This window comes from Tachypleus tridentatus, chromosome 3 (genome assembly GCF_004210375.1).
Source record: "Tachypleus tridentatus isolate NWPU-2018 chromosome 3, ASM421037v1, whole genome shotgun sequence".
Lineage (NCBI taxonomy): Eukaryota > Metazoa > Arthropoda > Merostomata > Xiphosura > Limulidae > Tachypleus > Tachypleus tridentatus.
The window spans coordinates 92,526,119-92,582,822 of NC_134827.1; the positions used below are offsets into that span (position 1 = coordinate 92,526,119).

General features: G+C 33.8%; 1 protein-coding gene across 2 annotated transcripts; it reads right to left on the bottom strand.

The window, feature by feature from the left end:
- Nucleotides 1-2,563: 2,563 nt before the first annotated feature.
- On the bottom strand, nucleotides 2,564-42,057 carry LOC143247476 (caveolin-1-like). Of its 2 annotated transcripts, none has more exons than XM_076495687.1 (4): nucleotides 41,901-42,057; nucleotides 22,674-23,036; nucleotides 5,394-5,636; nucleotides 2,564-3,651 (listed from the first exon to the last, which is right to left on the bottom strand). In XM_076495687.1, the coding sequence occupies exons 2-4, from the start codon at nucleotides 23,022-23,024 to the stop codon at nucleotides 3,541-3,543; spliced, it is 705 nt and encodes a 234-aa protein (XP_076351802.1). In that variant the 5' UTR covers nucleotides 23,025-23,036; nucleotides 41,901-42,057; the 3' UTR covers nucleotides 2,564-3,540. The 2 variants fall into 2 exon arrangements, with proteins under 2 accessions (XP_076351802.1, XP_076351804.1); XM_076495689.1 differs by lacking the exon at nucleotides 41,901-42,057 and adding an exon at nucleotides 33,986-34,123.
- Between the last annotated feature and the right edge of the window lie 14,647 nt (nucleotides 42,058-56,704).

Consider the following 56,704-nt stretch of genomic DNA (forward strand, 5'->3'; position numbering starts at 1 on the left):
ACTGTTTATTCAAATATTTTGGAATGTTTAATACAGACAGGCGTAATCATCCCATTTACAACATTGCTTTCACGAGCTACGAAATTTAGACTGTATAGATAAATAGGCTCTAACCTGTGCAATCAAAATGGAAACTAAATGTTAGTGAATCAATTTATTTCAATTTTCATTGAGAAATTGTGAAGTAAAGACGATGTTTAACACTCTGTGAAAAGTTGCGTTTTTAAAGTTTAGGAAACAAAAAACAAACAAACGTATATTTATTTATATTTTAGTAGAATTATTTATATAAATGTATGTTAATTTCTTATTTTGTCAATTTCATAAATATAACAATTAGTAATGTCAAATTTAATAAATGGAAATTGGAACGAAATTTTCGGAATACAACATGTTAGACTTTAATGAATTTTAATGTGTAATTAATTTTTTTTACATTACTGATAGTTTTTATCGTAATCAGTTCATAAACAAAAATCAAGTTCAATCATCCAGTCCTTATTATACAGTAATTGTGGTGAAAAACAACAATATAAGCTACATAACTTACTAACTGGCAAGGTATAAACAAAATAACTTTCTAAGATTTTTCTCTTAGTGAAACTACGTTGACTATGCGATAAAATTCTAAACTTTGTTAAATGACTTTGCAAAGTATTTTTATCAGACTTTCCAAAACTTTTCCCACGAATCGGTCCATAATTACTGACGCAATTTCAATCACCTTCCTTGAAGATAAAAGTGACATTAGTTAATATCCAATCTGTTGGTACATGCCCGCTATTCAAGGACTTACAAAAAAAAAGTATCCAATCTTTAACTTCCTTCAACACGAAAGTATTATTTAGCCCAGGAGCTTTATCGTTTTTTTAAATTTCCCAATTTTATTTTAACAAGCTTAGAATTTATGCAGTTGTCTTGTTCAACTTTGTTTTCATCTACTAGTTGTTTAAGATGAGGAATACTGCTTAAGTCTTCATTAGTAAAAACTAAAGAAGCAGGATATAATAACCACGACCATCAGATACAATTTTTCTTCTATTATATTTCAAGGTTCCTATCCCCATTTCAACATTTTGTTTACCCCTAATGTACTTTTTTAAAAAATCCTTACTGTTTATTTTTAAGTTTTCAGCCAAATCTTTCCATGTATCCTTTTGTATGTTCTAATTTCCTGTGTGACCAACTTTTTTGATCTCCCATAACTTTCTAAACCTTTCATAATACCTATCAATTTAAAATTATTAAACTTCTCATGCTTTTCTTTAATTTTATCTCTTACACTCCTTATGAGTCAAACTTTTTTATAGTTTCACTTAATATTTTGTTTTTGTAAGAAATATATTTGCTTTTAACGTTGAAAAAGGTTTTCCTTTTAAAAAGACATCCACACTTGCTCAGTGTCTTCAAATAACTCAGCTGCTCAATTCACAGCAAATAGTTATTTTTGCATCCCTTCAAAATTTGGAATCAACTCAATTTCCATAAGCAGCAAAATATTGAACCTAATACAGTTATAATAACTTGTACCTGGGAGTTCCCCAGATTCCACTCTCTCAGACTGAAAAGAATGCAGGAATACCATACCATTGTCCTTGTTTAGTGGATGCATTACAGAAAGCTAGCAGGGTGTAATAGTAAGCTTGGACGTGACAGATTTACAGTGGAGTATTTTACAATGGAAACTACACTGTTGGGCAATTATCGTCATGCACAATTGTCAGATATTGCATATCCAGACATTGTAACATCGACTGTAACGAAGTGTTGAAGCTCCAAAATTGTTTTAATATAACATACTGAACTCCCTGAATAATCTTTTATACCTTTCTGTTAGAACCCAACAAGTTTAAAATAACATTCTGTAAAGAAACCCACCAAATACTTGCTATAACTTTCGCAAATCAAATGAAATATGAGAAACTTGGATGAGGTAGCAAATTCAATTGAAAACAGTCACCAGAAAGTTGGGTGCAATGTCTAATCCAATCAGTGGCAATAATCTGGACATTGAGTGAAACATCAAAAGACGTATTATGAATAAACAGACTGATTATTCCAGAAACTTTAAGCAGTTCCTAATAAAAAAGCCGTAATATGATTTCTAAAGATACCAACTAAGAAATTTTTGAATTATAACACAATACATTGCATTACATTTTCATTACTAAATGATTTTGTAATACCAAAACAAGTGAGAAATGACATTAGATGATTTTCAGATAGCTTTGTTGCTGTATATCATCATTATATCACAATATTTTGGGTACGTTATTCACTGGTGTGAAAATATCTGCGTTCGTCCATTATTACAAATAATCTCCGATGTATAATTATAATTTCTTTCTGCGTGTGTGCATGTTTATAATTGTTCCTCTTAGAGGGAAAATAATGCTAATAATCGATTAAAGTGAATACAAACTTTGACGTAAGTATTGATTTCAGATCCTCAGAGACTTTACGCTCTTGCCTTTGTATCGTTCCTATGAGAATTTCACCCGTAATATTCTTACACGCAAGACGTTTCACTCTGCACCGTAATTAAATAACAAAAACGATAAAATATTATTAAAATATCATTTTTATTTGTTCATATAAAAATGACTTTACGAAGCGAAAAAGTTTTGACATATATCAAATGAGTAATAAACAAAGAGCTTGAACACTAGGGTAATTATTCTGACATCTTAAAGAACCAGCGTTGTACTAAACACTATAACACAATTATGTGGAACGTAGTAAATAACCATAATTTTTTTATTGTAGTTACTTAAACGTTTACAGTCGCTAAAAGTACACGATATACCCACGTATTTGATGAGCTTCAAACAACACAATTATTAACAAACAAAGGCACAAGTTTATTTAATAAAGCTTCACAAAAAATGACTCGTGACTGTTACGAGTAATACCGGGAAGTGGCACGCGAAAATACCGGATCTTCCGATAGATGTAAAAATACAAAACGTGATAACAGTCATCAGAAAGAATGACTGCATGTTTCTACCACTATTCAATAACTATCAGTGTTTTGTGGCTGAGGAATGTTATATGTTTTGTAACAGAAATAAAAATTGGTTTCTTTCAATTTTAAAAATGCACTGTAAAAATATATTTATATTAAACATATTGATTTGTTCCACTGCATGAGATAAGATTACAATGGCAAAAATTGTTGAAGGTACATTGTATCAATTATGAATACTTTTACAAGGTGGCTTGTCGTGATTAAAGTGTATTGTAAACAATATACTGAAGCTGATTCCAATACAACGAATTTGTTCAAAATGCTTGAATACGTGAAATTTCTTTACTTCTTTTGTACTTAGAAAATGAATGACATTTTACTCACTAGTGGTAATCTTACTGTGTAGCAATTGTCTTCATAGTTGTGATATTATGTGCCCCTTAACCAGTTTAACATATTTTTTGACTGAAATAAAAACACCCATGTTTAAACTAAAGTACAAAATTATTAATATTTTTGTATAAATTTCATCAAAGTTTCCAGCTTTCTAGAAGCTTTTCTGTTCGTATACATCATTGCATTTCTTGGCGGGTTGAAGTTACAGTTGTACTGATGTTCCCAAGACAAAGGCCGCAAGACTGAAATAAAGGGTCCAATACTGTGCGAATAATTCCGCTCCATACCTGTGAAACAGTGCAGGAAAACTTAACTTTGTATATTCATCATACTTTAAGAATTTTTAGACAAATAATTCAGAATATTTAGTAAATTTATTCACACTTTATCTGCAAGTTATTATTATTTTATCACATACTCTGTACACCGATGGATTGAACCCCCAGATTTTAGACTTATTAGTACCTAAACTTACCTCTGACCCATCGGAGGACCTACGTGTAAACTAACGTCTGAGCTTTAATAGGTTGCTAGTTTACATTATGTCTCTAATCATCACATATGCTACACATTTTCCATTGGATTAAAAAAAAACTTTGACTAGGCCGCTAGAACATCAATTGTTTCTTTTGAAATCATTATATTACAGCTTTGGCCTTGTATTTCGGTTTATTGTCCTGCTGATAAATGAATTTTCGAAACAGTTTTAAATTATTGGCTCACTCAAGCAGGATTCGCTTGTAATTTGCACCATCCATCTTCTCCTCAATCCAGGCAAGATTCCCAGTTCCTGCTGATGAGAAGTATTCCCATAACATGATGCTACCACCACCATGCTTGACAGATGGAATGGAGTTCACTGGGTGACCTGTGTTCAGCTTGCATCAGACGTAACGCTTTGAAATTAGCCAAAAAAGCCCAGTTTTTGTCTAGTCTGACCACAAAAACACCCTGCCACATGTCCGCAGCATCACTGACATGCTTTGTGGCAAACTCGACACGAGATTAAGATGATTAATTTTCAGTAATGGCTTCTTTTTTTGCCACTCGCCCTTACGAGCCACCTATGTGTAAGAACCAGGATATTGTGGAAGTATAAACATTGAATCCCATCTCAGACATTGAACTTTACAAATCTTTTAAAGTTACTGTTGGCTTCACATCCCCAACAAGTTTTCCGCTTGCTTGTCTGCTTAGTTTGGAAAGGCAGCCTGATCTCGGTAGAGTGACTGGATGTTATAAAGCACATTTTACTCCTTAATGATGGGCTTCACTGAACTCAAGAAATGTTCATGTAACCTTCTCCTGATCTGTGCTTCTCTGTCATTTTATTCCTGGCTTGTTTGGAAATTTCCTTCAGCTTCATGGTTGGTTTTTCGTATCACTGTGTGAGTTGTGGCTTAAACAAATGTATTTACTCTGAAGTAATTACACACAGCAAAACCATTTTGTGACCTTTAAAAATTATATTTTGCACCTGAAATGATTTAGGGTTGCCGTAGCAAAGGGGTTGAATAGTTATGCAACTGAGAAAATTCTAATTTCCTTTGAAAATCTAACTTACATAATATCAGCGTTTTTTTGTTGTTGTTTTTTAGCTTCCTCAATTTAGAGTAGATTCTGCTGATTCTAAGTATAAAGTCCAATTTGAAAGTTTCATGATTACAAGCTCAAACGGCAACAAAATGTTGAAACATTGCAGGCGGAGGGGGAGAATACTTTTGAAGAGTACCTAAGGCACATTTGTCATTTCGAAACATAATTTCATTCCATTAATCCTTTTATTGTACAAATATGTATAAAAGAGAACTGTTAAGTGAACAGTAATCATCAACACAGTTGTAAAAACCAGTAGATGTTTTAACAAGCTACATTTTATAATATTTTATTAATTACATGTTGATACTTATAATATCTCAAATTTCATATTCGTTTTAATATTTTTATATCTATTTCAATTTCTCTTTTTAAATTAATAAAAACTTACAGCTTATAGTTCATGAATAATCCATACTGTTCAAACACTTACCCTTTTTACGATCACTAAGCATACTTCTAAAGTTCGAAGGACTGGTGTGATCAGCCAAATATTAATCAAACTGAAAAGAGCAAATAGTATACCCCAGATCAGTCCACAGGGGAGCGCCACCAATGCTGACAGGATACGGTAAAGCCAGTGCCTTGTGTAAGAGAACGTGAGGTTCGCAACACGCCACACACCGTCAAACCCGTGAGAGGCGTCAGGTTCAGCTAAGACGTCTTCAAAAACCAGCTGGTTAAAAAGAACGTATATAATTCAACCGTAGCAAATCACAAATATAATGTTTATATAGATACATTCATGAGATATAATTCATTGAATCGTGGACAGAGTGGTAATATAAAGGTCTGAAATAAAGTTACAATTGTAATGTACGACAGATGATGTTTTGAAAAGTAAAACACCAGTTTCTTACTAAAGAAATTTGCATTACAATATTTCACAACGTTGATGGAAAAACTATAAATTTATATGGAATGTCTCCATGGGACGACCGTAAAATTATGTTAACAAAATATGTGAAATGTATTATTACCTTCAACTGTTGTTACACCCCTCAATCAGTTTTACATAAACATCTCATTAATTAGATAAATAAAACTAATAATAATTACACTTAAAATAATCATTATCACATCGTAAAAGGTCTCTGCTCGGGAAAGTTGATGACAAGTAAGATGGTATTTGTCAAAATTTAAGTTTTGTGAATGTATGAAAAACTGTCTTGTAAGCAAACTAACTAGTGTAACTTGAGTATTACAGTGTTGTGAAGAATGCCTTTGGAAGTTAACCAGATGAGAAATTAATTTAATTAAATAGGTATTAAATGTGATATAATTCCAAAAAATATTTAAAAGTTTGGGCTTGTTCAGTTGAACAACACCATGCATTCAAGGGGCTAATTGTCCAGGTCAGAGACCTTATGGTTCAGGTATAGCCGTCCCTAATTTTGAACTGCAAACTAGAGGGGAAACAATGAATTAACAGCACCCGTCGCTTGAAGTGGCTACCATTAACAACACGAACAGGGGACTGACTACCACTCTAATAACGCAGCCACAGCTGAAAGAGAGGAGCGTTTTTGTCGCCACACTACATCTCGAATTCCTAGACTAATACACTAGCCACTAAGCAGCCTTCGTGTAATTTCTAGAGAAACTAAAGCAAATGTGTGAGACCTAAACAAGGTCAATAAAACACTTAACTCATCTGTTTTAAGTAATTAGTATAAAAATAAATAAATTCATTTACTTAAACACCTGTTAACATTATGAAACTTATAGAATAAAACGAACCTTAAATATCAGGAGTTTCTGATAGAAATATTATTTTACACTTTTACCTTCGTTACGCACGAGCTCAGTTACAAATGTATATTATAGCATTGATAGAAGATAACCTAATTCAACAACTGGACCTTTTGCGTATATATTCAATAATAAAAAGTTGAAGACACATTGCTAGGTTTCTAACATGTTTCTTGTAAATCAGGAATAATAATATTGTACTATTTCGTCTGTTCGTTATATTTTAATAAATAATCGATTGAATGTGTGGCACTAGTCCTTGTCGTGGCGTTTTTAACTTGAAGTGACTAGATAGTGTTATAATAAAAAGCACACCCAGGATCGCATGTTTTATTATTCAAGAGAATTATATTTCTGTTGTGTCCAAAACCCTTCTATTGTGAAATGATACTGTCATCTCTAGAGATAGTTTATCAAATAAACATCGACTGCCCAAATCGTCGCTCCAGATGACATTCTCGGAAAACACTTAAAATCAAGAGTTTGTTTATTTTGTTTTATTTCTTAGCAACAGTAATGACAAACAGATGTATAAATTAAAGCTTTACGTTTGCTTTTTCGAACAATATTTGATTTATTTATTCTGCAACCAAAAATAGCTTCATTTCCACATGACGAGGAACTGAGAATGTAGCCTATAATAGTTCCAGCAAAATTCTTTACGTATCAAGATACAGTGCTTCACTGGAAGTTGAAATAACACGTGCAATTTCCCGTGAAAGGGCCTGTTCATAAGTAGATATTTTTATCGCCAACAGAAATCAACATCAAAATATAAACAAATATATTTGTAGCACTTATTGGTGTCAGACAAGTAAATACTATTTTCTAAATTACCCAGCACAAATAGTTTTCTGCTATAACCTTAGATTTTTAGTCTAAACGCTCACCTAATCAGATATAGTTTTGTTTTCTAAGGGATAAGAATCATAAATGATCAGTAACAGTTGATCCTCTTGTTTTGTCTGTTACATATTAAGACAAGTCAGTTTTTATTAGTCAGTAAAAGAGGTAACACATGGAGTACGCCACAACAAGATACACAGATTGATAGTTTTATCTGCATAAAGTTGTTGTCGGGTCTCATTTTTATAATTATTTGTATAATAGCTCCATAATTAATTAATTTATATCCACGAAATTTCAAATAATTACGGCGCTTTAGAACTCTGATATATATTTTCAAAAAATTAAATGAAGGTTGACGCGTTTAAGTGAATTACCATGTTTTCTTTACGAACTAAAGTTTCAAAGTTTAAGAAACGTTTTTGGAACATTTATGTACTACAGATATTTAACAGAATAAAACAAATGTTTTTTTTAGTCTTCGCAAACAGTGCGAAATAAGCTTCATTGTTCACCAATCATCCTCTCTTCGGCTACTTCTGTACAACTATGACGCAAAATCGTAAGACAGTGTAACAAAAGACGACCTTACTGTCGTAGAAACATTCATTTGTGCTGAAATCTTAGAAACGTTCCCACGTTCTTGTATTAGGGGTGGAGTAATAAATGCAGAGAGGAAACGACGTTCAAGTCCTTGATATATTTCACAGCTACCTCTCAGTAACTGAAACCTCGTGTAGCTGGTATCAGGTACTGTTTTCCCGAAAGTTTTTCATTAGAACAACTAAGTAATTTAATTACGTTGTTTCAAATTATTTCTGATTTTCAGAAAAAAGTATAGATAGGCCCTAAAAATGCCATCACAAGTTTCAAAATACCTCAGGCGGGGAAAGTTTCAATGGGCAGGAGGCAATGTACAGGTCATCAGTCACTAGGAATGCGTCTTAGTGAAAGGCAACTAACAACGCTGTATAATCACGTGACCGTTGCTTCCCCCCCCCTTATATTAACAAGGGACGCGACAGCAACAATAACTATTCAGTTGCTTCGCAGCTTATTTCTGCCGAAGTAAATAAATACCAAACTTCCCATCTTAACAACAATGTATGAAGCTGGCATCAAACTATTTTTAGAACATTTCTAAGCATCATATGGTTGCAGATATTAACGATTTACAAAAAACAGATTAGACAGGGCGTGGACAGTTTTCAGCGTTGCCACAAAAACGCGCTCTGCACGTTTGGGACGTGGGTTTCCTTTAAAGAGTAAAAGTCAAATTCTGTTTTATCAGGCGTGAGAAGCAAGAGAACTATAGAGTACTATTGACTATCTGTTTTTACTTCACTTTACCAATGTGTAAAATAGGGACGGCTGTGCGGTGATAGTCTTGGTGAAGCTGTGCGCAAAAGTAAAAAACAAATAACAACAAAAATTCATTTGTCAGTCAGTTGCAAAAGCAACAAGGCGTGACTTTAATGTTAGAACATTTCGCTTTTACAAAAGAATCTGGAGTGTCAAAAATACTGAGAATGTTATGTTTATTATTATTATATTTTTAAGTAAAAAAAAAAGCAAAACTGACATTAAATTCTATGGCTAGTGTTCACTACAGACAGAAAACTGTGGAATGTTAAATATTTAAGCCTAACTTTTCGCTTCAATGAAAGTTTTAATGCATAAACAACAAATGGAACTATACAGGGGTTGATCCCAGGAAGGTGACAGCCACTCCCTTTTATAGTAAGGGGTAAACACTGTCTGTTCGTGTGGTCTAAACGTTTTCCAGTTTTTGTGAAATCAGCCACTGCTATGTAAAACAGCTTTTAAATTTGATAATCTCTTTTAAAACACGTGTAAGTGATTACCTGTACAGTTGGAAATGCATATAAAGAAATTTAGCCACAGATACGTGTGACATTTGACACATATTTTCGGGAAAAGCTGAACAGCATGTATCCACAAACTGTAATATATTTCTACCTCGTTTTTTTTATGATGTTTGAGATTTAAGATTCAGATGGTCTTAAATCACATGTAGTTGTCACTCTAGGTATGCTTGATTCCAAAATTATCATTAAAAGTTAGTTTACTACTGTCAGTGTCACACCTCAGGTTCAAAATATGTCCCCAAATTCAATACTTTTAAGAAAAACAAGTAGTGAACTCATAACTGTAAGCTATAAATTTCAAAGCATATCATAGTTTGCAGCTAAATAGGCGGCTTAGTAAGTGCTATGTAAACATCCACCAGATGGCGTGGCTCAAATGTCATCATGTTTATTGAGTTATTAATTAATAGACCGTTTCAGTGTCACTGGTCTTTGGTGCCTCATAGTTATCTTGGGCTTGTCGTAGCCTAAAGTTAGCTTGGCCAGAATGTTTTATCCGATGGTTCATGGCTCGCGTCCCGTTTTCGCAGCAATTCACTTCACAGGTGTGCTATCAGAGTGACGGTTAAATGCCTTTATTCGGTCAAAAGTATGGAGTGTATGATAAGTACTGTTGCTTAACTGCCTTCCTTCTTAGCGCGAGTGTGCCATTAAGATTCACTGTTAAATACCAGTAGTGAAACAGAAGTTGGTAGTATGTATGATCCACTAGCTGTCTTCTCTCTAGTCTATCACATCAAAATTTAGAATAGATAGATAACATAAGGAGTTCTCGCGTAGCTATGCACGAAATTCAACAAACAAAGCCCACTAAACAATCATTTGTTTAACTAGAGGTATATTCCAATAAACTACCAAGTTATTTTTTATCTCTAGCCATAAGTGTTAGTTAGTTTACTGCTAAAGAACCTACTTTTAAAAAAGTTTAGTTTATAAACTTAACCAAAAAGAAACGAAAGAGGTCACGCTTGTACACGTCCCCACGCACATGTTTAGTGTTATTCATGTCTATATTAATGACATCATGAAACTGAGAAAGTGTGGAGGACAACAAGGACTACAGTCTGTCATTTTAAAAGACTATTAGCACCAATTTAACCATGAAACGGAAGTTACTGGTGCTTATCATTGGAGTTTCCCATGTGTTTTATCATTATACTGAATACAGCCTACAATAATGTTCCATTTGTCCACAAACATTCCTCGGCTTTTCTTGCACCGTCTCCGAAACCACGTTACTGAGATGCCTGAATTAACATTAAGTTGCAGACATTCTACATTCTTCTGAGAATTATTATTCCATCTTTTAAGTGAATGTAATTGCCTGTCATATTCGGTCATCTTAAATATCTATTCTTCCTTCTCCACATTCTTGTAACTATTTTAGAAACATTTATTAAATATAACAAACTGGATAATAAATGTTGAAACAATAACAAAAATTCAAACAGTATGTGGCGTACTTGCATAACGTATTCCGATAAACTCTACCAAAATACATAATGGTCATTAACAACCTAGCCTTTAATTACTAAGTGCTGAAAAGGGTCGGGGCTTGTGCTCATAGAAGAGGAAATTCCCGCGTGTCAGACAGAATCGCACCCTGTGTGCCAGCGTCTCTCAGACACCTCTAACATGTATTATGAAATTCACGATCTTGCCAGCGTTAGAATGTTCATTTTTTCCCATTCTTAAAGATGTAGTTACAATACTTTTCATCCATTAATGCCAAGATACTGACAAAATACGTTTGCATTTTTGTTTCTTTATTTTTCACTTTCGAACCTGCCAACTCAATGATAAAACTAGTCAGTTACTTACATTAGTATCCTCCTAGTTATATGAAAGATTTTAACTGGTACTGTATTGTATATACAATATACTGAATGTTAGTTCTGACCTATCTGTGCGGCAGAACAACTCCTACTGAAGTGTACTTACACTGCTTTGTCTCCAAAGCTAAATACTGTTTTAACAAACAGTATATTCATCCTTCAGCATATTGCCAAAATTGTTGAAAAATATCATAACTAACAGTGTCAACGATCCGAGCTACACTGCAAGTTTTTTCTTTTAAGATGTTGTTTTGTTTTGCATTAAGCACAAAGCTACACACACAGGGCTATCTGTGCTCTGCCCACCACGGGTATCGAAATCCAGTTTATAGTGGAAAGTCCGCAGACATACCACCGTGCAAGTCCTTGCGCTAACGTAGATTTATAAACATTCATAAGGTTTGTTTGTTTATTTTTTGTTTTTGGATTTCGCGCAAAGCCACATGAAGGCTATCTGCGCTAACCGTCCCTAATTTAGCAGTGTAAGACTAGAAGGAAGGCAGCTAGTCATCCCCCCAACTCTTGGGCTAATCTTTTACTAACGAATAATAGGATTGATTGTAACATTATAACGCACCCACGGCTTAAAGGGCGAGCATGATATGACTAGGATTCGAGCCCACAATCCTCGGATTACGAATGGATCGCACTAACTACTTGGCCATGCTGAGCCATGTTGTGAACATAATAACAAGTACCTATCAGTACATATTTTTCTAACCCTGTATTCTTCCTACTTATATATGTAGAACAAAAATTAAAATACATATTTTCACAACAAATACGAATTATTTTTCAGGCATGGTTTTTCTTTTTAATACGGCGAAAATAATAAAATGATTATATCTTTGTTGACACTGTAGAACCTGGTGGAGATGAAGACATTTAAATCACCGTTAAAAGAGATAAATTTTACTAATATTACACTAAATCGAAAAAAAATGTGTTCATCATTCACGATCCTCGTTACCTAAGTTCCGCACGTGGCAGCCATGGTATCAGATTTTGGTAAGTTGTGTTTACTTCATTATTATCACGTTTATTATCTTGTTAAGAACAAAAATAATAAAAAACAAGGTGAAATATAAATGTTACATTATTGGTGGATTTTGATATGTGCTTTGTAGCGTCATCATAATTCACTCTGATATCCAATCACCACAACCCTACACCTAGTTTTTGAACAATTTGAAATTTTGTAAACTTCATCGCAATGTAATTCTATTTATAGTAGTATTAAACCTAATCAAAAACACTTTAGGTGTGGCCAAACTGGCAGCCACACTAATAGCATTGAGAAGAATGTTACAGCAAATATTCGTTCATTAGTTAGTTAGGCCACGTTTTTAGTTCAACTTAGGCGTGATAGTGGGTAACACAAAATAAAAAAACAGTTATTAAAAATTATTATTAATGTTATATTTTGTGCAGAAATTTTGGTCAAAATTGTTTTTTGTTGAATAACTTTCACACATGTGGCTTATATTTAGACCAAGTTATACACCTAATTGTAGGTTGAAAGAGCCTATCAGAATACCAAACTTTAAAAAAAATCCATAAAAGTTAAGTATGTTTTCTATCAAGTAAAGTTTCCCTAATTTTGGTTAAAATTTTAAAAAAGGAAAAAAAATTAAATCACAGTTGTAGATCTTATGTCTTATGTATTTCTAAATGGATTGACTTTAAATTTATTGTATGCAGTGACGGTCCAGCAGAGCACATCCACTGTAAATATGTGATAGTTTGGATTACCACAGCCCGAGTCATAGGAAGTGAAAAATTACTAAACTATTACTCATGTTAATAATACACAATGTGTATTGCAGGTTGTTTTTGCCACACGACACATTACAATATGTATTGATTATGTGATTTGAAAATTGGAAAACGACTTAAAGACACGTTTTACAAATAAACACAACAAGTAACCGTTAGGGTAATAAATAATTTACCTTGCAGCTATAACAATTTGAGTTATGCGTAAAATCATCTCCAACCTTGCTTAATGCAATAGTTGTACACTTAACATGAAAACGGCAACTTAGTTTGCTAAACCTAAATTGTTAAAATAGTAGTTAACTAGGCTTGTCTCAGTCTCTTTCACGAGCCAAAACTCACTTAATTTATGAATAATACTATTATGTATAGTAAACTGAATTTCTTTTTAAGAAATGTCCATCACATCTTTGTTCAAACCAGCACGACAAGCATCTAAGAAATACAGTAGTTTAACTGTATAACAAATCCCATAGCGGTCAAATTTCTGATACAAAGCTATAAGGGATAAGCAACGAATATTTATATTATAAAACCATATATTGTTTTACGAGGCAGTAAAAATAATCTTTGAGTTTCGCCAGTAAACTTCTAACATTTCATTAAAACTTTTGAGTTACTGCTTGTTTTGATTCATTGTTGTTTTATTAGGTGTTGAAATTTTTTTAATTTTTTTTTGCACTTACAAGCCTCAATACAGTTACCAAAACATGAAATAATACCTACAGGAATCAGTTCAATTGTCGTGTTAAATAATGAAAATATAACCGTTTTTGTACGTGCGTGTGAAACACTGGGCCTCTTCTCCCCACGGAAAAATGACTCACTGATAAACTTTTTGTTTGTGATAGGGGATGTTAGCCTGGGAGTGACCTTGAAACTGGAATGTCCACTGATAGTTGTTGTAATCACGTGCCTTCGTTTCTGTTTCAAGATTGAATTCTCTGTGTGAAAAACTTATTGTGATCATTGGTGATACAAGTTTCGATTACGCGGAAGGACAAAATACACTTGAAACCAGCAGGATAATGTCTCACGTTATAGAAATTGAAAACATGTTTTTTTGAACACAATTTAAAATTTATGCAAAAAAACAAGAGAAATATCTATCGGGTTTCGCCTTTTCAGCCGTGGGGGCGTTATTATGTTCGGTCAATCCCACTATTCGTTGGTAAAAGAGTAGCCCAAGAGTTGGCGGTGGGTGGTGATGACTAGCTAGCTACCTTTCTTCTTGTCTTACGCTGAAAAATTAGGAACGGCTGGCGCAGATAGCCCTCGTGTAGCTTTGTGCGAAGTTCAAAAAACAAATAAAGTCTATCGGGTTCTTAAAAATAACACGAAAATGTATGGATTAGAAAACGCCGCAATAGTTTCGTGCTAAGACATGAAATATAAATGCAAAAACTTATGCGTAATTAAATGAAGAATAATAAAGTATATATTACTAAAATTATAAAAATACTTTCAACTATATATCACTAGGTGTTTATGCCCATGTTTACTAACCCCCAGCGACACGGCGGCATTGTCTTTTGTGTAGCTTTGTGCTCAATTACAAACAAACCATATTTACTATACTTTATATATTTTGCAAATTTGAAAAAAATACTTTAATATTTTTAATCGGCGAAATTACTACTGATTGAAGTTAATAATAACTGGTGATAACTTCCAAAATATATATTATTTAATATTTTATATTAATATTTTGTGGTGTATTCTTTCAAATTATTTGGCGAAAGTAAGGCCAAATCCAGTTCACGATAATGAATTATTTATTTCTTCTACAATATTTATACTGGCTACTTTCCACTCGTGCATATTTATTTTTTTAAATTTCGCACAAAGCTACATCTGCGCTAGCCGACCCTAATTTAGCAGTGTAAAATTAGAGGGAAGGCAGCTAGTCATCACCACCCACCGCTAACTCTTGGGCTACTGTTTTACAAACAAATAATGGGATTGACCGTCACATTATAACGTCCCCACGGCTAAAAGGGGTGAGAATATTTGGTGCGACCGGGATTTGAACCCACGACACTTTGATTAAGAGATGAACTCCTTAACCCACCCGACCATGCCGGCCCTCACTTATCCCTCAAACAGCATAATTTAACTGAACGAAAAAAACATACTGAAAAGACAAAACCTGCTAGTGTCAAAAAGTAAATACTGTATATAGGGGTGGGAACACAAGGATTAATTGTTTATCCTTTTTTCACTCATGGAACCTCAGTGGAACCTATTGTATTTAATACTTTTCGACGTTACAAACGTATTAACGTACAATCAAAATAAAGTTTTCTAAAAACTGCTGAAAAATATTGTGTATGAAAATGCCCTTTTTTCTTCAACATTCTAAGTCCCAGGTTGCTAAACAGGCTTCTATCTACAAATTAGGATTCTATGCTCACAGTGGGCAGAGTACAAATAGCCCATTGTGTAACTTTGCGCTGGTAATAAAACTGTTCAACGCGTTGGATTTATTTTAATACCCGAAATAAAAGATTTAATCACTAGCCGTGATCCTCTAGAAATGATTGTCTGATATTTGCGTATATTGCCTTGAAGACACTCAAATGTGGTATATAGAATAACTGAGTCCCTCCATCAAAATAAAGCTCGGTATTCTCAGGGGCAGTTTGTTGTTATATTATGACTCACCCTCTTTTCTCAATACATTTGCTTTTCAGTAAAAAAAAATAGTTATAACATCTTATTCAGCACTGTAATTTGTATTACGATTTTAAATTGTCATATATAAAAGTAAAACAAAACGTTGTTAATGATTAGTAGTCTACATCACCTCCTAAGACTTTCCACCAAGGAGATCCAGAATCATTTTGTAATTAGTGTCTAGTAATAAAAATAATTAATTAATAATTCGAGCCTTATTTATGTTACTAACTACGACAGCAATTAATATTCGATTGCCCATAAACCTTACCGTAAATACAGCATTTTAATGTCTGCAAGTGTGTCACCAGTAACTTTGTGGATTTATAACGCTAAGTTTCAGAGTTCAGTTTTAAGCAGTAAAGAAACCGTTAAGAAAACCTAATTTCTCCAAGTTATACTATAATAAAAGTTACAAAAAAAAATAAAGGGCCATTACTAGTTACAATTATTCAGAAAAAGATAACAGCACTTTAATAAATTAAAGAAGAAAACAACATCAGTACACATTCGTCCAAGCAATAATTAAATCGGCCCGGCATAGCCAGGTGAGTTAAGGCGTTCGACTCGTAATCTGAGGGTCGCGGATTCGAATCCCCGTCACACCAAACATGTTCGCCCTTTCAGCCGTGGGGCTTTATAATGTGACGGTCAATCCCACTATTCGTTGGTACAAGAGTAGCCCAAGAGTTGGCGGTGGGTGGTAATGACTAACTACCTTCCCTCTAGTCTTACACTGCTAAATTAGGGATAGCTAGCGCAGATAGCCCTCGTGTAGCTTTGCGCAAAATTCAAAAAACAAATAAACAATAATTAAATCCAAACCCTGTATAATTTCACTTCAGCACTTGTTAACAAAAGCTTCAACATTAAATGTCTTAGGATGAGGATGTATCTAACACTAAATCAAAGTTTACAAATAACATATTCATCAATAGCAGAAAAAAATGAACTATAATAACTAATCATTATTTTCATCTTTTAATTTTCACATTGTGGCCATCTCGTGGACATCTTTGTTCCTTCTTTTCTTCAGATGTACTTCTTTGCTATGATCGGTAATAATAGAATTTAACTTGTTTTTGTCTCCTTTTGTAGAGAACTTTTCAGTTGGATGGCGAAGCCTCCCTGTTTTCAGCTGGAGCTAAAGCTTTAATGTAGTAGCGATGACTTTCAATACACGGTGTTCCTGTTCATTTAAGCAAAGTGAACAAAAACTCAGCCTCACACTGTGAAATAAGTGAAAATATACACATAATTTAGATTCTCGTGGGTGAGAAGTTCTGAGGATCATTTGTAGTTGCCCATAAACTGTAACAAAATTAGAACACTAAATAAAATTATTTATTTGTTTGTCTGCTGTTAAGCACAAAGCTACACAATGGACTATTTATGCTGTGCCCACCACAAGTATCGCAATCCGGTTTGCGGTATGAGTAAAACATAATCTCTTAACAGCATTAGACGATCATATTCAATGTTACACAACCCAATAGTTATGAATTTACCAACTTGTTCAAGGTTGGTAACAAGATTGCTAGTTTCTAGGCAATGCTGGTACTGGTATTAAAGCAACCCCCACTGTCCAACCGATTACCAGTTTTGCCCTAATTTCCACTGACATAAGAAGAAGAACAGTGAAGATGAGCTGTATCTTACGACTTATTTACTAGAAGCGCACCATGTTTTTTTACAGACAGATTCCATGCTATTTTTCGAACAAACGAAAATCCAAAAGTAATCATAATATTTCAATCGTAAAACATTCCTTATCTTTAGACCATCAATCTTTTGACAGTTATGTTTCTGCTTCTAGCAGCAGAAATCATTTCTAATCTATTAAGAATTTTAATACCAAACTCTGACTCCTACAGCACGAACTGAGGAGCTCAGTTTCCACTGACAATTGTGTTTATGTATTGTAATCAAAATAGAATGACTACATTTTTTTATTAAAAAGTGATGCATGTAAGGTATGAGAAATTTTTATCTTTTAATATAAATTTGCATTGTAAAATAAAAAAAAAATATTCATATAACAAGAACAATCTATGATTTAGTGATTTAGAGAAAAACACTTGATATTATTTCCTTGGAAGACAATAGCTGCAATGGAAATTGTTTATGTACCACCCCTTTTGACTTTCAAACATGGTCAACCAAATGAAACTGTAATCGGTAGCTGTAAAGTGAATCTTAACAGTGGAAATATCGTGGACCTCAGGTGATATGGGCCACAAGTCTCCGAGTACAAGTGATCCTGTCATCAGTTCGTTTAATCTTTTAAGGCCCAATCTAAATTACATTTGGCACTGTCTTTGGACTATAGCTTTTTAAATCTGTTTGATATTATTGCTGCTTAGAACAGGCAGTTGCGGTTAACGTCGTCATAAAACAAAGAATCTAAGAGTCAACATCTAAATGTAATTGGTTTCCCATTAGAATGAAATAATTCCTATAGTATTAACTCTGACCATTGTAGGCACTGCTGAGTAAACACATGATCACCCTTTGAAAATCTCCTCAGACAGCTTAAGACTCAACATCGTGTCATCTTTCCAAGAAGTCAAGAGTATGTTACAGACGCAGGAAGGCTAGAAAACTTCAGGGAATATTTTAACCCTGTGGACTTGTGGTAAAGGTATAAATCTATATAGGGCTACGTGGAGTTGCAGACTACAACCCATGTCAAGAATAGAACTTTTCCCAAACACAGTAAGCACAGCCAACCTAAACCATGCTCCAGAAGTAATTTCAGCTTTACCGTAAAGTTTTATTTCTTGAAGCATGCGTTTTCATTTTTCAAACTTTGGGAATTTAAAAGCTGCAGGAGTAAAAAACAAAGGTTTGATCATTTGTGCTTGTAACTATGTGACAACAAATCCTAGGTCATAGCACTAAGATGTAACTTAATAATTTGCACTGATACTGATATCCAGCTGGTAAATATGCTGGTAAATATTTATTAAGACTAATAACAAGCAACCAGTTTACGAACAAAAACTAACAGAACATGTATATGAAACACAGAAATAGGTTTAGGAGCAAAGATGACGCTTCTGGTGACAAATTCTAATAATTTTACAAATACAGGTTACAATTTAGTGCCAAGACCTAGAATTTGTTGTTACAGAGTTATCGAATTTCTGTTTTCTCCTGTAGTTCTTTAAATTCCCAAAATTTGAAAACTTTATAAAACTAATAGAATTTGTCACCAAAGGGTCAATTTTTCTTTTTTTTATAACAGTAATTACGAATAACTTAATGGGATGTCTGTGGATTCAATTGTTGCATCGTGTTTGGATGATTTATTTTTAAGTTAATACAGAAAAAAGTGTTTGAAAAGATGACCGAAAAAAGTTAAAACCGCTGAAGATACTTTTGTAGTTTTTCAAAAATAAACCTGATATTAAAAAATTTCAAAATTATTAGATTTATAGTTGAAGAACAAAACCTAATATCAGAAATTATTTAAGAGCTTTGGGCAAGTCAAATAATTAGTAAACAGATTGAAAATAAATAAATACTTTATTGCATTTTATTATTTACTAGGCCCGACATGGCTAGGTGGGTTAAGGCGTTCGACTCGTAATCTGAGGGTCGTGGATTCGAATCCCCGCCGCACCAAACATGCTCGTCCTCTCAGCCGTGGGGGGGGGGGTTATAATGTAACGGTGAATCTCACTATTCATTGGCAAAAGAGTAGCCCAAGAGTTGGCTGTGGGTGGTGATGACTAGCTGCCTTTCCTCTAGTCTTACACTGCTAAATTATGGACGGCTAGCGCAGATAGCCCTCGAGTAGCTTTGTACGAAATTCAAAAACAAACAAACAAACAAACTGTCATTTGATGGTAATCTTTCTATAGGACTAAGGGGGTAAAAATAAATATATATTTCAATGTCAGAGTTCACATATCTTCCAAAACTCTGCCTGGTCTGACCCTGACATGTTTGACTAAATATGTTAGAAACATTCATTATCATATTCCAGACGCTCACATGAACTTTTCAGTACTGACTACTTCCAAGTCTGATTTCAAAAGGTGGCCACCCATTAAAGTCGGATGCAAAGACACTGATGTTTCAACATTTTCATTAATCGAGGATTAAGAGATTCCTGAACCATGCATATAGCAGAATATGTTAGTGAACACAACTCGTAACTATTTACAAAATACCTACACACAGTTACCAAAACTGTATTAGATTATAGCGGATATTCGTTTTGTGGAAAATTGTGAAAACGTTGCAACATAACAGCTGCATATTACTCTCTTACATTAGTTATACATTACGATTCGACGACCATGCTTATATTCATTATGTTCATTTGACTTATGGTATTACAAAGTTTTACTCAAAAAAGAAGAAATATTCTCGACGCCAGTCTTTTCGACTTCTTAGATAAATTATTGTCAACTATTCGTTCATCAAACTGCTTGTTAGTCAATGACATTATTCGCTACAGTATATTTAATAATATATATATAATACATGTAATTAATACTGAAAATAATTCCACTAATTATTTCAGGAACTAGTAATGTATTTTACATAAAAATTAGTGAGTTCACACAACTTTTTGGTCAGCTATTTACTCAATAGAGTTAGTCGTCTCTAATTTAGCAGTGTAAAACTAGAGGAAAGGCAGCTAGTCATCACCACCAACCGCCAACTCTTGGGCTACTCTTTTATTAACGAATAATGGGATTGACCGTAACATTATAACGCACCCACGGCTGAAAGGGCGAGCATGTTTGGTGCGATAAGGATTCAAACCCGCGACCCTCAGATTACGATTCGAACGCCAAACCCACCTGGCCATGGCAGGCCTGTGTGAAACGTAACAAAATGTAGTATGCACATCTTTAAAGACACCTAAATATGAATTTCTTTGTGCCAACTTCTATTAGTAGGTGTGAATATATTTGTTTTTATAAAATTTACTCAAGCGTTTTGTCCTCCGTTAGGAAAGCGGTAAGTCTATAGACTTACAAAGCTAAAATCAGGGGATTGATTCCCCTCGGTGGACACAGCAGATAGCCAGTATGGCTTTGCTGTAAGAAAAAAAAAAACCTTTTTTTCCAAGTTCAGTAGTCAGCCCTACATCGCTTTCTTCTTTAGCGATATTTTTTCCCAAGACGTAACCGCTAGTAAATGTTTCGTCATCCTCCTCACACTTAGATTTTCTTTTTTATTTTTTGCTTTGCTGAAGAAAACAGTGACAACTTTCCTCACGAATACAAGTAAGTAAAACTAAATATGTGATCAACAGAGGGAGCTACTACTCAAGAAATTTTATACTTGAATAAAACGTTTATTTACCAACATTCAGTGTTCTGAGCACATACTTGTAATACTTCAAGCAATTTCATTCTACTTATGCAGTGTGGAGAAACTTCAAAATGTAATATGAATTAAACAATTTCTTTTGTTCTTCAAAAAGAAGAAGAAGTCTTGGAGTGGCTTTCAATACATCACCATCACCATGTCCGTGTCCATCGATGAAATACAGTACGATCAAAATGTCCTCATTGTAGGAATCTTTGTTTGTCAGACTTCATGGGCCCACTTGTTTTTGTGTTAGGTCACCGCGAAGAACCACGTGCACTAGGAAATGGGTTACACTCACGGGATCCGTTTCGTCATTTGAAACGGCAACCAACAAAAGAAGTCATTATTGTTAATTAACTGTAGAATTGTGGCTCTTGACAGGATCTCTTGTAAGAGATGTTAGCTAAATACCTAGCATAATACTTCAGTTATTAACAGTATTCCCAGGGGAAAACTCGAGAGCGTGCACAACATTCCACAAACTGCTCGAGCAGACTGGGAAGTATCAAAACGTACGTCGCTTGAACGACAGTACGTGGGCTAACTACATGAGAAATTTTGAAAGTAAGCACAGGAATAACTAGAATAAAATGGTGTTTTCAATCGTTCACTAAACATATGTCGTACTTAACTGCTGTAACGAGCATAAATTATTATCGGTTTCCGGTTCATTTGGCCTACCAGAGTAGTTCAAAAATAAATCTAGAAACGGTGATAAATCTGTCTAACATTTTGCAAGTGATATTTTATCAAGGCGTTGCTTAAAAATGATTAGTTCCTCATGCTCAGCAGTGTGTATAATAAACAACGACGGGGAATAATATATATATATATATACGTTTTAAAGTTTGAGTTCCAGTGAAGTGCATTCGTATTAAAAGCTACAGACCCTGATTAAGGAGAGCAGACTCATCATTCATGAAGTGATCCTTCTGTTGTGAAGGGTAGTTTAAAGTGCTGCAAGCAACGTCGACTTCGAGATACATTTTATAAACTCTTAAAAAGCTTATGTTAAGTATTGATTTTGATCATAAAAGCTCATTGGGATTACTGCCATATAACTTACGGGCAGTATCCGATAGCTCTTATTTTGTTACTGCAGTACACACAGGCAACAAACACTTCAGTATATTGTAATAAGACGTTGTTTTCTCGTGATTACCACAAGGAATGGAACACTGTTTCTTACCAGGCCCAACTGTAAGGTCAAAATAATGTTATGTTGGGTGCAAAGCACTGATCTGCATTGAAAATCCAATGACATCTAATTTATTAGTACACAAACTGTATCAAATAAATAAGAAAAACATTAAAAGAGTGGTTCGTGTTTATTCATAGTGATTTGGTTTGTTAACAAAATTCAAAATGTTTCACCAGTAACAGAATTAATTTAAATTCTCGAAAGTTAGTTAAAGCTTATTAAATAAAATATAATTTTATTTGTTTCTATTCAATAAACATAAGATATTTTGCACTTGAATATCGGTGTTGAATTAAACTTCATATGATTTACTAGGGAAAAAAATTATAATTGTATGATGAGAACGAATCTGTTTTAAAGACGAAAATAATTAAGTTCCATAGTAAACAATGATTATTACTTACATTAATGTGGTCGTTGATGTGTCTCTCATCCCGGTCCAGAAGGTTAACACCAACAGATAGATCCTGACCACAGGACAGAGCCCTCTTGTGGCTTGTGGCTGGTTTCTCTTTTTTCTTCTTCTTTTTCTCCTGCTCTTCCCCTTCTACTTTTCCTTTCAAAACTTCACTTTCCTTTTCCTTGTCTGTATTCAATTTCTCTTCCTCACCACAGACCTCCAGTTCGATCTTCTCCTTTTCTAAAGTTTCTCTCTTACTGATTTCTTGATCCATGGTTTCATCCAGCAGTGGCAAGGTGGACTCGTTCAAGTTTGTCTTAGACCCAGAACGGGAACTCTTGTCTTTGGATTCCATTTCTTCTAAGTTCTACAAAAGTTTAAAAGGAGAAAATAGCCTGAAACGTTTATAAATAAAATAAAATATAGTTTATTTCTTATTTGTCGAGAATGTAACGTATTTACTGTTATGCATTTATTTTAATACTTACGTTTGTTTCAGTATAGTTTTTCTTTGCCTGTAACGTATATTGTTGGATGTGTATTGCGCAAGTCCCACCTGTTCTCCAAATTGATAGACGATTCTCGAAAGCAAGAATCAATAATGTAGTTTAAGTGTTTTCGAACATTATTGAAAGTTCGAAAACCTCGCCTTAAATTATATAAACCAACGCACGGAAAAACAGTTATTATTATTATTGGTCAGCTACAGTCAGTACACTATAAGCCTTGGAAGCTATAATTATGATTAACGCTTATTAATAGGTAAATTACAGAGTTTGATCAGGAATACTTATAGATTTCGAACATTACAGACCGTAAAATTTCAGTGAATTATTTCAAATGTTATTATTTCTATCAAGACATTAAATATTTGCGCCTGGAAAAGTCAGTTCGTAACCGGTGTGAGGCCAGCCAAAAAAGACAGCGTTAGCTTAGGCGAGGTGTAACAATATCAACTCAGAAGTAATTTGCTCGTTGTGTACCTGGACCATCGATAAAATATTCAGTTCTAGATCAAATAGAAGATTCAGTATAGTTTATAAGTTTCTAAAACTCTTGTATATAAACCAATATTTGTAATAACTATTTGCAGTAATCGTTATTAGAAATTATATTGTTGTTTATATATTAAATTACATTTGTGTATGCCAATCGTATTAACACACTTAATTAACTTCTAAATCCAGATTTCTGGTTATTTGAAATAGTAATACGTAGCATACGTAATATAATAAATCGCACATTCTTCTGTAATAAATTATAATACAAGAATTACGCTTTGTTTGTTTGTTTTGCTGAAAGGCGAGCATGTTTGATGTAACCGGGACTTGAACTCGCTACTCTAGTCGAGTGCCTTAACCACCTGGCAATGCCGGGCCCGAATTAGACTAGCGCAGATTATTACTGATATTTGTGAGCAAATTCAGTCGGAATTATGAGTTTGTTAATCAGTTAGTTTGGTCTTAGAATATCAAGTTTGTATATTTGACAAAGTAATAAGAGGTAGGCCATACAATATGTAGAGTTCGATAAATTAACAAGTAAAACTGCTGAATTATCATTTACTATGAGCTTAGGTCTATTAGTGTATATTAGTTTAGTTAGATATTTATTTATTTATAGTAACATAACTGCACTATTTGTCCCTAGTACTGTAATTTGGAAATATTTTCCCTCTGGTTCCATTTTATAGAACTACAACTTCACGTTACTTTCCGGTCTCAAAGGACATACACCTTGCTGGGAGGCACCTTTTGATCTTTCCTCAGAACCTTTGACACTGAGGTGAATCCTTTGAACTTAAAAGGGCGGATTAATTAACAATTATGTACCTACAAGATATAGAGATTCTCTTAAAATTTTTGTTTTGCTCAGTTCATCACTTTCACTTGGAAGTTGCTGACATCGCCCCTAATTATTTTAACCATTATTTATAAAGCGGTGTAAAGTTTAGGTACACCATACATGGCTGGTCATAATCTGGCAACAATGAAACACCATCCCAGTAAAACGTCCCGTGTATCACACTTGAACAAACGTAATGGTGTAATGGACAAAATGATCCATAAATACCCTACTTCCAAACTAAAGCACTTTTCCGAAAAAAGTGTAACCAGCCATAATCTTATAACGATGAAATGCCATTTAGACAAAACAAGGTGAATATATATGGCACATTTGGTCAAAGGTGTTCTTATAACAATGAAACGTTACTTTGGTCAAATGGGGGATAAGGGGTGTAGAGTACACTTAGCCAGACATAATCTCATAACATGAAACATCGCCCCAACAAAATGATTTGTATTTACCACACTTAGCTAAACATAATAACGTTGAGACATCATCTCAATGACACCAGGTGTGAAGCTATGCTACTCAAATAAAGCAACAATTTCCAACATCACAGTTCCTGTTCTTAAGCGGACTCTTTCGGATCATTCAGTAAAAAAAAAAAAAGATCAAAAACCTTAATGATATAGTTTTATTTCTTTGATTAAAACTTTTAACGTTTACACGATCTGTAGTATTACATAACAGAAGAAAGGAGTAAATTAAGAAATAAATAATACCTAAATAGAAATTCTAGTTACTTGAGAATTTAATATTTATTGTTCTACACTTTATAATCAAATCAACAACTTACAGTACTGAACTGGTTGACAGCAAGAGCCAAACTAACCCATGCACTGATTATTCGTTATATCTAATAAACTTACGCAATAATCCATACGCTCTAGTTTTATTTGAGTTTTATGTTGCTCAAACTACTTTAAAACTTTGAGGAAGTCCAGACGTTAAGTCGCACACTAATCACGTGATGTTAAACCTTCCTCTGTCAGAAAACAGTACAAACACCTAAACTGAAGCATAACCTAGTAATTTCACCTTGCATTTGAAAGGTTGAAAGTTCGGGGCTTGTTACAGCATGTTGTTGTATTCTTGAGCAAGATACCAATTGTTTCAGTTTACTCAGCTGTATAATGGTGGTGCCAGTTGTAAGCTGGAAGTTAATCTGTGATGGACTGGCATCCATCCAGGAAGGAAGTGGACCATTCGTATCCACTTGTACCATTGAAACTGGTGTTCCGTACAATAAGCTTCTATGTGTTTGCTGACATTTTATAACATATTACTTTTAATTTTAATCAATAGTCCTAAAACAATTCTGCTCAATTAAGCTCGCTTTTCTTCATTTTACTTTATAGTTTAATATAAAACTTTATTGTTTGTTTCCTACGAATATAGCAGGCGCAACCTATATAAAACTTGTATATTTATAAACACATTAATTCTTACCTATCAGCGAATTGTTCTTGCTTACAATATCAACAAATGCAGCTTTTATGTAAAATATAGTTACATATGTAGAAGATATATCGTATGATCTTTCTTCAACAAAACTTATAAGCAAGAAATTGCCATGATGTGATGATTAAAGTAATAATTAATAAAATTAGTTAAACATATAGGATCAAATCTAGCCTATTGGTTAACGTTTCGGGCTACGGAGCTGAGGGTTCGTATCCCATAACCGTTCAAAAAATCGCGCTTCATGCTTTAAGGCCACGTGTGCATTGTGAAAGTGACATAAATAACTATAACAAAAATATTTATTTATTAACGAAGCACATTATATCATAGTAATATTGTTTGGAATTTTGCCCTTTAATACAAGTTTTAGTCTTCTTTTATCTTCTACTTGTTCCACCCCACCCCGTGTATACTTTCAGTTTTGATAATATTTTAATTGACTTTTGGTATTTTTTTGTCTTACTTCGTGAGGTAACCATCAACCATATTACAAAGATACACCCTTCACAGGTTCACTGGAATTCATTCATAAGGCTTCACCAACTATGTAACATAAAGACCGTTCTTGGTTTTGGTTTTTTGGTGTGTTTTTAATTTCGCGCAAAGCTACACGAGGGCTATCTTGCATTTCGTTATCACTGTCTCGTGTTGTCACGCAAGAAACGTGTTATCAGTGTTGTTATTCTTTCTTGGAGCAAGCTTTCTTTAAAACACCATTAAGTTTGAAACCGGCAGGGCCAGCAAATTAAAAGAGAGAGGGTGACGCATTCATCTAAGGTCACGTGATCACGTTTCCTACCGGATGTATTACATTACTCTTGTATAATATTAAAGAAATAATTTAATATTACTTCTACAAGGCCCCCATACTATCATTTAACAAAAGGGGAATAGATCCTTGAAATATATTCAGACAGCATAGAATAATGTATTATTTTCTTGTAATAGGATAAGATTAGACTAAACAATTGGAGAGGCTACAAAAACTCTGGTACTTCCCTTACTTCATTGTTACATCTATCAAGAATTAAGCCGTTATTTAATTTAGTTATTCAACCCTGCACCTTTATGAAACAGGCAGCGAGTCCAAGTGTTCATTTCTCAGCGCTTCATATTCGTACTTCCAGATGTGAATGTCTTTACACTTTTAACATTTGTACGAAAGTTGAGAATGTTATACTGAAACAATTTTGGAGTCTTACTACGTCATTAAAGACCTTTCGTCACGTCCGGCTATATTCTATCTAACACACCTGATTCCTCAAGTTGGTCCACACTCCATTGTTTACCAATGCCATTAAATACAAGGTCTATCCTCGTCTAGGAAATCTAGAATCTCTAATACATCTTTATCTTCCGAGTGTATGTATGTCTTACCCTTCCTAACAGTGACCAGTTTTTTGATGGTATGACACTACCTACGTAGCACCAATCATACTCTTCCACTGTAACTCTCTATCAATTTTTGTTGTCACGTGACATAGTTTTAAATATTTCAAAATTGTTTTAGTAGAACACACTCAATCCGCTCTATAATGTTAAATTTTAAATCATTATACGACTAATGTAATGTATAAATAATGCCCTTTACGGAGCATATACATTGCTATTCTTGTAGGCTAAGCAACGAGGTTTAAACATATTTTACAGTGAAAGTCTATATCTGTTCGCCATTCCCCCACATTTCTGAATAACAAAGTAGGGGTATTTTACGATATATATATTATACGAAAGATAATTGATATAATTCCATTAGCAAAACATTATCATATCAGAAAGAGCATTAAGATGCTGGATATACATCTTCTGATCGCTACAGTTCGTTTGTTTTTGGAATTCGCGCAAAGCTACACGGGGGTTATCTGCGCTAGCCGTCCCTAATTTAGCAGTATAAGACTAGAAGGAAGTCAGCAAGTCATCGCCACCATCACCCACCGGCAACTCTTGGGTTACTCTTTTACCAACGCATAGTGGGATTGATCGTCACATTATAACGCCCCCACGGTTGAAAGGGCGAGCATGTTTGGTGTGACGAGGATTTGAACCCGCGACCCTCAGATTACGAGTCGAGTGCCTTAACCACCTTGCCATGCCGGGATCGTCGCTACAGTCTACAGCAACTTCCCACATTGCATTCGTCCCAGGCTCTTCCAAATCCGCCCCATCTTTAAATCATCACGAAATAATAAATTATTTCTATCGTTATACTTTATTTTTTTACAGTAGTAATTAATGAAATAAATTAATCTACAAAACAAAACAGTTATCGTTTAGTAATTAATTAAAGATTTGATAAAAAAATTAAAGAAGAATAAAAACTTTGATTTCAGAATTGTAACTGAATATCATATTTCCATTTTAAGTGTACAACTTTAATGAGAACCTTGAGCCTCGTGCTGAGAAAGTAAATAAGAAAATCGAGAAACAAAACAAATAAATTTCGTTCGAAGATCGCTATGCTAAAAAATGTTGATAGGTCTTTTTTTTTTTTTTTTTTCGTCAAAATATCCGTAACATCACTGAAGGCACGTTCAACCAAGTATGTGGTCGGAAATGGCAGAATACTTGCTGGGTCTCCATAGCTAATTTGTTACATTTGACACTGATTTGGGGATCCACCAACATCTGTTGTTGTGTTTTATAGGTATAGATAGGCTTCACACTGTCATCGTTTTGTCATCGAATTCGCGCAAAGCTACACGGGGGTTATCTGCGCTAGCCGTCCCTAATTTAGCAGTATAAGACTAGAAGAAAGTCAGCAAGTCATCGCCACCATCACCCACCGGCAACTCTTGGGCTACTCATTTACCAACGAATAGTGGGATTGACCGAACATAATACGTGCCCACGGCTGAAAGGGCGAGCATGTTTTGGTGCAACGGGGATTTGAACCCGCCACCATCAGATTACGAGTCGAACGCCTTAACCCACCTGGCCATACCGGGCCGGAGGGTCATTAGTACAGCTTGGGTCAGTGAAACAAAGTAGTTATTACATAATATGTATGAGATTTTTAAATCCTTTGTAATTCCCAATACAGTATCCTAAATTAATTTAGGTTTCTGCATAATGTAGCGACGTTGCCCCCTAATTCATTATTCGATATTATACAGTGGACCAGCTGTGTAAGGTTATATGTATAGAGTTACAAAACTCAATTATTTTTCACCAAAGGTAAAAGTGAAACAAAAACAAAAACTGTATAATATCGAATAATGAACTAAGCGGAATTACTTTACATTACTCACACACCTAAATTAATTATAGTTGAATTAAAAAGAACAAAAAACCCATAAACCAGAGAACAATTTCACATCATTCGTATGTCCTCTTCAGTGTCACGTTTCTTCTGACAGGAAAGCCGGTCAACAACATTTACGTATCCCCGTAACTTCGTATTTTCGTAAGGACATAGAAGGTCAAGAAACTGTTTTGTTTCAAAGTGACCTCGGGAGGTGTTTAAGTTAGGCAGGCTTTCGACGATTCTTCTTTATGTAATTATCTATATAAAGTTCTTGTTGAGTTTCAATCAATTTGATAGCTAGAATGTTTCTAATCAAGAAAACACATTATTTGTATTCCCATATTTAATGTTTTTCTCATGTTCAGAAACTCTCGTTTCAAAATTTCCTCTGATTTTATCTACATGACACGTGGTGTAATATTAACATCATGTTTTGTTTTTATTAACTTCAGGTATGGCTCTTTTGAAATTAGTTAATTTTTTAACTAATAATTTAAACTGAAACTAACAAATATTTATAACTGTGCTGAAATTTTACATTTGGATAAATTAATTCGTGTTTACGATACGTATAATAAGCTCTGGTGTAAATTATACATGAATTGGCCCATTTTCATTAAAACACGTTTCTTAATTTGGTAATTTATACTATAAAGAAAGTTGATGAACCCCCTCGTGTTGGACTCTCGTCTCCCCAAGAGCTCGATGAATTTACCTCTTAACGTCTTAATATTATCGTCGTTAGTAATAACTTATTTATGTATCTTAATACTGGTTTAGTGATAGGTATCGTTTATATATATCTTAACACACTCGTTCTTCTATGACAACTTCTAATTTATCAATATCGTTGTTCTAAGACAACTAATGTACGCTGATTAATATTATTAATGCGCAATGCTAAATGATTTATAAGTCTTAATATCCTTCCTCACTGGTGTTGCTTTGGGTGTCTTAATTAATGTTAGGACGTCAGGAGGGGAGGGGCAAGTTCAAATAATGTTTATTGCTGATACTAATAATATACACACAACCATTACATAGGTTGTATGCGGTTGTGGATACGTAACATTGTGTATATAGTGATAGGTTACTCATTAACAGAAAATATCATAGTGTAGTCGAAATTACCAATACGAAACAATAGGTATAGTAATAGTGATATAACATACAGCATGTGCACACAATTTGCGCAGTGCAACTATAACGCAGGGGACAAGTAAATAACTTTGTTTATTGAGGATCAACAGCAAAGAATGCCAAAATTGATCATGAGAACTGACTTGATGAACTTACTCGTTCTATAAGAACGAGTTGTGACCATCACTAAATCGTTGCACAACCAGTGCTTTTGACAGCCTTTAAGGTAGAGAAGTAGGGCTAGCTAGAATCAGGTGTGACTGACAAAACCAACCAATAAAAAGAGCTTAGCTATATAGTTTGAACACATTTCTGCAACCCCCTTCACCATCGTGTGCAAGTGAATCTGATGTCTTTCAGTTTGATAGGATGGCTACTAAATTTTTATAATTAAGCTGTTTCTTTCCACAGATTTAAACTGTTAAATGTAATTATATATAAAGTTGTATTCAGAATTAGAAAAGTCGTTATAGAGGATCATTCTTCAAGTACATACTTTGTGATTCGTCAAAACTGTGCCTGACCTAAAACAGATACTTCCCGTCGTTCCAGGTGTTCGTTGGCTGTCCTTGAACACGCGTCTTATATGCAAATTAATTTGAAACCAGTTTCCTCAACGTTCATTATTGTGTTTCGAGTATAGTAATTTTGTCACCGGAAATATGAAACCACATACCAAAATTAGTAACGTCAAAAGAATAATTCCTGTTCGTCTTGTCATATAACTAAGTTATACCTCAAAAAAGCAGAAAATATTTTGCATGTGTAGATTAAAAATAAATCAGTATTTCATTTCTCGTTTTGTTTCCCTCTTTTTTTTTTGCTTTAAAAAAACCCCATAAATTATCAAATAAATGTCTTAGTTGGAAAGAGCTATAATTATTCATTAATTGTCTGAGTGTATAAGGTATAGCATCAGTCAGTATTGGGGACTGTTGTACGTTTATGTTTGGGAGAAATCATTAACCTGTTGACAACTGTGGTTAGAGAACATGGTTTGTAGCCAAATTTTGGATAACAGCAATAACTTTAATATACTGTCACGAATATTTACAAAGAAAATCTCCAATCCAGGAAACAACTAAGTTATATGTATTTTATAGTGATCTCTCAGTTGTATTCAATTTGAAAGTTTCTGTGCGCAACGACCTCGTTAAAAATTGAGTTAATGATAATTTTATCGGGTCTTCGTTTACTCATGTTTTTACCAGAACGTGAAACATTTAATATATGGTGTGGGATTGTGGCTATTCATTTATTTTAATTTTTAAAACGCTTATAACTGGTTATTTTTTGCTATTCAAGTAAAATATATGGTTTATATCCTAAAGCAAAAGCATATTACTAAAGTCTCGTTTCGAACCTTCTGGTTATTGGAATCAGCCACAGAGCACTAAGACAGGTCCCGTACTTAAGAAGTCTAGTTTAGAGCCTCCTGTTTATTAGAAGCAGTCACAACGTACCTCAGTACAGGTCCCATGCTGAGAGTTAAATCTCGTTTCGAACTTTATGGTTATTGGAAACAACCACAGGGTATTGAAAAAAGTCCCATACCAAGAAAAGTTTTAAAATGTTGTTTGATCAGCGAGTCCATAACTCTGTTCGTGATATTAACTGTCAGACAACTTACGTTGGTTTGTAACTCAGCGTCAATTCATAACAAGACATAGTAGTTAATGATTTGGTCTTCATTTGTAAAATAAACCAACATCGGCGAATAGAAAGTGAGATTCTCATAAATTTATTGATAGTTTTAACAGATTTACGATGTAATAACATCAGTTTTATAACCTAATGTTTAAGTTAGTTTTACGTTCAGAATATACAACGACAAAATAGATACGATGATTTCTATTCTATTGACTATGGTTTTACTCCTTAGAAATTGCGTGTTTAGACTGAAATTATGTGTATAAAGAATATTTAAATTTCCAACTGAATAGACGACAAATAGTTTGAAGTCTCTATAACTTTCCTATAACAATATATGTGTAAAAACTATTGAAGTAGCACACAAATATATTTTATGGTTCATATTGTGAATTTTCAAAGTAACTGTTACATTGTAAATTATATCATGTAACTTGTAATATTAACATAAACGTTAAACCTTGTCAAAATCGTATACCATCTGAAATCGTATATTTCAGCTACAATTATTCTATAAGTCAGTATATCTATCCCGTATAGATATGTAGTGTACATTTATATCTCTTAGAAACACGGCAGTATTATTATAGCCTTGTTATGGTTCAATATTATTATTTTAAGAAAATATTTAAACCGTTGGGACCTGTTGAAAACTGGACTGCTAAGTTTCCATAAGCAGTCAGGAAAGCCTACTTTCTATTTAACACGTGTGCTTAATTCCACACTATATATTAAAATGTAAGTGCGGTATGACTAATTTATAGGATCATATTTAACTGGCTCCTCAGTGGCTCAGCTGCAAGTCAAAAAGCTTATAACGTTAAAAACAGGGTTTCTTTACCCGTGATGAACACAATATAGATAGTTCATTGTGTAGCTTTGTTTACATGAGCACAATATAGATAGTCCAATGTGTAGCTTTGTTTACATGAGCACAATATAGATAGTCGAATGTGTAGCTTTGTTTACATGAGCACAATATAGATATAGTCCATTGTGTAGCTTTGTTTACATGAGCACAATATAGATAGTCCATTGTGTAACTTTGTTTACATGAGCACAATATAGATAGTCCATTGTGTAGTTTTGTTTACATGAGCACAATACAGATAGTCCATTGTGTAGCTTTGCGTAAACATATAAATATACTTTATTGAATTGCTTCGTTTATTTAGTTTCGGAAATATTTCTTAATGGTCATATGACCAAACTTCACTACTACACATCCCATCATATAATGGGGTTGAAACAAGGAAGAGTTACACTTCTAACGTAGGACAGCACCCTTTATATCGAGGGTATCAATAACGAAAGGCGTCCAAGCCTATTATAATTCTGTCCAGTGAAGTAGAACCGTGAGAGACTGGGTGCCTGTTCTATGCATATCGACAATAAAACAGTATTGGAGTTGAAAGTTTACAGACGTAGGCTACAAAATCTTGAGATTTAGCACACACGACCACTTCTTCACGTGCATTTATCCGAATTTATTTGATAGCTTTAATATGAACTAGTTTATTCATAAAGTTATTTTCAAGGTATAATAGAGGTCTTAAACTTTTTGTCCTCAGATTAAGTAGATTCTTGTACTAATGTTAAGAGACACAGATAAATGTGTATCATAGTTTAGGTACTGCATTTCGAATAGAAAAACGGACGTTAAGAAAGAAAGTGAATAATGCAATAAATTATTCGTTTGAAACCTATTAAACATTAGTTTTAAACCCTTACAACTAGATTTTTAATACTATTACTGAATGATAAAAATAAGTTGATTAATCTACACACTAGAGATTTCTACGACTTTCAACCATAGAACTAAAAAAATTGAGTCAATCGATTCCAAGTTTCATCCTATGATAATTCAAGGATTGTTTCAAGTCGAAGTGTATTGTGATCACACATTGAAAGTACGTGGAAGTACATCTTATACTATAATTATCTTAGATCCTACATACTGTTAAACATACCTATAATGTTCCAGGACAGTATCGGCGAGCTGATCTCACTACACAGGTTGGAAGTTCCAACAACTTTACAAAGCCGTATGCATGGATTGAATGTCTTATTAGACGGACTAAGAAAACAGCTGCCTTTACCGACTGCTTCAGGACATTTATACATAAGGACTTTAAAGACAGGTGGGCTAAACGATACAGATGGACAATAGAAGAGCTCAAACAACAACAATTTTAACAAGACGCATGCTAAGTCAAATCAATATAGAATAAACCAACCTGGATCCGTCACTTATTTTGTTCTACACTCAGTATAAAAATAAAAACATATAGGCAGATGCTCGGTGTATCTCCTAAGTTTCTGTTTCTAATGGCAGGTGCTCTTCGAGAACAAGTCAAACGGAAACAGCTGTCGTGCGATCATAATGAATAAGACAGTCACAGCACTTTAACAAAACAATTCTTACTACGAACAACTTTACCAGCTAAATAAAGTTAGTTACTTAACTTTTTTCTTCGTTAATTCTGTTATTTTAACAAATCACCGCTGCAAAATATTTATGTGGTTGAATATTTAAGATCATATTGTAGTCATTATGCGAAAAAACTGATCATAACTTAGACAAGTAAATAACACTATGTTACACAAATTTTGTTCCTGGATAGTATGTCTTATTTCTTAATCGCTTATGTTGTAAAAGTACAAAAAATGGCCATTATTCCCTTCAAACTTTGCTTTTGTGTCCTGGACAATGAAATTTAGATATTAACCCTATTTTCTATGTAAAAAATGGGCAAATTTGCACGTTTTCATTTACATAAGCTCTGAATAAAACAACATATGGATCAAGATTTACATGTACTTATACTAAAGTTATGCAAAAATGTTTATAAATGAGTAGGTTTTAGAGATTTGCAACTGTAATGTAAATCACTTTCACGTATCAACCCCCAAATATAGTCTCCCATCATGTTTTCGTTATACGCTCACAGGTCACAAAAGCAAAGTTTGAAGAGAAAAATAGGTCTTTTCCATTTACTTTAGGCATAAGCAATTGGGAAATAGCACTTTCTGCCCAGGAACAAGAAAAATTAAAAAATTGTGTTATATAGTGTAATTAATGCTTGGTTGGTAAACTGACTGCTTAAAGAATACTCATCGATTAGTTAGCTCCAGAGTTAAGAGGCCCATTTGAACTTTAGATACTAAAACTATATAGAAGTTATGTTTGTAAAATACCAACTTTATTTCTCTTTTCAATATTTTTTGCAAAAAGTTGCACCAAAAGCTACCTTACGCTCAGTCGTTTCTAATTTTAAACTGCAGGGAAGCTACATAAACAGTCTCTACCCCACCTCCTGTGTTACTCTCGTTTGACTGTATGGTGGGGTTTGGTCATCAGTTTTATAGTGTACTCTCGGCCCCAAAGTGTGGATTGTTTGTTTGTTTTGTTTGTTTTTGAATTTCGCGCAAAGCTACTCAAGGGCTATCTGCGCTAGCCGTCCATAATTTAGCAGTGTAAGAGGTATTCGAACCTGCGACCCTCTGATTACGAGTCTAGCGCCTTAATTCACCTGGCCACGCCGGGCCTCCAAAGTGTGAAGCCACTCAGATTTACAGTCCGACCATCCATCACATATGAAACTTTTTCTTTCTTGTGTAAAAATAGCTAACATTATTGATTTTTTTAGATGCAATAAACTTATTTGTTTAGACAATGAAGAATATATATGAATAGTTTTAAAAATTACATTGAAAATAACTTTTTAACGAAACTGCAAAAAAAAAACATTCTTTATTTAAACAGTGGTTCCAGTGAAAATTCTCTATTTCAAAGTTATAATTTTAACAGTTTCACTTCTTAGCTTAGTTAAATCATTGTCGTGAACGTTTTTTTTTTTATTATTTGTGGTAAACGTATTTGCTAGGTTCTAAAAGCACTTTTATATTATTTCAGTATATCTGGTTCTGATAACATATGTAAGTACTAACATTTTATTCATACAAGCTTGTATCGGTTGCATTTTGTAAATTTTTTGTTTATTTGTACACAGATTAACCGGGTGGGATACAAACACTGAGGCTAATAGAATTTAATTTAAAAACGGATCACGTGAGAATCTATAACCATACGACTAGCAACTGTAAAAAATAAATAAATTTACCAACGATCTGTAAAATTTAGGTAGCTGTATAAATAAAGGTCAATATGTGTATGAATTTGTTCCTTATTCATTTCCACATTTTTTGACCAATCAGCACAATTTGACAAGTGATATAGGATGAACTGAGGAAGGTCATGAGGGGACTGACCCCCTCTAATTTCATATCTGTTTTTGGAATTCCTAAAACAAGATAGCCAGCCACTGTATGGTGGAACTTAATATTCTCCCCCCCATCACATGTTTTCTTCTTTATCTAAAAACAAGATAGCCAGCCACTGTATGGTGGAACTTAATATTCCCCCCCCATAACGTTTTCTTCTTTATCTAAAAAACAAGATAGCCAGCCACTGTTTTTCTTTTCAGTATTGATACCTTTATGTATTTTTATTACACTTTCATGTTTATTATGAGAATAATTATATATAAACGAACACCTTTGTGTTGGTTAAGAATAGGGTTATGTTTCTCTTATTAATAGTGCTTTTATTATTTTTCATCTATTAATGTTGTCTTTTTTTGCTGAAGATTTTTGCCTGAAAAGAATCAAATAATGTTTATTTTCTGGATATATATTTAAAAGTATAAGATGGGAATTTTAAATGCTCCAACTAACAGGTAGAAAGTTGTCTGTTTGTCTCACCAATATAACTTTTTATTGCCACTGGTCTGTAGTTGTGCGCAACGACCTTTCTTAAAAACTGGTACGTATAATTTTTTACAGATATCCATAAGGTACTTATGATTTATTCGCCACTTCTGTGAACTTTATACTGTACATCTAAGCAGAATGAATAATTTTGCACCCGTTTAAATGTACATTGTGTTGTTTGTTTTTCTCTTCATTGTGCCTGGTAATCGTAAACTAACGAACTTTTAAAGTATCGTGTGCATAAGCAAAGAAAGCTTTGTGAAGCTAGAAAAACAACACACAAATATGATGCATTCGTTAAGTAGTACGAGCCTTCAGTCTTATGAATAAAAAAATCTCTATGGAAAAGACAACATAAGTAGGGCACGTGCCTATTATTAAACTATTTTGAAAAAAATGTTCACATTATAACTTGTTTCTAGCACTCGTTACCAGCTGCAAGAAATCAACGCTCGCGACACCAAACGACCGTTCGGCGAAGCAATAGATTACTTGGCTTTCACTGTGATGAATTTTATGGCAAGCTCTAAGAAATGAACCACAACTAAACTGTAGAGGGGAATGTCCCACGATACTTATATGACTGCTTCCACTGTTCTACACCTTCTATTCTCACTGTAGGACGCAGGTCTAAACTCCTTAAGCCAAATATTTCCAAACCATGGGGCGCGCTTTTAGGGAGCTTGTGACTAGAGGTCCCAATAAAGTTTCTCTCTTCTTTCTTTTCGCATTTACTTACTATTTACAAACATTTCTTTTTTGTAAAAAATATTAAAAGGAGGTAAAGAAAATGCTAATTTTGTTGTTATTACTAACGAAAATTATTTTAATGTCAAGGGTAAAAGTACAAGAAAACACTGCCGCAACCCGTCTGTTTTCTATTATTGTTTTTACCTAATTTTGTAATTTTTTGCATGAAAAGGTTGCATGTTCATTGAATACATTTTATATATAATGTTGAACCTAAGATGAATAAATTTAATATGTTGATTTTTATGTTTTAACATGTACTAATTTATAATAATAATAAATGTATTTGTACAGTAAACGTTACAAAGGTGAATATTTATTTACACACCATCTTTATTTAACAATAATAAAAGGCATGTACGAATAAACCACAGTCAAATATTAATGTATCCACTTTAGTGCGTTAACCACAACACTATGTAACACAAATTTTGTTCCTGGATAGTATGTGTTATTTCTTAATTGCTTATGTTGTAAAAGTACAGAAAATGGCCATTATTCCCTTCAAACTTTGCTTTTGTGACCTGGAAAATGAAATTTAGATATTAACATATTTTCTATGTAAAAACGGTCAAATTTGCACATTTTCATTTACATAAGGTCTAAATAAAACAACATATGAATCAAGATTTGCATGTATTTATACTAAAGTTGCATAAAAATGTTTAGAAGTGTGTAGTTTTTCGAGATTTACGACTGTAATGTAAATCACTTTCACGTATCAGCCCCCAAATATAGTCTCCCATCATGTTTTCGTTATACGCTTCCAGGTCACAAAAGCAAAATTTGAAGAGAAAAATAAGTCTTTTCCATTTACTTTAGTCATAAGCAATTGGGAAATAACACTTTCTGCTCAGGAACAAGAAAAAAGTAAAAACATAGTGTAATCTGATTGGTTAGGATATTTATTTTGTATTTTCTCACGAAAATATCGTGTTTTGTTTACTCTTACGCTTCGAAAAAGCGGTTTACGAGTGTTGACCATTAGTTTAACATATCTCTATTCAGAATGAATATAAAAAGTGGGTATTAAAACACTGACCAGTGCACGTGATACATAGCACTGAAAAGTGACGCAAGGGATAGCGCTCTTCTAACGTAGGGCAGCTTCTGCACCGTTTATCTCGAGGGTATCAATAATGAAAGACGTTCAAGCCTATTGTAATTCTGTCTAGTGAAGTGGAACTCTGAGAAACTGGGTGCCTGTTCTCTGCATATCAACAATAAAATAGTTGTGATCAACCTTGAGCCTTACACTATCCGGGTCAAGGATAGAAAGTTTAGAGGAACTGCCATCTTGATAATTCTTTTCTGGATAAAAAAAATGCGAATTTCTAGTGATGGTATTCGAAACGTATTGCAACTATTACGACAGGATAGTTCTGGGTTTAGGTTAAAACAGCGTGCTATTATAAAGTAGCTTTTGTAATGCTTTACAAAATCGCTTTGAGAAAAAATAAATGGAACAAACATTTAGATCACGTATAAACAATCAGCAGCAAAAGTATTAATATTAGAGTTTATAAAACTCGCGTTTACTTGTATATACAAAAATGTGTATTCTAACTACTAGGTATTTTTTAACGCACAACTGATTAATCCTGTACTTAAATTGTACAGTTTTCTAATATGAGTTACAATTGAGTTGGAGAGACAAGAAAAGCTCAGTGATTGTATAGATTAAAATATATTTATTGTTTCCAGTCAAGTTGTGCTATGATTCTATGAAATCCATATTTGTTTTATACTACTATAAAATGAATGTCTATAAATCCACAAAAACATCACCTAATGTTTTTCTTGTACGTTCATAGATGACGATGTCAATAAGATATGGCAGGTTATATATAAGAATTTGTTTTTAAATTTCGTGCAAAGCTACTCAAGGGCTATCTGCGCTAGACGGCCCTAATTTAGCAGTGTAAACTAGAGGGAAGACAACTAGTCATCACCACCCAACTCGCTAATGGTGGGATTGATATGGCTTATATATAAGAATTTGTTTTTGAATTTCGTGCAAAGCTACTCAAGGGCTATCTGCGCTAGACGGCCCTAATTTAGCAGTGTAAACTAGAGGGAAGACAACTAGTCATCACCACCCACCGCTAACTCTCGGGCTACTCTTTTACTAACGAATGGTGGGATTGACCGTAACATTATAACGCCCCCACGGCTGAAAGAGCGAGCATGTTTGGTGCGACGTGGATTCACACCCGCGACCCTCAGATTACAAGTCGAACACCTTAAACCCACCTGGCCATGCCATAGGTAATATATAAAACCCGTTTATAAATACTAAATAGTAAGTGAACAAAACAAAACGGAACAATTAAAAAATAATAAATTTGTATAAATTGCAGTTTATGAAAACTTAACGCACCTAAAACACAAAGTTGATTGAAATTTTCAGTAATTAATCCTTTCGTTTAAGATGGAACGGGTATAGCCTAGTGGTTAATGTGCCTGGTCAGTGGGTCCGAGGGTTTCTGGTTTCGTTTTATTGCCAAAAAAATTCGCTACCTTGTTTAGTGCGCTGTAACAGTAACAAATTGTTTGTTTTTGAATTTCGCACAAAGCTACTCGAGGGCTATCTGTGCTAGCCGTCCCTAATTTAGCAGTGGAAGACTAGAGGGAAGGCAGCTAGTCATCACCACCCACCGCCAACTCTTGGGCTACTCTTTTACCAACAAATAATGGGATTGACCGTCACATTATAACGCCATCACGGCTGGGAGGGCGAGCATGTTTGGCGCGACTCGGGCGCGAACCCGCGACCTTCAGATTACAAAGCGCACGCCTTAACGCACTATGTCATGCCAGGCCGTAACAGTAACAGTCAAATCTTATTACTAGATTAGACAATAGTAATGGTGCAAAAATTGATAATGGATGCCGTTGACTATCTGCTTTCTTTCTTAAAATTACATACAGATAAACTTCTGTGTAACTTTGTCCCAAATATTTTAATTAAAATAAACAAATTATATAACAAATTATATATAGTAGAATGTGTATATATATATATATATATACACTGAAACTTTTACTCTCTTTTTTTTTTAATCTGGAATTCTACCACTGTAAGAAAATTCGTGATCACAAGATTGGGAAAAAATATCTGTTATAGTTTGATCTAAAGTGTGCCAGATGAAAGGACACCTCCGTATTACGCGAGTCTTACACAACAAAATATGCTCAAACCTTACATGACAAACAGATGAGCGTAGGTTTTAATTAATGAGTCAATTTCGGTACTTACATTGATGTTCATCTTACGGAATTCATTTATTCGTAGAGCTTACTGAACTTCTTTTGTTCAGAAAATAAATTAAACTGAGTTTCTTAGTTAGTTTCGTATGTTTTTATTAGTGCATTAAACTGGGTTCCGAAATCATGAACTGTGATCTAGATCTAAATAAACGTGAACTATGAGAAATATAACAGTTTTAAAATTAATCGTGAATGTTTTAACTAATGTATGTCAAGATTCTTAACGGTTTCTAGTAATGAAGTTTATCATAAATGGTTCATTTATCAACTGCTCCATAAAAAAAAGAGCACATACTAATTTATATTGTGGTTTATCTTATTTCGCCACATGTAACGGAATAGACGACGTATAAAGGTGGCTTATAGAATTCCCAACTCTTCATTCGCAATGACCTCAAAACACAACGATAAACAGAATCGTACTTAAGGTAAACTTTTATCGATATCTAATCAGAACCAACAAGTGCACATATTTCTTGAACTTGTATGGAGTAAATTTATCGAGAAACTAAGCTGCGTCTTGTTAGGTATGACAAAGCTCATGCACGTGGAAACTAGGCTTCTCAGCTGCTGACAGTTTCAGGAATAACTAAACAGTATATTTGAATATGATCATGTAATTTTAAATGTTCTGAAACTAAAGCACCAAACACTCGCGTGTCATGTTTTATAGCTATTGTTTTTACGATACCGGTTAGAGAGAATCAGTGAAATATGAACAGAACTTTCAGACTCCAAATATCTTTTCTCCATGTTGTAAATGAAAAAGTTGATAAAGGCAGATCAAGGAGGTATAGAGCCTAAAAGTTTGAATAAAATCAAATGAAGTAAGCCTTTAACTGAAGTTAACATTCTCTTTAACGTTAAAGGATGATAAAATGTTTAGCTTGTCGCAATTGTTTTTCTTGTCGTTATTGAAGTATCAGAAATGAAACGTTCGGCGAAGCTTTGTATTATATGTATAAGCAACCCACACAGTTTTCAAGCCATTTCTAAATTTTAAAGAAACGAAGCAACAAATAAATAAACCATAAAGAGAAGAAAACTTAAACTATGTATTATTATACAATCAGTTAAAAGGAGCATCTTTACCTGTTTACGTTCTTGCCTCGAAATCGGAAGCCTAAATGCTTTCTTGTATAGAGAGAAAATACAAAGTTGACTACTCTGTGAAAATGTACAAGAACCTATAAAACTTTTTCATGAGACGTCGACTACTTGATTTAAAGCGAGTAAGGCGGTTGCGTCTTCTACGCTGTCCGGTCAGAGGGTGCAGTTGATAAGAAACGTGGCATCTGATTGGCTAATACTGGGACACGGTATTAAGTTAAAACATTAAGTAGTTTAATGTGAAACAAAAGAATGTATGGAATATTTTCACCTCTTTAACATTCTACCTTAACAGTTATTAGTGAAGCCAAGAAAAATATGTAAAAACATGGAAACCACATTATATTTGCATCGTTAATAACATGTAATTTGTTACCACATTACAATACGATGCGACAGAATCAAATGAATCATAAAAAATAGTTGTATTTCAGTATTCGCTTTAAACGTTTACAGTTATTAAATATGATTTAACTACTAGTTGGTTTCTAGATAACCTAACCTAAATTACGTAATAACTATTATTGAGAGTACACTATATGTATACAATTAGAAAACAAAATTCTTTTAAAATCTACTCTATGCCTACACTAGTTGACCTGTGAGTTTATGTTTACAGGTTCGCTCTGATGCAGTTTTAAATATTATTTTACACTCTGTCAGTCTAAGTATCATTACCGCTATAATACAAGTTTAAGTTTTCCAACAGAGTTACGAAGGGTAATTACTAGGCCTACTTCTTTACGTGTTCTAATGTAAATCAATAACAAATATGGAGTCCGCTTTATGGAATTCTTGTAAAAGCGTTTACACGAAATACTTTGGTTCTGTAAGTAGTTGAGTGAAAAATTTGTTGGTTTTTCTAATTTCGTGCAAAGCTACACGAGATCTATCTGCGCTAGCCGTACCTACTGTAGCAGTGAAAGATTAGAGGGAAGTCAGACAGTCATCACCATCCACCGCCAACTACACTGTATTTGGCTACTCTTTTACCAAAAAACACTGGGATTGACTGTTACATTATAATATCCTCACGGCTTCAATGGTGATTATGTTTGGTGAGACGAGGATTTGAACCCGCGACCCTCAGATTACAAGTCGAGCGCCCTAACCACCTAATTATGGGGCGAAGGGTAAAAATGTTTTACTTTTGTTCAAACCTCGGATCCGAGGCGATTCGTTTGGCACCATTTAGAAGTTGGTATGACCAGTAGTTTAGTAAGAGCTACGTGACAGACACTGAGTCTTATTGTATAGACTAAATGAAGTAGCTGTCCTTTGAAGAAGAGAATTAAAAACTCATTTGGAACAAATGACTGGAAATGGTGTTTATATATTTTTTTCCGTGACAGAATAACCATCAAAAGTGCAAAAAATATACATAAATGTATCAATACTGAAAGAAAGACACCTGTTTACAAGATCTCTATCAATATAGAATCAGGTGGAGGGACTCAAACCACCTTGTTCATGACCTTCTGGATGTTACCCTATATCACTGTGTCAATTTTGGCGATGACTGATCAAGAACAGATCCACCCACATACTGACATTTATTTATATAGATGATGATTATTATTACATACATAAGCGTATTAAGATCAACTGATGTTCTAATTCCACGATTTAAGATGCCCCCTTCTTTCTCGAATGATTCATCATGAAAATTATTCATCAACACGAGAACTACAATAAACTAAAATGCAACAAAATGGGGAATATTTGTATTAAGAATAAAAAACATCAACGGAAAACCTTGTGTTTATACAACAAACATATCACTATGTAACAAAATTTTTACTTTCTCTTGTTCCTGGGCAGAAAGTTATTTCCCAATTGCTTATGTCTAAAATAATTTGGAAAAGACCTATTTTTCCCTTCAAACTTTGCTTTCGTAACCTGGGAGCGTATAACGAAAACATGATGTGAGACTATATTTGGGGGTTAATATGTGAAAGTGATTTACATTACAGTCGCAAATCTCGAAAAACTACTCACTTCTAAACATTTTTATATAACTTTAGTATAAATACATGTAAATCTTGATTCACATGTTTTATACAGACCTTATGAAAATGAAAACGTGTAAATTTGACCGTTTTTACATAGAAAATAGGTCAATTTCTAAATTTCATTATCCAGGTCACATTTTCTGTACTTTTACATCATAAGCAATTAAGAAATAACAGATACTATCCAGGACCAAAAATTGTGTTATATAATGTATTTGATAGCAGCTCATATGTATATATACCAAACGTCATTGATAATAAACTATATGTCCATATAACAAAAGTATTTGATAGTAAATTTGTATCTATTGCAAATATATTTGGCAGTAAACTATGTATCTGTATGACACACAGTAAACTGTGCCTAAATGTATAACAAGTTAGTTCTCGTTAAACTTTAACTATTACTGGTACTTGTTTATCATGTTGAAAAAATCGGTATATAGCTAAAAATCGCCTTTAGATACAACATTTTCTTTTTATTAAATTTGGTTAATATGTTATTTAATGTCATTGTTCTTTATTGTCAAGTTCTTAAATTATGTAATGAAAATACTTTAACGTCACGTTCATTTAATCAGACGAAATTAGTTTATTTTATCCTTCAAATATTACTACAAGCTTAAACCTCTTTTAAATTTTCATAAAATGTTTACGCTTACGTTTTCAAATAACATATATTCTGCTCTAACAAAATGACTAGGAACTTACGCACAATCAATCCACTTACTCTTACAAAGTCACGTGATAATTTTCTTTGTATGTCACCTCTCAGCCAGCTTGGCATTTCATTGGAACGTCGTTTTAATAATCTGCCCTTATTCTAAATATTTATTGGGCTAATTTGAACTTAGCTAACAAATAAGTTACAACTTGTAGTTTACAAAACTGCTCTCTTTATTTTGAAGTCCATCTTAGTATACAAAAATAAAAGAAATCACTATAACACATTCTCCATTCGCCAAGTTTCTCGTGGTTCCTATCGTGAGACCCACAGTGTACAGATAGGATGGCATGTTATCTCTTATTATCATTGGTTGTCCTATTGCTGGAGGTTTTCTCTCTCTCTCTGGACAGGCGTTGGGTGAATCTGCTAGTGGCTACAGTCTTGATGATCCTTTCGAAATAACCTTTAGCTCCTCAGCAGGTTGAGTTTCTGTTACTAATTTCTTTTCTATAGTTAACAATTCAGCCATTATCTTACTGAATAGTTAAAGATAGTCACGATGGATGACTTTTAATTTAGATGGTTTTTACTTATAGATCAGGTAAATCACGTTATTATTTTTGTTTTTTGAATTTCGCGCAAAGCTACTCGAGGACTATCTGCGCTAGCCGTCCCTAATTTAGCAGTGTAAGACTAGAGGGAAGGCAGCTAGTCATCACCACCACCGCCAACTTTTGAGCTACTCTTTTACCAACGAATAGTGGGATTGACCGTCACATTATAACGCCTCCACGGCTAAAAGGGCGAGTATGTTTTGTGCGACCGGGATTGGAACCCACGACCCTCGGATTACGAGTCGCCCGCCTTAACCCACCTGGCTATGCCGGGCCAAACCACGTTATTAATTATCTTCAGTGCGACACATAGCCCCTCATATCACCTATTTAAAATATTGAATTTAGTCTTTTCTTGTGGCAGGAATTGCAGAACCATACCATGTCACCTCAAGGGAATCGAGTTTTATCATCATTTGTATCATAATGATTTATCGCTTTAGCACTGGCTGATTTAAGTCTTTCTTAGGTAAAGTTGTATTTGTCACAACGGTGTTTTTAATCTCTTTATATATCATGCTTAAGACTTTTCTGAATGACCAGTCTCTGAACAAGAACACACAGACATTGAGATCTTTCCTGAAAAACTGGTACATTCATGTGTGATAACTGAGCAGTAACTAGAGAAGAAATCAATAGAGTGTATATCTCTACTGCAGAGCATGGAATCATATTCGACTCTCAAAAAATACGAAAATGTGTCCATATGCCCGTCGTTATGAACAGATGTGGACCAAATTTATAAGAACAATGAGGAATAATATTATTCATATTTCTACCAACTTTTATCAAAATATAATCATTACTTCCGCAAGTGAAAATGACGGAGGTAATGGTTTCACTTTATGTGTGCATATTTGTTTTTTGTTAACAATATTTCTTGAAAACGGCTGAATGGATTTGGACAAAAGTCAATATATCTTTGTAGTATGGCCCAGCTTAGATTAGATTTGGAGGATCCAGGTTGCAGCAAGTTGTAAAATACTCCTGCAACATTCATTATCTTTCTATAGCAACGAATCACATGACTTCAGTGTTGTACTTGTGAAAAACTGCTTTCAATGCAAAATCATTGGCATCCATATTTAAAATAAGTGGGTTTCCAGGAATCGTTTTCAAGGTCTTCTTCAGTTTGTTAAATTTTCTCTCATAATCAACGATACAAAAACGTATTTGGGGCTCTCAAGTAATTTGTATGGAAGATCAGCTATGCCAGAGAAAGACTTTACAAAATAATGGAAGTAGGACCACAATCCAATCTTATCTTACACAGGTTCTTGGGTGTTGATCTATCCTAGAAATAGTTAATAAACAGTAGAGCTCTTGACCTTTCTTCTCTGTTGACTATATTTCCTATGAAATTTATCTGCTTAAAGAATAATTTCCACTTTATAAAATTCAACTCAAGATTGTTTTTCCTCAACTGATCTATGAGCTAATTTTACCTTCATGACGTCATTCAAGTAGACAAGTATGTCATTACAGTGTATTCAGAGGAGTACATTCCATTAACCATTGGAATGTAGCAGGAGCGTTACACATTCAAATAGTAACACGAAGAATGGCCACAATTAATTTCCTGCAGCAAGACTGGTTTCTCTTTACTTGCTTTGCCAACCTCTAATTACTAATATCCACTCTAAACATCTATTGTTAACAACCCTTTCACTCCAAAATAAAGTAAATCCTGGCAGTGGGTAACCATCATTCTTTGTAACTTCGTTCACCTTCTATTCGTTAATGTAGAACATTGTGACACTATCCTTTTTCTTAAGAATTTCGACATGGTAAGCTGAAGGACAAGAATTCTATTCAATCGTTCTTTGTTCTTTCATGATTTCCATCTTTTTAAAAGCCGCAGTCTGGTTTGCGAGTAGAAATTGTTTGATAGCTTAATTATTGAGAGTTCATGTCCAATATCATTCTTATGATGCATTTTACTAGTCTGGTTTAAATCATGAGGTTTATTGAAAAAAGTTGATATTCTTCGAAATTTTAATAACTACTGGTGTTGATCATTCGTAAAACTTTTACTGCTCTGGTCATACAAGTTTAATAAGTGAAGTGATTAAATTGTCTTTATGAAAAGAGTTGACGTAGCACTTTCTACACCGTTCTTCAAAGGCAACTATTTTCGAGATTCTATCAGTACAGCCTCACATTTTGCAATGTCCATCCATATTTACGTCCAATTTTACTGTTTGTTCCCTTCATGACCCCAGTAGTGGCACTTCTGTTCTTCACGACATAAAACATAAACATGTATACCTAATTTAAGGGTAACAAGGGATCTATTGGTCCACCGACGCCATCTCATTCACTACACCAAACTTTAAAATAAAGCACTGAAATCTAGACCTTATCATTCAACTATTTATCAAGACTATCCTTAAACTTCCTTAAATTAACTGTGTCCATTATATCTGAAGACAACTTATTCATTCGGTCAACCATCCTCTTAAAAAATAAAGCTGCTTCAGATGACTCCTACCTTATCAATGATATTTGTACGCTCTAGTTCTACCACTCTTACTATTAAGTACGAAAAAGATGGTGCTTTAAAACTATTAATTTATATTACAATCTCAAATATCTCAATAACATCTTCTTTAACTATTCTTTTCTCACGAAAAAACAATTTCAGAGATCTTCAACTGTCTTTATATGACAATGTTTCCATTTCAGGTATAGTTCTAGTAGTCTGATCAACAAAAACACAAGTAACCTTTTCCTCTTTAATATTGTTAAGGTTATTCCCATTTAAACTATACTCATAATTGAAATTATGCTATCTCACATGCATTATTTTTCATTTATTGCCCAACTTACCAAACAACCTAAATCCTTTTATAAAGCACCAGCAATATCCTTAAAGGCAGTAACACTCAAGATGTTAATATCAACAGCAAATTCAAATAATGTTGTGACCATCCATTTATTCTATGTCATTTATGTAAGTCAAAGATAACAAAGGACCCTAACACTGAGCATGAATTACCCCATTTGCTACCTAAATCCAATTTGATTGAGCTTTGTTTATTAATAACCTTTTGCGTTTTCGATTCCGCCAGTTTACCATTCAATGAGCCAACCTATACCCCACACCTACAGAAATAAATAACAAGTTTTATGTGACATTTTGCCAAATGGTTCCTAAATATTCAGATACACTAAAGACATAATCATACTCTTTCTACATAATTAGTAACCTCTTCAAAAATTCTAAATAAACTATTATATTTAGGCAAAATTTTACCCTTTACTATTCAAAAAAACGAAAATAAAACTTGTTGAATGTCTTTGAAAATTATCCTTTAGCAGACAAAAGTTTTCTCATTACTGATTTGACGTTATTATGCCTATAATTACTGGTGCAATTTATATCACCTCCACAGTAAAAAATGAGTAGCATTAACCAACTTCAAATCATCTGGCATCTAGCATTTAGGAAATTACAAACAATAATAGCAAGCAGCAAACATATCTCGTACTTAACCAACTTCAAAGCTCTCGAATAAGCATTATTTGGTTCAGGAACTTTATCATTTTTAAACTGCTCAATATGTTTTTAACAGGTTTAAAAGTAGCATGAACAATTTTTTCGGCATTTTATCCATCTAAGAGATGTTTAGGATGAGGAATATTGTTGAAGAAAAAGTAAAATTTAATAACCTAATAATCAAATATGAAACTTTCTACATCAACCCTTAAAGGCTTTTTTCTCATCCAAACATTTGGATTACCCTTTAATGTATTCAAAGAAATCTTTAGTATGAATTTTATATTTTCGGCCAACGTTATTTCAAGATTTTCGATATCTTAATTTCTAATTTGACCAAGTCTTTTGATCTCCTATAATTTCTAACTCACTCATCATAGTAGTCAATTTGAAATTCTTAAAACTGATAATGCTTTTCTTTAATTTTATCCTTCATAATCTTTATAAACCAAACTGGTTTTCTTGTAATCATCTTTCTTTTTATGAAATTTGCCATTCTTGGATTTTTTTATTTTATTTTTTTACATATGACCAGAATATCCAATTAATTTAGTTGCCCAATAACATATGAATTGTTTATTTCATTGTAAGGTTTCTTGTTAATTTTATCGGATTCAGCTGATGGTCTGTAACAAAATTCCAAATACACACCTTCTTTCCTTGCAAACCATTAAGAGAAACTCAAATAGATTTAATCTTAAATGAAATATTTGACATTTTTAATTTAAAAAGAATGTAACTCACAATTTACATAGAAACCACTCTTTTACCTTTTTAACTACTCTGTCCCTATTAAAGAACCTATATCTCTGTATCTTAAAGAAATTCCTGTGATCAAAATTCTCTATATTTAACTAAGTTTCATTTATTTCATTACATAAAAATCCTACTTTTTAACTAGTGCTATAAGGTAACTTATTTTATATCGTATACTTCTAGTATTACAATAATAACATTTCAGCCTACGATTAAAACTATTTTACACTTTGTTCCTAAACTATAGTTTTTCGACATCCTATTTTTATTAATTGCTCTAGCATTTACCACTATATAACCCAAGTTTAAAGTTTTCCTTAAGATGCGTTAATAGCCCTTGCAAACAGGTCAGCTCATTCCCTTTTTAAATGTAATCCACCCATTCCAAAAAGCTCCATTTTCCTATTGAACCATAAGTCCAACCTGCTAGACCTTATAATTTGCTTAAACTTAGCAGTCAGTCTTTGTGGTCTACTTATAATTTCATCCCAGCAATTAAGTCTTGGTACCATTCCTATGAGAATTGACTTACCCTGGTCCATGGTCCTTTTCTTTAAATATCTCTATCGATCACTTGTGCTTATAAATTAACTCTTCTGACCTACCATTCTCTACGTCACTAGCGCTAATACTATTTACTATGTCAGTTGCTCTGTCAGTTATATCCTCCATCCCTGTCATTGGATTGTATAATCTAATTCTTTTCCCCATATTTACTTCAGAGACTATCCTATTCAAGTGTTGTACTAAAGCAGGGGTGTGCAACAGGCGGCCCGCGGGCCACAACCCGGCCCGCCAAGCCATTTAGTGTGGCCCTAGTTGTTGTAATCTAACCATGTGGCCTGATCTGTAATCCAACGCAAATGGAATATTTTTAAAAGCATCGATCCTACGGGATTCCCAGGCTTCGACTCGACAAACTTCTAAAATTATTTTGCTAGAGAGGAGCAGGCCGAATTCGATTGGTCGGCCTCCTTAGGGCATGAATAGGTGACGTGCACTAGCACTATTGTCTACGACTCAACGTCATGTCCTGAACCTCGCCTTCGCCCGCTGGCGACAATTTTCCCTAACCTCTGCTGTCCGTCATTCATTATTGGTGAAAATTTTATTACCTTTTACAGTTACTACAAGAGATTGAAGGTAAATTGATTATTATTTAGCATATTGTTGTGACTTTACTGAATTTATTAAAATTTTTGCTTTCAGATGCATCTGATTCTATGTACAGTGTGACCTCGTTATTCGCGGGGTTACGTTCTTTACCCTCCCGCGAATAGCGAAAACCGCGAATATTGGACGCAGTTTTAAAACGTATATGTATGCGATTATATACTATATGAAATGCTCCCAAACACTAATGATACTTATACTCATTGATGCAGTAATAATGTAGCAATATTGCATACTGTTATGTATTTCACTAAATTGTACCGTGCGTTACCGGGCTGTGCTTTGCCGTTTGCGTTGTTGGGGAAGCTGAGGCAGTCAGCCAATAGCAGTTCAATCTTGTTTGGTGAAGACGACAATTGATAAAACGGCTTGATTGAGTAAATACAACAGAAATCTCCTCGAAAAGCCCTTTCAGTCTCTGTGACCTACAAAAACGCAGTTCGCGCATAACCCGCGAATATGCGGGGCCGCGAATGGCGAACCGCGAATAGGCGAGGTCACACTGTATTTTGCTATTCTCAGTTAATTTAAGCACCGGAAGGCTATGATCGGGATGCCAATTTAGAAACATGTGTTTCTGTCCATAAGAGGTTCCATGTGTAAATAAATTCTATGTTTTTTTCCACTTTGCCATTTTCGTGAGAATAATTTTTGTTTTGATTTCAGGGCTAGTAAAATGTCAGCAGTTAAGAAACGAAAAATTGATGATGAGGGAAGGTTATTCAACAGTGAATGGTGCACAAAATATCTTGTTGTCCCACATAATCAAGGTGTTGTCTGCCTCGTCTGTCAAACTACAATTGCAGTCATGAAAGAGTACAATATTAAGCGACATTACGCAACTAAGCACTCCTCCCAGTTTGATGAAATTGTTGGTCAGGCACGAAAGGACAAAATTGAACATTTAAAAACATCCATTGAAAAGCAACAAGGTGTTTTTACCACTTTCAAGAAAAATTCAGAACTGGTGACAAAACTGAGTTTTAAGCTTTGTGAATGTATGGCAGAAAAGGGAAAGCCTTTCGGTGATGGAGAATTTATTAAAAATTGTTTAACAATATTCACAGAATATGCATGTCCAGAGAAAAAATATTTGGTGGAGCAAACTAGCCTTTCCCGCTTTACTGTCTCACGCAGGACAAAAGATCTTTCAGAGGACATCAAAGAAACTTTGAAAGAGAGATTGAATTCGTGTGAAGCTTTCAGTCTGGCTTTGGATGAAAGCACTGATATCAATGACACATCCCAACTTGTCATTTTCATCAGAGCTGTTACTGCAGGCTTTGATGTTTTCGAAGAGATTTTAGATATGGCAAGCCTTTCCTCCACAACCACAGGACAGGATATTTGTGAACAAGTGCTTAAGGTTGTAGAAAAGTTTGAACTGAATCCTTATAAATTATGTGGTGTTACAACAGATGGTGCTCCTTCCATGACAGGTAGGACAAATGGATTCACCAAGAAATTTCTAACTGCAATTGGAGCACAAGACGTAGTTGTAAGCCATTGCATTATTCACCAAGAGAGCTTGTGCACCAAAGTTCTGGATTTTGCAGAAGTCATGAAAAATGTCGTCCAATGCGTAAATTATATTCGAACACGAGGATTAAATCATCGACAATTTAAAACTTTTTAGATGAGCTGGACAGTGAGTATTCAGATGTTTTGTACTTCTCTGCTGTACGTTGGCTTAGTAGAGCTGCTACTTTGAAGAGATTTTGGAATCTGCGAGAGGAGATTAAGTTCTTCATGGAGAGCAAACGTCAGAATGTGGACTTCTTGAGCAATGAGAACTGGCTGAATGACTTAGCATTCCTCACAGACATTACACAGCATCTGTCTGATTTAAACTTAAAACTACAAGGGAAAGTCAACTTGTGAATAAGTTGTTTGAGCATATTTGTGCTTTTGAGAAGAAATTGGAACTTTTCCAGGTTCAGTTGAGAAGAGCCATATTGACCCATTTTACATGTCTTGCAACCAGAAAACTGGAATTTCCTAATCTGGATTGCACCAAATATGGAACCAGTGTACAAAAGCTGCGTGATGAGTTTGCAAACAGATTTCCAGATTTCAGACAAACTGAAATTAGATTGAAATTGTTCGCTCAACCTTTGATTTGGCAGTGGAAGACAGTCCTGATGATTGCCAAATGGAACTCATTGAACTGCAGGCTGACATGGACACTAAAAGGAAATTCTCTGAAAACAGTTTGCTAGACTTTTACAAACTCTGTGTACGTGAAAAGTTTCCCAATTTGTCCCGTCATGCACAAAGAATTGCCTCCCTTTTTGGTAGCATCTACTGCTGTGAGCAATTTTTCTCCAAAATGAAGCTCATCAAAACCAAATGTAGAAGTCAGCTGACCGATGAACATTTGACCAGTCAGTTAAGAGTGGCAACCACTTCTGTCAAAGCTGATATTGACAAGCTCTGCAAGGACTCTAAATTTCAAGTGTCGCACTAAAATGATCACTCATGCAAAAATATAAAATATTATTGCTTGCATTTTGAGAATTTTTTTTAATTTATTGTGCATGTACACGAATAAGCTTGTTTTTTAAGTGGCCCCGCTTGATTGATGAAGTTAGTTATATGGCCCACCGACGAAAAATGTTGCACCCTGTTTTAAAGGATTGCCTAAAACTAGAGTTTTTTGTTTTTCATTCCCATCTCTACCTGTCTCTTTTGTTTCCTTTCCTTCCCCTAATTTTCATCTGCACAAGCTAGAGGCTGAAATCTGTTACCTAACAGAACCTGTTCATTACAGCTGCATTCACTATTTCTAGCTCTATTATTATTGCTCCTAACTTCCTAAAACTCATTGTAAGTTATTGTATATTTTGCATGCAAACGCCTAAATTGATCTTGAAATCCTGCTGCATTCTCACACAGTTTACACTTATTTTTACCTGTCGCGTTTATTATATTTAGAACAGCATCAAATTTCTTCCAATCCTGAAAACTCTACACACAAATCGCACATTTTTACTACTGGCTTCCTTAAAAATGCATGCCAGGCTCGAGTTCCTAAATAAAACCCATCCATCCTTGCACCTGTAACACCTTATAAATTGCGAACACTTAACATTTACACTACTCTTAACTGTTCTAACATAGAAATAGATCACCAACAATAAATACAGACAACTTTTGACAAAACAATTAAGTTTAACATATGAATTAAATATATTACACAATTTATCACCATTTTAATTTCTCACTGAAGTAATTAAGTTTATTTTAAAAATAAGAAATGGCAAATAACTGATCTTTAAATTATAGTTACGTAGTAATACAATATATTTGGCCTAGTTACAGCTTGTCAATGAGCTAAGCTCGAACTAAAGTGGCATTACACTCACTAAGCTTAATCTAACATTTGTAATAATTCCATCACAAAATCCTAATTTATCATTTTATTCACAATACATGTTGGCTTGTGATCTATTTCCACCCAATCTATGTAACTTGTTATCTAACCAATCTTTATAGTTGTTTAGTCAGTGTGATTTGATGTTTCATTATTACTGGATATGACGATTCCATAATTTCGAAAGGATGTTTAGTTGTTTATCTACAACTTGAATTGATTATAATTCCATCAAGTGCAAAGCTTCCTTTAAAGATATACTACTATTTGCTTCAACATAGTTCTCATATCCTCATCTTTTAAGACATCCATAAAATGGTAACGTGACAATACATCCATCAGTTCATATATAGTGTCCAGATAAGATAATAGAACAAAATCTTTCAAAATTTTCTGCGAATTTAGTTAAGGTTTTTTATTTTCTTCATACCACGTTCCATAACTTTGCTTTCAATATTTCCTTTCGAAACAACACTCCAGACTTGTTGGACAAAACAACTAATGATGATGGTAGTTGTTACAACTCTCAGTTGTAAGGTTGCTTAATATTGTCAAAAAATAGGCCTTTAACTTAATAGTAAGATTGATGGCTTGCTATTCATTATTCCATCTATTCACTCTTGAAATGATTTAAAATTAATCCTGGTATCACTCCCACAGTACCTTCCCATCATAGTCCATTGGTTTCTTCTTTGGCCAATGTTGAATTTGTTAAATTCTGGAATTTTATTTTGTAGTACCATGGCTGAAATAGTCTAGGACGTTCTTCAGTAAGAGGTGTAACAACAGTGCTAGTAATATGTGTATACCAAATAAGCTTTCCCTATTCCATACTTAGTAGTACAGAGTAATATTTTGTTGGAACTCACGAGCCAATGCATATAAATGTGTGGCTGATTTAATTTTTGAATTTAATAATTTGTTTTCTAGATGTCATATTCGATCACCAATGTCCTTTTCTACCTCGTTGATGTATTTCTTTAATTAACCTTTGAATTCACTGATCTCCTTTTGTTCTTCTTGAATTTTATCATTAGAGCTTTTCCATACTTCTTCAACCTTGTTGTTGTAATCTTTCTATATGTCATCGACTTTATCTTCAATCAGATTTATTTTTTATTTTAATTCTTCTTTAAACAGTACATCTGTTTTATCTAACTTTACTCATAGATTCCAGCCATCTCTTCTAAATCATCTTTCAATTTTTTCATAAATTATTTTTAGCCCTCTTTTATTTCTTATCGTCAATTTCTTCTTCGTCTTCTTTTAATTTTCTTTCTCTTTCTTATGATTTTCATTTTTCTTGGTCTTCTTTTACTTTTCTGTATATTTCTTCGAGATCTTGTCCTAATAATTTTATCACCTCAAGTGATGATCCATTTTCAGTGTTTTATTTCGTAGTCGCCATCTTCATAGTTGAAGCTCAGCCCAAGTATAATCAAAGGTACATTATATTTTAAGTAAATAATCCCACTCCTGATACAAAATATTGTAGCACAGTTCTTTCCTTGAAGGTTCTATTAAGTTATTTGGTGAAAGCAATTCAACATCTAATCAAATGAAATTAGTTTATTTTTCCTTTAAGTGTTTCTACAAACTTCAGCTACTTCTAAATTTTTGTAACTTGTTCAGGCTTGTAACTTGTTCAAATGACGTTATACCTCTCTAATGACATTACTAGAGCCAACGTATAATCAAACCACTTATTTGTACAAAGTCGCGCGATAACTCTCTTCTATTTCAATTAACTTTTTCCGAATATAAACTCTAAACTAACTTGGCACTTCACAAAATGTCATTTCAATAATATCGTAGTTTTGGTTTGTTAAAAGGTGATCCTGTAACTTCAATACTGACAATTTATAGTTAGTATTATTGAAAAAGATTAATACAGTGTAACAGGCACCTAGAAATATCTTTAATGTGCATCCAACAATTAAAAAGTACATACTTAATTTTACAGAACTATCATAACGTAAGTTGATCATAAACTAACAATCAGTATCAAATAATAACCATAATATGTATTTAATCAATCTGTTAAATGTCTAGATAATGACAGGTACTGAGTATTCTGTTTAGTATGGTGCGCCAGGTAATGGGTATTTTATTCATAATCGTATGCATGTTATGCCAGGTTATAGATATATTGTTAAGAATGGTATGTCACGTGACAGAGCCTCGCATTGCGTGGTGATTAAGGCGCTGGAACGTAATACGTAAAATTCAAATTCGAATTTCTTCACCGAAAATACTCACCCTTTAGGTCATGAGTGCATTATGACGTAACGGTCAATGCAACTCTTCGTACACTTTGAAGCAAATAATTGGTCTTTATATATCTTTTTAAGTAAATCTATATTCTATTTTCATGTTTGCTTCATTTACAGTACTATTTACAATATGTAATATATAATTACTTTAATTAATTAATTTTCTATATATAATATAATATTTAAATATTTGTTTATTTGCAGTTAACACAAACTTACACAACGGACATCTGTGCTTTGCAAACACGCACCCTCTGCTGAGCCACTGGCACAACAAAAAAATTTAAACAAATTACATCAAAAGGAAAAGTAGCGTGAATTTTACACAGCATATCTAAACTTTAGATGAAATATAGTTAGGCTTAATTTTGTAGAGAAGTACAAATGTAAAATATGAAAAACTATACTTGAAAAAATAC

Excerpts from the sequence above, each read along its gene's own strand:
- LOC143247476 (XM_076495687.1), bottom strand. The coding sequence starts at position 23,024 with ATGGAATCCAAAGACAAGAGTTCCCGTTCTGGGTCTAAGACAAACTTG. Across the intron at positions 5,637-22,673 it reads ACATCAACGACCACATTAAT|CTGGTTTTTGAAGACGTCTT; the intron begins GTAAGTAATAAT and ends CTTTTTAACCAG. Across the intron at positions 3,652-5,393 it reads GCTTAGTGATCGTAAAAAGG|GTATGGAGCGGAATTATTCG; the intron begins GTAAGTGTTTGA and ends ACTGTTTCACAG.